Source organism: Nansenia antarctica (assembly GCF_963989245.1).
Source record: "Nansenia antarctica genome assembly, chromosome: 6".
Classification (NCBI taxonomy): Eukaryota; Metazoa; Chordata; class Actinopteri; order Argentiniformes; family Microstomatidae; genus Nansenia; species Nansenia antarctica.
The window spans coordinates 35,708,876-35,779,390 of NC_137676.1; the positions used below are offsets into that span (position 1 = coordinate 35,708,876).

The 70,515-nt window shown below is 44.1% G+C and overlaps 11 protein-coding genes across 11 annotated transcripts; 6 read left to right on the forward strand and 5 right to left on the reverse strand.

Annotated features, from left to right (window-relative positions):
* Positions 1-2,105: 2,105 nt before the first annotated feature.
* Positions 2,106-6,387, forward strand: tmem115 (transmembrane protein 115). The gene is made up of 2 exons (XM_080535402.1): positions 2,106-3,982; positions 4,320-6,387. Exons 1-2 carry the CDS (start codon positions 3,126-3,128, stop codon positions 4,561-4,563), a joined length of 1,101 nt encoding a protein of 366 aa, XP_080391528.1. The 5' UTR covers positions 2,106-3,125; the 3' UTR covers positions 4,564-6,387.
* Positions 6,388-12,479: 6,092 nt separating this feature from the next.
* On the reverse strand, positions 12,480-12,953 carry LOC308159924 (B-type lectin plumieribetin-like; the record flags this gene model as incomplete). The annotated part of the gene is made up of 2 exons (XM_080533752.1): positions 12,480-12,746; positions 12,864-12,953. The coding sequence occupies 2 exons, from the start codon at positions 12,951-12,953 to the stop codon at positions 12,480-12,482; spliced, it is 357 nt and encodes a 118-aa protein (XP_080389878.1).
* Positions 12,954-14,735: 1,782 nt separating this feature from the next.
* On the forward strand, positions 14,736-15,370 carry LOC308159349 (B-type lectin plumieribetin-like; the record flags this gene model as incomplete). The annotated part of the gene is made up of 2 exons (XM_080533118.1): positions 14,736-14,825; positions 15,104-15,370. The coding sequence occupies 2 exons, from the start codon at positions 14,736-14,738 to the stop codon at positions 15,368-15,370; spliced, it is 357 nt and encodes a 118-aa protein (XP_080389244.1).
* Positions 15,371-18,352: 2,982 nt separating this feature from the next.
* LOC308159783 (B-type lectin plumieribetin-like) lies at positions 18,353-18,831 on the reverse strand (the record flags this gene model as incomplete). Its single annotated transcript, XM_080533596.1, has 2 exons — positions 18,353-18,619; positions 18,742-18,831. 2 exons carry the CDS (start codon positions 18,829-18,831, stop codon positions 18,353-18,355), a joined length of 357 nt encoding a protein of 118 aa, XP_080389722.1.
* Positions 18,832-20,618: 1,787 nt separating this feature from the next.
* Positions 20,619-21,097, forward strand: LOC308159850 (B-type lectin plumieribetin-like; the record flags this gene model as incomplete). Its single annotated transcript, XM_080533667.1, has 2 exons — positions 20,619-20,708; positions 20,831-21,097. 2 exons carry the CDS (start codon positions 20,619-20,621, stop codon positions 21,095-21,097), a joined length of 357 nt encoding a protein of 118 aa, XP_080389793.1.
* A 2,875-nt stretch (positions 21,098-23,972) lies between these two features.
* LOC308159923 (B-type lectin plumieribetin-like) lies at positions 23,973-24,717 on the reverse strand (the record flags this gene model as incomplete). The annotated part of the gene is made up of 3 exons (XM_080533751.1): positions 23,973-24,011; positions 24,278-24,505; positions 24,628-24,717. 3 exons carry the CDS (start codon positions 24,715-24,717, stop codon positions 23,973-23,975), a joined length of 357 nt encoding a protein of 118 aa, XP_080389877.1.
* Positions 24,718-26,700: 1,983 nt separating this feature from the next.
* On the forward strand, positions 26,701-27,179 carry LOC308159570 (B-type lectin plumieribetin-like; the record flags this gene model as incomplete). The annotated part of the gene is made up of 2 exons (XM_080533387.1): positions 26,701-26,790; positions 26,913-27,179. 2 exons carry the CDS (start codon positions 26,701-26,703, stop codon positions 27,177-27,179), a joined length of 357 nt encoding a protein of 118 aa, XP_080389513.1.
* A 2,564-nt stretch (positions 27,180-29,743) lies between these two features.
* LOC308159849 (B-type lectin plumieribetin-like) lies at positions 29,744-30,488 on the reverse strand (the record flags this gene model as incomplete). The annotated part of the gene is made up of 3 exons (XM_080533666.1): positions 29,744-29,782; positions 30,049-30,276; positions 30,399-30,488. The coding sequence occupies 3 exons, from the start codon at positions 30,486-30,488 to the stop codon at positions 29,744-29,746; spliced, it is 357 nt and encodes a 118-aa protein (XP_080389792.1).
* A 1,983-nt stretch (positions 30,489-32,471) lies between these two features.
* LOC308159496 (B-type lectin plumieribetin-like) lies at positions 32,472-32,950 on the forward strand (the record flags this gene model as incomplete). The annotated part of the gene is made up of 2 exons (XM_080533294.1): positions 32,472-32,561; positions 32,684-32,950. 2 exons carry the CDS (start codon positions 32,472-32,474, stop codon positions 32,948-32,950), a joined length of 357 nt encoding a protein of 118 aa, XP_080389420.1.
* Positions 32,951-43,426: 10,476 nt separating this feature from the next.
* LOC308159347 (B-type lectin plumieribetin-like) lies at positions 43,427-43,905 on the reverse strand (the record flags this gene model as incomplete). The annotated part of the gene is made up of 2 exons (XM_080533116.1): positions 43,427-43,693; positions 43,816-43,905. The coding sequence occupies 2 exons, from the start codon at positions 43,903-43,905 to the stop codon at positions 43,427-43,429; spliced, it is 357 nt and encodes a 118-aa protein (XP_080389242.1).
* A 1,783-nt stretch (positions 43,906-45,688) lies between these two features.
* LOC308159942 (B-type lectin plumieribetin-like) lies at positions 45,689-46,140 on the forward strand (the record flags this gene model as incomplete). Its single annotated transcript, XM_080533771.1, has 2 exons — positions 45,689-45,778; positions 45,874-46,140. The coding sequence occupies 2 exons, from the start codon at positions 45,689-45,691 to the stop codon at positions 46,138-46,140; spliced, it is 357 nt and encodes a 118-aa protein (XP_080389897.1).
* Between the last annotated feature and the right edge of the window lie 24,375 nt (positions 46,141-70,515).

Sequence of the window (70,515 nt, forward strand, 5' to 3'; positions counted from 1 at the left end):
CAAGGGTCATGCCTTCGAGGTGATGATGAAAATGACACATTTCATGATGAACTGAAACTATATCCATTTAGACGTCAACAAACCATTCATTCATTACTTCTATAAGCCTTATAGATTGTTTCATCATTTGCTATGCAAGCCGATTCTGTTCAACTGTATCTGGAAATAAGTGCTTTTATCTTCTCACTGCGATGATATTTCTTTTCAATGTTAAAAATTGACCCAATATTTCCATAAAATTAATGTAAAATAGATGTATTGATGTCAGCTAATTCCATGAAGCTTTACGACTGTGGTTGTAATGTGTCATGTTCCACTGTGGGTGTTGTGGCCATGCTTTGCTCTGTGTCCTGTATTGTCACATTTCTGACGTCATGGGAATGGGACATGCAATCAGAGATCTGGGACTATGTTGCAATGCCCTGCTTTTCTGCCCCATATTAAGTCCTTACGTGTGTGTGTGTGTGTGTGTGTGTGTGTGTGTGTGTGTGTGTGTGTGTGTGTGTGTGTGTGTGTGTACAGATGGTGGATGGAGGCCTCCAGTCTTTGGGTTGCGTATACATTATCCTTAGAACAAACATAATCTTTTCCTAGTGTTTGGTTCAGGCCAACTGACTCTCTCACCTTCAAAAGCTTGTTGGGTTTAACACTGGTTTCTCTTTGCTCCTTTTCTTCAAAGTAGAGCATGGAAGTCTTCAAAATGTTAACATGACATTAAGTGATGAGGGGAAATTTGCTTTCAGATGAAACTACTTATCTGCACAGTACTTAACAGCATGGATCTCTTCCCTATGAGCACAACTCTACAGAGGCGTCCCCCAGTCCTTGCATGTCTCCTTTGGGTCTGAATAAACTAGCCTAATCTGTCTCATGTTTTATAAGTAGTGGTCAAACAAAACAAAACCGTGCTTATCTGACACATTCAGCATGAAAGTGTCTTTAGAAGGTATACGGTGTGTTTATTTGCATAAAGTTCTTTGGAGCGTGCAACTGTTCTCTTATCATTGCAACAATATAGCCGACCCAATCAAAGGTTTGTCACTTGGACTTCTCTTTGGTGGCTGCAACCCTTTTCGGTCACTGAATGAGCTTGTCCTATTCATGTTATCTTCTCAGTTTGATTACAGAAACATTATTGCGGTGTTGTCTGTTTGTGATGTTTCATGTGGCATTCTACTGTCAAATGGGTTTGTCTCTTTTTTGTCTTCTTTTTTTTTTTTACATTTGAGAAATGTGAATTCTTTGAGTGGTTCTATTTTCTATTATGCCAATTAATTCATGACTGAATAAAATGAATGTGTATGCAGTGATCTGTAGTCCATGAGTAATTTGTGTTTATTTAAATCAGTGCAGAGAGAAAACATGTGCTTTTAGTATTACAACTAGACAGGAAGCATGGATGACCTGAGGAGGAGGCAAACCAACCAAGGGGGTTAACAATAGTCCATTATTGTATATAGGAAAGGACACAGAGTGTGGGCTGGCATGAACTGACATACAAATGAAAGGGATTAACCCAGAAACACAAAATAACAAGCCGGTTGGCAGGTAGAGCATCCTTATTGAGAACAAAGAGACATGTTGGTTCACCAGAAGTTAGTACAGGCGGATCATTTCCTGATTGCTGGAGGATATTTGAACACAAGCACACCGTGGTTCATTTGAATAGTCTCAAATAACCTGTCATGATTTTACGTAACAACCGGTAAACAAAACTGAATCAACATCCAAATCAAATGGGGTCAAAGCATAAGAGAGCTCAGAGCTCATAGTGTACATAGGGACACAGACTCTGTTTCCCATCGTCCTCCAGTGATGAACGCCGCCGTGACTTGACGGTTACCGTGTGTCTGATGACGCTGGCAGGCAGCGGAAGGCAAGAGGGTGCGTTCGTAAACTCGCTGTGGAAATCTGATCAATCCTCGTGGAATACCTCTCGTCCAATCAAATTACTCGGTCGCTCTATGACGTTGTACCCAGTGTGCGCTCCGGCACTCTCAGAGCGAATTTTACGAACACACCCAAAGAGTTGTTGCTCAGTGTGTGTACACATTCCTGGGAGTGCCACCCAAGGTAACACATAATATGTTCGTCATTGGCGTCTGTCTAATAGTTGGAATATCGCTGGACTAACCGAAGTCAGTAAAAGAGTTCGAAGACTTTATTCATTTGGGGGGGGCAAATCAATGATTGTTTTTAGCCACAACAACTGTGTTGTTTGTTGTGAAGGCCTGTAGGCTACAGGACATCCCCGAGCTAGCCTGTGGACTCCGGGCCGTGAGGAGGAGAGCAGAGACGGTGGCACCGATTCTTCTCGACGATAGTTTGACTCTGATCCGTTCATCAAGCGAAGAATGACCATGGACTCTGGACTCTCGCTGTGGGTAGCTAACACTGTCACACCTGTCTAGCTGCGCAGAGATCTGGTCAGCAGTGGCAATCTGTGTTCCACACACCGCCTGGCTGTTCAGCACAGTCTGTTTGGTTCAGCTAACGAGGTAGCTAGTCTAAGTTGAGATTGTTGAGACTAGCGATAGTATTAGTTATGTATAATGGTCAACCTTCCAGTATGGCCTAGTTTGACAGATAGAGACTGACAGAGAGCTACGTGTATTAGCCTGCTAGCTAACGTACTTAGCCTGCTTCCTCAACCAGCGACACGACTATTCTTCAATATATATAGCCTATATATATATATTCTTAAATAATCAGTAGGATAGATGACTAGACACTCAACCTGGCCGAGACCCAGAGCACTTTGAACAAGTTTGCATTGCAGCAGTAGCAGTTCAATGACATTTCTGACATTTCTGTTCTGTTGAGTATTTTTTGGTCACTTCAAAGCTTCAACAAAGGTCATAGTAAACTTGACCCCAGTGGTTTTAGACAGTGTGTGAGACTTATGACCGTGTCATATCATCCAACAGGTCAGGAAGTCTCTTCATCACAATTGACAAAATAGACAGTTTTCCCGGATGAAGCATCACTGTCGAGCGTGGATGTTGTCTAGACCCGGAGAACTTGTTTGTTCTGCCTGGCACTGTTTATCATAGGTCAACACGTGAGCTGCTGCCTAAGGTCATACCAGCACTGATCCGCTCTTGCCCAAGACTTTTATCGGCACAATGAATCGCTATCTGCCTGTTGCACGGCAACACTTCCTGGGCGCTATAGCCAGCACAAGCGTGGTGGTGAAGTCCATTAGCGCTATAGTCCTCCTCCTCTACCTGCTCGCTTGGGCGGTTGACACTCCGTACGCTCTGGCCGTGACACCGGGCTACCTCTTCCCCCCTAACTTCTGGATCTGGTCCCTGGTGACCCACGGGGTGGTGGAGGAACATGTGTGGGGTGTGGTGGCCAACGTGGGGACCGTCATGGCCTGTGGCCGGCTGCTGGAGCCCCTGTGGGGAGCCCTGGAGCTGCTGATCTTCTTCGCCGTGGTCAACGTCTCCGCGGGCCTCCTGGCGGGCCTCGCCTACCTCCTCACGTATGTGGCCACCTTCGACCTGGACTACCTGTTCGACGTGCGCATCCACGGCGTGGCGGGCTTCCTGGGCGGCGTCCTGGTGGCCCTCAAGCAGACCATGGGGGACACGACGGTGCTGCGCGTCCCCCAGGTAAGACTGAAGGCGGCCCCGGCGCTGGTCCTGGTGGTCCTGGCCCTGCTGCGCCTCTCGGGCCTGTTGGAGAGCGCCGCCCCGCTTGCGGCCTACAGCTTTGGCGCCCTGGCAGGCTGGGTGTACCTGCGCTTCTACCAGAGGCACAGCCGCGGGCGCGGGGACATGTCGGACCACTTCGCCTTCGCCTCGTTTTTCCCTGAGGCAGTGCAGCCGGTGGTGGGGCTCCTGGCGGGCCTGGTCCACGCGGCGCTGGTGAAGATGAAGGTGTGCAGGAAGATGGTGAAGAGGTACGATGTGGGGGCTCCTTCCTCCATCACCATCAGCCTGCCGGGCACGGACCCTCAGGACGCAGAGAGGAGGAGGTGAGTACACACACACACACACACACACACACTCTCACTCACTCATATACACGCATGCACACACACACATATTCACTCACTCACGCATTTACACACACACACATTTACGTTACATTTTTGGCATTTCGCAAACACTTACATGTAAGCTCCCTCCGCACCTGGAGATGTCACTATTTGAAAGGGACTTTTAGGCAAACATTACATAATACAACCATATAATACAACCATATCAGTCCATCTCTAACAACAGAAATTCTGGTTTTGTTCTGCTCTCAAACTCCCCAAACACACACACACCCACGTTTTTAATCATTCTTGGCTCTTCGTCTCTCTCCAGACAAATAGCTCTGAAGGCTCTGAACGAGCGGCTGAAGAGAGTGGAGGACCAGTCGGCCTGGCCGAGCATGGACGACGAGGAAGACGAGGATGAGGACGAAGTGCGGACCGACACGCCGTTGCTATCGGGACGAGAGACGACGACGACGACGACATCGCCGGCCGGGGGGTCCGGTGGCTCCCAGACCAGCGCAGGACCAGAGTCCAGCATCATCAGCTTCGAGGACGCCCCCACCAACTCATAACACACACACACACTCGTAGTCACACGCACAGACTTATCGCTTATTCCTGACTAGTACATAAAACACACGCAACTCACATTAGCCGTATCAGTTTATATGACACTCATTTATGATGACGCTTAAGTCATGTGTCAAGCCTATCTGTTTTAAAAAGCAGACTCTCTGAAGTTGTACGCAGTCAAGCTATCACCACCACGGTGGACCCCATCGCACTCCCTGCCTATTGTCCATTGAGAAGTTAATGCAATGTACAAACAAAAAAACCAAACAAAAACATTGGACCTCTTCCCCACTGCTTCATGTCTCTCCCGAATAAACTATTGAATGGGTGTTGCAAAGTTTGTTTTGTAAATCTCCACCAGAGACACCTGCTGCTCCGTCTGACTTTGTGACTGAGACACTCAAACTCTCGAAGCTAAGCGGAGACTCCTGGCTAGCCAGCTCCCATCTGTTGCTGTGTATTGTTCTGGAATAATCTCACAGCAGACAAGAGGCACAGTTTCAGTGGTTTTCTAGGTCGCCCTTTTGTGCTGATGTTGTTTTTTTGTTTTTTGGGGGGAGGGGTGGGGGGGAGGGGGTCAAAGCCTAATCATTTTTTCCCTACCATCACTAGGACTGAAAAACAATAATGTTGGTTTATCCTCCTCGAGAAGCTTTCTCTCACTGTTAGATAGTTCTGTTTTGCAAAACTAATTCAATGTTTGTGGGACACACAAAACAAAATCTCTGTTGACGATGATGCATTCATGTTCCTGTTGTGTGGGAGCTACTTACTGTGGGGTGAAGTTGCCCCCCCAGGCAACGATCTAGGATCAGTTTACCCTCCCCGAGATCCTAAACTGTTAAACAATTACAGCAGAAGATCCAAAACTGACCCACGATCAGTGACTAATGGGCAGCTTCACCTTCCTTTGATGGGCGCTCTGAAGTGATGTTCATGTAATCGCTACTGAGTTAGATAGGGTTATAATGGGGGAACCATAGCCATAGTACAGAGAAGAGGGTGTGTGTATGTCTCTATGTGTGTGTGTATGTCTCTATGTGTGGGTGGGTGCGTCATCGTCTTTGTTCATACTGTTGATTTGAGTTCTTCTGTCTTGAGCCTTTTCTTCTCTTCTGACCAAAAGGATTTGTTGTGTGTGTGTGTGTTTGGATTTAGCCGAATGCGTGAGTCACAGAGAGAGTGTTCCACATCGTATGTACACATAATGTCCCCTATATACTTTCTGAACGGTTTCCGACTGATAAAGTGAAGCTTTTGAGAATGATAGTCGAGCAATACAGCCTCTTGATTCAGTCCCGCCTTTTCAGTCCCTTCTTCCCAAGGAACTCCTTTTGTCTTCTTTTTTGTTCGTTTTGTTCTAGGTTTGTCCCCTTCTGTGTCGGGTTAAGATGGTAAATGCATTCTCAATCTGTAGCCTAACGACAAACAAATACTGTATTTATAAAGTTTGATAATGCTAATGTACAGTTTGTGTGGATAAACTGGAAATGATATGGTGTGATACAAATACTGGGGTGTGTTCAATGAAGTGAAACGTTCAGGACGTTGCAGATAGAACTAATTTGTAGTGCTGACATGATTCCCTTGTCGACACAAAACTTGCGAGAGAGACACACTGATAGCTGTTGTGTACCTCACATTTCTATCTGAACGTACTGTAACGTTACAACCTCCTGAACAGGCCTCTAACTCACGTAGTTCTGCTCGACCTGTTGGTGAAGGTGATTCAAGGCTTTGGTTTTCACTGATTTTCCTCCACCAGTTTCCTTTGGTTTTCGCTAATGATGTGTTTCTCTTCGTACTGTGGCCGTTGCACAGACTCCTCTCTTTAGTTTCAGATATATTTCTTTATCTCTATATGAAATAAAAGACGATTGTATGAAATTGCACAGTGTATTCTCTTATTGCAGCACAGGGTCAACAAATACACTTGAATTCAGTGTCGGTGTGTCACCCAAATACGCCAGTAGATGGCGCAGGAGATGCGTCAGTAGATTCCTGCCTCCGCGTACAATTATTTTGCTTAGAATAGTAACATCTTTGCTAGGGGAGGCTTCCGTTAAGATTTTGGTCATCACTCATTTAAAATAATACCTGATTTTGTGTGATTAAGCTATGTTGGTCTTACTTTAAATAAATATTCTATGGAACCGGGCACATACAATTGCAATACAATGTATGTAGTGAAGGACAAGCACATGCACTGAAAATAAATATTGACCTATCCATTCTATTAATAATTATATTACAATAATAAATTGCTTATCAAAATCAGCTTATCAAAATGTACACAACGTGCCCGCGCAGGCGTGGCTCACGCTCGCTCTCGATACGCCTCCGTTTACCTACTAGCTCTTCGCGCGTTCACGCGAGGTAATTCATTGTATCGGATTGAAACTCAGCCCTGGAAAACGACTGACAGCTACCTAAACAGGTAAAACTACTTTCGAATGAATTGTATCTTGACGATAAACACTCTTGCCTGCATATATTGGAGAATATGCTGTTATACAGTTGCCTAACACAGTGTAGCACTCTCGCTTAGCCAAGTTAGCTTTTCTTCGCCGAGAGGAGAGGTTCCGCACTCAGCGCCAGTAGCTAGCTGAGCTGGTCTCCGGTGGACAAGTGGCTCGTTGTTTTATCCTGGATGGGGAAACGCACAATATGAACAGTTTATCTGATTATTAATGGTGTGATTATCTGGTTGCTGAAACGTTAAGCTCCAGTTATAGTTAAGTTATAGTTATAGTTATAGTGAATCAAACCGGCGTGTCGGTAGCAGCGTTAGCGTGTCGGTTGTTGTGTCGGTAGCAGCGTTAGCGTGTCGGTTGTCTGTCCTTCCTGCTGGGAGCCCAGGACTAGGATGCGGAGTTGTGTGCTTAGGCATTCAGATTGCAACAAATCATCCAGCCAACATCGACAATCAGTATTTAATGTATCAAGACCTTCACATATGTAAGACACAATGCCTTTCTTTGGTGTTGTTTGTAGATTCACTTCAAAAGTGGCATTGTTGTTAGCAAGTTGGGTTTTGTAACCTATTGGTGATTGACGGTCTTGTCCATAGTGTCCATAGTAGGCTATCATACTATGGACAAGACCGTCAATCACCAATAGGTTACAAAACCCAACTTGCTAACAACAATGCCACTTTATGTTCCTAAGGACTGTTTGTTTCTCTCCTAGTGAGCCTCTGAACCATTCAAACATGTGTTACTTTGCCCATTAAATGAATGAATGAATGAATGAATGAATGGTCTTTATTGTCATTGCTACAGTACAGGTACCAAACAACGAAATTTAGGAGGGGTGGCTCCCCTGGTGTTAGGAAAGAAAGAAAAAAAAACTTTTAAAAAAAGTGAAGGAGCTGGTTTACATAAATAAAGGCTATGTACACTATCCACTATACTATACTGTACAGATAGACGACTAGGGTTGTCATATTGCACAATAGTGTTATTGCACATTTATTTAAAGTGTCGCAGTTTGCAGGCTTGAAATGTACATATTTGTGCCTCAGCACTACACCTGATAAAGTGTGAGAGGTGTCCATATAATATCCATGTCCTCTTGGGGAGGCCTGACACTCTGCTACCATGTTAGGCCTAGGTTAAACCAACCGGTTCACAACGTCGACCTAGCAATGGGTCTCTTGTCTTGTGTGTGTTCTCCATTTGTCTCATACCGCTCTCCCCTCTCTGTCCCCCCAGCAGGTATGGCAGCGATCCGTAAGAAGCTGGTGAACGTGGGAGATGGCGCCTGCGGGAAGACCTGCCTCCTCATCGTCTTCAGCAAAGGCCAGTTCCCCGAGGTCTACGTCCCCACCGTGTTTGAGAACTATGTGGCCGACATCGAGGTGGACAGCAAACAGGTAATGGACACGCGTCCATGTAAAGATGGACACACACACACACACACACACTGCTTTACTTTGAAAGTGTGTGCTTGTCAGGTAAACTAGCCCTCGTCAGGCATAAACCTTTTGACTGAGGGGTTATTGAACGCAAACCTGCACACTAATTGCTACAAAGTTAAACATGACATCTTTAACACAAGGTTTCTTTTTATTTTCATTTTTCAGAGTTTCTAAATGATAAAAAAAGGAAAAGGCCCTGTGCAGAAGTTTGGGAACCCTTTTGGATTATTCTTTGTTACCTTTTGAGAAGATGATTACTAAGGCCCAGACCAAGTTGAACTATATAGTCTGAAGTAACTCCATGTCTTCTAAAGTATCCGACTGCGGTGGCTGTTGTGTCTGGTGTTAAAAACCATGGGTTCCTCTAAACAGTTGCCGAAGGATGTCAGAATCAAGATAGTTCACTTCCACCATCAAGGAGAAGGCTACAAACAACTCTCGCAACGTTTCAAACTACCCATTTCTACTGTCAGAAACATCATCAGAAAATGGAAAATAAACGGAACAATTGAAGTTAAGGCAAGATCTGGAAGACCAAGAAAAATTTCTGATAGAATGGCCAGAGTCCTGGTAAGAAATGCTCAGAAGAACCCACGTATCACTGCAAAAGAGCTGCAAAAAGGAGTAGCAGACACCGGTCTAGTTGTTCACAGGACAACCATACAGCGTGCCTTAAACAACAAAGATCTACATGGCAGAGTTGCCAGAAAGAAGCCTTCCCTACGACCTCAACACAAAATTAAGCCTGGTGAAGATGAAGGGGTGCAGGAAGACAGTCAAAAGGTACGACGTGGGGGCTCCTTCCTCCATCACACACACACACACACACACACACACACAGTGACACTCACTCACTCACTCATGTACGCGCATGCACACACACACACACACACTTATTCACTCACTCATGCATGTACACATTTACGTTACATTACATTACATTTTTGGCATTTAACAGACGCCTTTATCCAAAGCCACTTACAAGAAATACACTTGTCTAAGTAAGTGGATCATCTATCCATCAGTCATCATAAAAAAAGAAAGAAATCTGTGCTAGAACCACGGGGCGTTGGCAGTCCCAATGCTAGAAAAAGGAAGAATTACATCATCTTCATCTCATACATTTTTTTTACACACACACACACACACACAGACAGAGGCATCTGTCACCTATTGTTGAGGGTAGTCAACTTTCCATTATTTGGCTGACATGTTCAAGCTGTTGTACATCCTCCCTCCTCGGTCAGACAAACACCTATATCTCAGCTCCCTCCGCACCTGGAGATGTCACTCTTTGAAAGTGACTTTTAGGAAAACATTACATAATACAACCATATAATACAACCATATCAGTCCATCTCTAACAACAGAAAATCTGGTTTTGTTCTGCTCTCAAACTCCCCAGACACACACACACCCACCCACAAGTTTTTAATCATTCTTGGATCTTTTTCCAGACAAATAGAGCTGAAGGCTCTGAACAAGCAGCTGAAGAGAGTGACCAGTCAGAGGACCAGTCGGCCTGGCCGAGCATGGGCGACAAGGAAGACGAGGACAAGGACAAAGTGCAGGCTGACATGCCGTTGCTGTCAGGACAAGAGACGACGACAACACCGCCGGCCGGGGGGTCCGGCGGCTCCCAGACCAGCGCAGGACCAGAGTCCAGCATCATCAGCTTCGAGGACGCCCCCACCAACTCATAACACACGCACACACTCGTAGTCACACGCACAGACTTATCGCTTATTCCTGACTAGTACATAAAACACACGCAACTCACATTAGCCGTATCAGTTTATATGACACTCATTTATGATGGCGCTTAAGTCACCGGCACATCCTTATATAGAAGGCGATTCTTGGGCTCCTTTCAACAAATCTGAGGAACGACATCCTGCAAAAAAGTGCGGGCAACTATGGACTTTGCTCACAGGACCTATTCCTATTGACTGTCCCTCCAGTCCGTACTGAACTGTTTACTGTCCCTCCAGTCCGTACTGAACTGGGAAAAGAGCTTTCAGGTAGGCTGCTCCCTCCGCCTGGAATCATCTGCAAAACGACCTGAACCTTCGGGAGCTGGTTTCTCTGGCTGCTTTTAAAACGACCTGAACCTTCGGGAGCTGGTTTCTCTGGCTGCTTTTAAAACGCTCTTAAGTGACATGGATTCAAGCACAGCTGGCTGCAAATGTTTTGAATGATGATGGTTCTGTAATTTGTCCTTGTTTTTATTTTAAACTGCTTTATGTTTGTTTTATGTATGTAACCCTGTAGTTGTGCTGTTGCCTGTCTTGACCAGGATACAGTTGTAAAAGAGATTTTTAATCTCAATGAGTTTTTATTCCTGGTTAAATAAAAATATAAATAAACAATTTAAAAGCAGACTCTGAAGTTCTACGCAGTCAAGCTATCACCACGGTGGACCCCATCACTCTCTCTGTCTATTGTCCATTGAGAAGTTAATGCAATCTGTACAAACAAAAAAAACATTGGACCTCTTCCCCACTGCTTCATGTCTCTCCTGAAAAAACTTGAATGGGTGTTGCAAAGTTTGTTTTGTAAGTCTCCACCAGAGACACCTGCTGCTCGTCTGACTTTGTGACTGAGATGCTCAAACTCTCGTAGCTAAGCGGAGACTCCTGGGGGGTATTCCACGTACGTTTATTATTACATTCACGATTAAAAGAAAAGCCTGGTTCGAGCAACTCTCGATTGGGATTAAAGCCTCAAGTGATTCCTCGAATTAGAATCAGCCACGTGTCATCAATGTTCACGCATGTCTGGTTGGGAAATTCTCGATTTGGGCGAGCGCACAAGTGAGAAGCAGCCCAGAAGAGCCGATTGCCTGCTGCAAGAACAATGTCTTTACAAAGTTTAATCTAATCAAAAAATGTATGTTTAAAATGATGGTGTAGGGCCCAGGGGTGTCAAACTCAGTTTCATCCCAGGCCACATCAGCATTATGGTTGCCCTCTAAGGGCCGGTTGTAACTATAAGACTGAATGTATCTACGCTATAATATTATATAATTGCCTCTGCATTCAATTATTATTGGTTTTAGTAATAACTTAATTTACTAGACAGGGACAATTACTGTGGAAATTGTGATGTGTGCTTGCCCCTCACAGCCAGTAAGGGGCAGGTCAGTGGCCTCTGGGCCACCCCCTGCACCTGGGCCACCCCCCGGCGAAGACCACATTTCTCTAACTAGCGCTAGCTAACGAACTAACTGCCTAATCCCTCCTCACAAGCACTATTTAGTTCCTGCCAAGGTAACTAGCGACAGCAAACTAGCGCTAGCAATATTACCCCAATGTCTCTCTCCCTCCCTTTGTCTCTCTCTCTCTCTCTCTCTCTCTCTCTCTCTCTCTCTCTCTCTCTCTCTCTCTCTCTCTCTCTCTCTCTCATTCCCTCCTTCTGTCAGTGGAACAGCTGGAAAAAACCTGCCATGAAAAGCCTTTTGAAAGTGGCAGTCATGACAACTCACTTTAAAAGTATGGTCAAACTGAGTTCGCTAGGTGTCAAACAAACGGCCCAAAAGTAAAAACTATTAATCAAAAATGAATGTTGTTACAGACAATGCTTGAAGTGATTTTTTTTTTTTTAAGTCATGAGCCTGACATGATCTTGCCTGCAGTATGCAGAACATTAAAAAGTAACACTGCAGCTCAGTAAAAAAACATTATGTGACATGGTCCGGTGAACTGGGCCGCAACTCAGCAATTGTGAAGCCTCGCAAATTCTCCCTTTTCTCCAAGTTTGCTCTCTTTTCGTTCTCTCATCAAACTCATAGCCAGGAGAGAATCTTTCTCCCTCATTCATTTGAATACAGCCATCGCGTACTTCAGATAGATCAGAGACAAGACAACACTAGGAGATACAATTTGAAAAAACTATTTATTGAACATTGGTCAAAGGAGATAACAGATAACATTATATTGCACTAGATGGAATGTGCGGCCATCGTTCCTCTCCCTGGTCGAGCTGCGGTCAGAGTTCTTACTTGAATCCCTTGGACTGGGCAGAGGACCACACCTCCTCTCCTTCCCTCTCCACCACCATGGTGCCATCGTTACGCAGGTAGAAGCGGCACATCTTGAAGCTACCAGAGGCCTGGCTCTTGGTCTGCCAAATCATCTTGTTGTCCCTCTTGTACATGACGAAGTTGCCATCCTCCTGCATGCACAGGCGGTGGGCGTCGCGCTGGCCAGCGGTATCTGAGTTCCACACGGGCTTCCAGTTGTAGATGACAAAGTTGCCATCCTCCTAGAAAGACAGATTGGATGGAAACATAGGTTTAACTGTGTACTGCAATGCTCCAACCATATGTGTAAATGATATAATTATTAGTGTTATAGTATCGTTCACTCTCCAGACACTCGCCTGGAAACAGGCCTTCCACTCATGGTTGTTGGACATGAGGTAGTCTCCCTTACGGAGCTCGTCAAACTTGGACATGTAGTTCCTGCTCATGATTCTGCAATGACAAGTTAGGTGGATCACTAAATAAGCATGAAGGAACTTCTTCTACTGCCTCAATTTAAAGTTTGGAGAGTTACACACATGGAGAGAGAGTGTAGACTTTTTGTTACAAAATGTATGTAACTTAAAACAGAATATGAACAATGTGGAAGTAACTCTCCACATATAAAAGATGTGTTGGAGACAGTGAAGACAGAGCAGATTGCAAATGAAGCAGAGAACTATGATAACACAGAAACTATTGCCACACAGTTCTGATACTATTGCAGAAAGAAGAGAGAAATCATGTATCATGATTAATCTTCACAGACCAAGAGAACTGTAAAAGACAGAGCGACAGATCACAGTTCTGATACTCACAGGCCGGCTGTGGAGTGGATGTTGAGTCTGATGAGTTTGCAGCTCGAGGTGAAGTGTCGTCTCCTTCAGAACCAGCAGCTTTTATAGTCAGAAGCAAGAGAGGAGCCCTTTCATGGAGAACACCCTCTCTGTCAAGCCGTAATTCAATCTGTTTTATCGCAAGATATGTCTATTTCTGAGCCAACTTGTAAAATATGCCCAGGCTCCTTTCGTCTGCAAAACCAGCTTGTGAATGTGAAGAGGGGCCAGAGCTTGAATCCTTCACAGAACAAAAAACAATCAGAGAAAGGTGTAGCTAACCAGATACCGAATGTCTTGTTTTGCTTAACCATAACTGCTGCAGAACATAAAGGTTTTTAGGTTAGTTTTAAATATTTGTAGGGTTTGGGCCTGTTTAGGGTTAGTTGATTTCTTCAGGGAGTTTGTTCCAGGAGCATGCAACAGAGTGACTGAATGCTGCTTTCACTGCTGCATCATTTGTTGCTGTAACTTTTGCAAACATATTCTGTTGAGAATGCAGGCTGCCTTTTAATTCTTGGACTTTTTGTTGGTTTTCTTGGTGGCTAAGGTTAGCATACATGGCCATACTTGTTTGGTGTTGAAGTGCTGTCGTAAATTGTATTCCTTGGGCACTGCCTCATAGCAAAGACACACCAGTTTGACTCCAATAAGGAAAAACATGTATTCACTTTCCCATCTCTCTTTAAGCAAAACAAGACATTCGGTATGTGGTAAGCTGCACCTTTCTGTGATTGGTTTTTGTTCTGTGAAGGATTCAAGCTCTGGCCCCTCTTCACATTCACAAGCTAGTTTTGCAGAAGAAAGGAGCCTGGGCATATTTTACAAGTTGGCCCAAAAATAGACATAACTTGTGATAAAAAAAGAATTGGATTATGGCTTGACAGAGAGGGTGTTCTCCATGAAAGGGCTCCTCTCTTGGTTATGGCTATAAAAGCTGCTGGTTCTGAAGGAGACGACACTTCACCTCGAGCTGCAAACTCATCAGACTCAACATCCACTCCACAGCCGGCCTGTGAGTATCAGAACTATGATCTGTCGCTCTGTCTTTTACAGTTCTCTTCTCTTGGTCTGTGAAGCTGAATCATGATACATGATTTCTCTCCTCTTTCTACATTAGTATCAGAACTGTGTGGCAAGTTTCTGTGTTATATCTGTGTTATAGTCATAGTTCTCTGCTTCATTGATAATCTGCTCTGTCTTCACATACACATCTTTTATATGTGGAGAATTACTTCCACATTGTCCATATTCTGTTTTATGTTACATGCATTTTGTAACTAAAAATCGACAATCTCTCCCCATGTGTGTAACTCTCCAAACTTTAAATTGAGGCAGTAGAAGAAGTTCCTTCATGCTTATTTAGTGATCCACCTAACTTGTCATTGCAGAATCATGAGCAGGAACTACATGTCCAAGTTTGACGAACTCCGTAAGGGAGACTACCTCATGTCCAACAACCATGAGTGGAAGGCCTGTTTCCAGGTGAGTATCTGGAGCCTGAACGATACTATACTATACTATAATACTAATAATATTATAATTAATTTTAATTTTGCCATTTAGCAGATGCTTTTATCCAAAGCGACTTACAATTAAGAATTACAGGGACATTCCCCCTGGAGTAACTGAGGGCTAAGTGCCTTACCCAAGGGCACACTAGTAGTGGTGTGGCTTCAGGCGGGATATTATCATTTACACATATGGTTGGAGCATTGCAGTACACAGTTTAACCCATGTTTCCATCCTATCTGTCTTTCTAGGAGGATGGCAACTTTGTCATCTACAACTGGAAGCCCGTGTGGAACTCAGACACCGCTGGCCAGCGCGACGCCCACCGCCTGTGCATGCAGGAGGATGGCAACTTCGTCATGTACAAGAGGGACAACAAGATGATTTGGCAGACCAAGAGCCAGGCCTCTGGTGGCTTCAAGATGTGCCGCTTCTACCTGCGTAACGATGGCACCATGGTGGTGGAGAGGGAAGGAGAGGAGGTGTGGTCCTCTGCCCAGTCCAAGGGATTCAAGTAAGAACTCTGACCGCAGCTCGACCAGGGAGAGGAACGATGGCCGCACATTCCATCTAGTGCTGTATAATGTTATCTGTTATCTCCTTTGACCAATGTTCAATAAATAGTTTTTTCAAATTGTATCTCCTAGTGTTGTCTTTAATGTCTCTGATCTATCTGAAGTATGCGATGGCTGTATTCAAATGAATGAGAGGGAGAAAGATTCTCTCCTGGCTATGAGTTTGGTGAGAGAACGAAAAGGGAGCAAACTTGGAGAAAAGGGAGCATTTGCAAGGCTTCACAATTGCTGAGTTGCGGCCCAGTTCACCGGACCATGTCACATAATGTTTTTTACTGAGCTGCAGTGTTACTTTTTAATGTTCTGCATACTGCAGGCAAGATCATGTCAGGCTCATGACTTTAATACAATTAAAACATTATAATAATCACTTCAAGCATTGTCTGTAACATTATTGTTTTATTGTCATTCTTTTAATTACCGGTACATTCATTTTTGTTTAAGTAGAACACGTCCAGGACAATAAACAGCCAACATTCAAAATAATACAAACTTGTAAAGAGAGCAGTAGTCACTACAGAAAATAACACTACTGGATGGATGTGATGTTTTGTGTGTCTTCACTCACATTCATTTTCTTGATCAGCTTCCCCATAATTCCTTGGAGCCAATGGAACTCTCGTCATAATGACTAAGGCCAGGGGTGTCAAACTCAATTTCATCCCGGGCCACATCAACATTATGGTTGCCCTCAAAGGGCCGGTTGTAACTGTAAGACTAAATGTATCTACTCTATCATATTATATAATTGCCTCTGCATTCAATTATTATTGGTTTTAGTAATAACTTAATTCATAACTAGCTCTGAAAGCAGAAGCCTAGGAAAAATAATGGCAAGCAGACATTCAAGTGTACAACTATTGTACAATTTATTTTAAAAATGAGTTTGGTAACAAAAACACAGGCTTGTGCGTCGATATATATGTACGTAGACACAAAAATACTGTATGTGAGCACACACATTTCTCTGTTATTAGAACATTAACCCCATGAATGTATGAGATAAAGAAACCCTCATTATTAGTCTGTCGCTGAGGAAGTTGTGCAGGAGATAGATCAGACATGTGGGGATGTTAAGGTGGTGTAGCTTCTGGATCATCAGGTGTTAAGGTGATGTAGCTTCTGGATCATCAGGTGTTAAGGTGGTGTAGCTTCTGGATCATCAGGTGTTAAGGTGATGTAGCTTCTGGATCATCAGGTGTTAAGGTGGTGTAGCTTCTGGATCATCAGGTGTTAAGGTGATGTAGCTTCTGGATCATCAGGTGTTACGGTGATGTAGCTTCTGGATCATCAGGTGTTAAGGTGGTGTAGCTTCTGGATCATCAGGTGTTAAGGTGGTGTAGCTTCTGGATCATCAGGTGTTAAGGTGGTGTAGCTTCTGGATCATCAGGTGCCTTTGGATGGTGTTGAACGCAGAGCTAAAGTCCACACAAAGGATCCTGGCGAAGGTGCCTGGGGAATCCAGGTGCTGGAGGAGGAGGTGCAAAGTTTGTTTTGTAAATCTCCACCAGAGACACCTGCTGCTCGTCTGACTTTGTGACTGAGATGCTCAAACTCTCGTAGCTAAGCGGAGACTCCTGGGGGGTATTCCACGTACGTTGATTATTACATTCACGATTAAAAGAAAAGCCTGGTTCGAGCAACTCTCGATTGGGATTAAAGCCTCTAGTGATTCCTCGAATTAGAATCAGCCATGTGTCATCAATGTTCACGCATGTCTGGTTGGGAAATTCTCGATTTTCGCGAGCACACAAGTGAGAAGCAGCCCAGAAGAGCCGATTGCCTGCTGCAAGAACAATGTCTTTACAAAGTTTTATCTAATCAAAAAATGTATGTTTAAAATGATGGTGTAGGCCAGGGGTGTCAAACTCAGTTTCATCCCAGGCCACATCAGCATTATGGTTGCCCTCAAAGGGCCGGTTGTAACTGTAAGACTGAATGTATCTACGCTATCATATTATATAATTGCCTCTGCATTCAATTATTATTGGTTTTAGTAATAACTTAATTAACTAGACAGGGACAATTACTGTGGAAATTGTGATGTGTGCTTGCCCCTCACAGCCAGTAAGGGGCAGGTCAGTGGCCTCTGGGCCACCCCCTGCACCTGGGCCACCCCCCGGCGAAGACCACATTTCTCTAACTAGCGCTAGCTAACGAACTAACTGCCTAATCCCTCCTCACAAGCACTATTTAGTTCCTGCCAAGGTAACTAGTGACAGCAAACTAGCGCTAGCAATATTACCCCAATGTCTCTCTCCCTCCCTTTGTCTCTCTCTCTCTCTCTCTCTCTCTCTCTCTCTCTCTCTCTCTCTCTCTCTCTTTCCCTCCTTCTGTCAGTGGAACAGCTGGAAAAAACCTGCCATGCCTTTTGAAAGTGGCAGTTGGTGGTTGTCATGACAACTCACTTTAAAAGTATGGTCAAACTGAGTTCGCTAGGTGTCAAACAAACGGCCCAAAAGTAAAAACTATTAAAAAATTAAAAATTTATGTTGTTACAGACAATGCTTGAAGTGTTTTTTTTTTTTTTTTAAGTCATGAGCCTGACATGATCTTGCCTGCAGTATGCAGAACATTAAAAAGTAACACTGCAGCTCAGTAAAAAACATTATGTGACATGGTCCGGTGAACTGGGCAGCAACTCAGCAATTGTGAAGCCTTGCAAATGCTCCCTTTTCTCCAAGTTTGCTCTCTTTTCATTCTCTCATCAAACTCATAGCCAGGAGAGAATCTTTCTCCCTCATTCATTTGAATAGAGCCATCGCATACTTCAGATAGATCAGAGACAAGACAACACTAGGAGATACAATTTGAAAAAACTATTTATTGAACATTGGTCAAAGGAGATAACAGATAACATTATATTGCACTGGATGGAATGTGCGGCCATCGTTCCTCTCCCTGGTCGAGCTGCGGTCAGAGTTCTTACTTGAATCCCTTGGACTGGGCAGAGGACCACACCTCCTCTCCTTCCCTCTCCACCACCATGGTGCCATCGTTACGCAGGTAGAAGCGGCACATCTTGAAGCTACCAGAGGCCTGGCTCTTGGTCTGCCAAATCATCTTGTTGTCCCTCTTGTACATGACGAAGTTGCCATCCTCCTGCATGCACAGGCGGTGGGCGTCGCGCTGGCCAGCGGTGTCTGAGTTCCACACGGGCTTCCAGTTGTAGATGACAAAGTTGCCATCCTCCTAGAAAGACAGATAGGATGGAAACATAGGTTTAACTGTGTACTGCAATGCTCCAACCATATGTGTAAATGATATAATTATTAGTGTTATAGTATAGTATCGTTCACTCTCCAGACACTCACCTGGAAACAGGCCTTCCACTCATGGTTGTTGGACATGAGGTAGTCTCCCTTACGGAGCTCGTCAAACTTGGACATGTAGTTCCTGCTCATGATTCTGCAATGAATGAATTAGGTGGATCACTAAATAAGCATGAAGGAACTTCTTCTACTGCCTCAATTTAAAGTTTGGAGAGTTACACACATGGAGAGAGAGTGTAGACTTTTTGTTACAAAATGTATGTAACATAAAACAGAATATGAACAATGTGGAAGTAACTCTCCACATATAAAAGATGTGTTGGAGACAGTGAAGACAGAGCAGATTGCAAATGAAGCAGAGAACTATGATAACACAGAAACTATTGCCACACAGTTCTGATACTATTGCAGAAAGAAGAGAGAAATCATGTATCATGATTCAGCTTCACAGACCAAGAGAAGAGAACTGTAAAAGACAGAGCGACAGATCACAGTTCTGATACTCACAGGCCGGCTGTGGAGTGGATGTTGAGTCTGATGAGTTTGCAGCTCGAGGTGAAGTGTCGTCTCCTTCAGAACCAGCAGCTTTTATAGTCAGAAGCAAGAGAGGAGCCCTTTCATGGAGAACACCCTCTCTGTCAAGCCGTAATTCAATCTGTTTTATCGCAAGATATGTCTATTTCTGAGCCAACTTGTAAAATATGCCCAGACTCCTTTCGTCTGCAAAACCAGCTTGTGAATGTGAAGAGGGGCCAGAGCTTGAATCCTTCACAGAACAAAAAACAATCAGAGAAAGGTGTAGTTAACCAGATACCGAATGTCTTGTTTTGCTTAACCATAACTGCCGCAGAACATAAAGGTTTTTAGGTTAGTTTTAAATATTTGTAGGGTTTGGGCCTGTTTAGGGTTAGTTGATTTCTTCAGGGAGTTTGTTCCAGGAGCATGCAACAGAGTGACTGAATGCTGCTTTCACTGCTGCATCATTTGTTGCTGTAACTTTTGCAAACATATTCTGTTGAGAATGCAGGCTGCCTTTTAATTCTTGGACTTTTTGTTGCTTTTCTTGGTGGCTAAGGTTAGCATACATGGCCATACTTGTTTGGTGTTGAAGTGCCGTCGTAAATTGTATTCCTTGGGCACTGCCTCGTAGCAAAGACACACCAGTTTGACTCCAATAAGCACAAACATGTATTCACTTTCCCATCTCTCTTTAAGCAAAACAAGACATTCGGTATGTGGTAAGCTGCACCTTTCTGTGATTGGTTTTTGTTCTGTGAAGGATTCAAGCTCTGGCCCCTCTTCACATTCACAAGCTAGTTTTGCAGAAGAAAGGAGCCTGGGCATATTTTACAAATTGGCCCAAAAATAGACATAACTTTGGAAAAATTGGATTATGGCTTGACAGAGAGGGTGTTCTCCATGAAAGGGCTCCTCTCTTGGTTATGGCTATAAAAGCTGCTGGTTCTGAAGGAGACGACACTTCACCTCGAGCTGCAAACTCATCAGACTCAACATCCACTCCACAGCCGGCCTGTGAGTATCAGAACTATGATCTGTCGCTCTGTCTTTTACAGTTCTCTTCTCTTGGTCTGTGAAGCTGAATCATGATACATGATTTCTCTCCTCTTTCTGCATTAGTATCAGAACTGTGTGGCAAGTTTCTGTGTTATATCTGTGTTATAGTCATAGTTCTCTGCTTCATTGATAATCTGCTCTGTCTTCACTGTCTACAACACATCTTTTATATGTGGAGAATTACTTCCACATTGTCCATATTCTGTTTTATGTTACATGCATTTTGTAACTAAAAATCGACAATCTCTCCCCATGTGTGTAACTCTCCAAACTTTAAATTGAGGCAGTAGAAGAAGTTCCTTCATGCTTATTTAGTGATCCACCTAACTTGTCATTGCAGAATCATGAGCAGGAACTACATGTCCAAGTTTGACGAACTCCGTAAGGGAGACTACCTCATGTCCAACAACCATGAGTGGAAGGCCTGTTTCCAGGTGAGTGTCTGGAGCCTGAACGATACTATACTATAATACTAATAATATTATCATTTACACATATGGTTGGAGCATTGCAGTACACAGTTTAACCCATGTTTCCATCGTATCTGTCTTTCTAGGAGGATGGCAACTTTGTCATCTACAACTGGAAGCCCGTGTGGAACTCAGACACCGCTGGCCAGCGCGACGCCCACCGCCTGTGCATGCAGGAGGATGGCAACTTTGTCATGTACAAGAGGGACAACAAGATGATTTGGCAGACCAAGAGCCAGGCCTCTGGTGGCTTCAAGATGTGCCGCTTCTACCTGCGTAACGATGGCACCATGGTGGTGGAGAGGGAAGGAGAGGAGGTGTGGTCCTCTGCCCAGTCCAAGGGATTCAAGTAAGAACTCTGACCGCAGCTCGACCAGGGAGAGGAACGATGGCCGCACATTCCATCTAGTGCTGTATAATGTTATCTGTTATCTCCTTTGACCAATGTTCAATAAATAGTTTTTTCAAATTGTATCTCCTAGTGTTGTCTTTAATGTCTCTGATCTATCTGAAGTATGCGATGGCTATATTCAAATGAATGAGAGGGAGAAAGATTCTCTCCTGGCTATGAGTTTGATGAGAAAAAACGAAAATGGAGCAAACTTGGAGAAAAGGGAGCATTTGCGAGGCTTCACAATTGCTGAGTTGCGGCCCAGTTCACCGGACCATGTCACATAATGTTTTTTACTGAGCTGCAGTGTTACTTTTTAATGTTCTGCATACTGCAGGCAAGATCATGTCAGGCTCATGACTTTAATACAATTAAAACATTATAATAATCACTTCAAGCATTGTCTGTAACATTATTGTTTTATTGTCATTCTTTTAATTATATTCATTTTTGTTTAAGTAGAACACGTCCAGGACAATAAACAGCCAACATTCAAAATAATACAAACTTGTAAAGAGAGCAGTAGTCACTACAGAAAATAACACTACTGGATGGATGTGATGTTTTGTGTGTCTTCACTCACATTCCCATGATTGAAATCAGGTGTAGTGCTGAGGCACAAATGTGTACATTTCAAGCCTGCAAACTGCGACACTTTAAAAGAATGTGCAATAACACTATGTGCAATATGACAACCCTAGGGTACATAAGGTTCAGAGAATAGGAAATGTTAGAATAGGTATAGCATAGCATAGAGTACAGCACAGTGTTTTATTTGTATAGTATAGTATAGTGGATAGTGTACATAGCCTTTATTTATGTAAACCAGCTCCTTTCCCTTCTTATTTTTTAGTTTTTCTTTTTTCCTAGCACCAGGGGAGCCCCCCCTCCCAAATTTCGTTGTTTGGTACCTGTACTATATCAATGACAATAAAGACCATTCATTCATTCATTCATTTTCTTGATCAGCTTCTCCATAATTCCTTGGAGCCAATGGAACTCTCGTCATAATGACTAAGGCCAGGGGTGTCAAACTCAATTTCATCCCGGGCCACATCAACATTATGGTTGCCCTCAAAGGGCCGGTTGTAACTGTAAGACTAAATGTATCTACTCTATCATATTATATAATTGCCTCTGCATTCAATTATTATTGGTTTTAGTAATAACTTAATTCATAACTAGCTCTGAAAGCAGAAGCCTAGGAAAAATAATGGCAAGCAGACATTCAAGTGTACAACTATTGTACAATTTATTTAAAAAATGAGTTTGGTAACAAAAACACAGGCTTGTGCGTCGATATATATGCATGTACGTAGACACAAAAATACTGTATGTGAGCACACACATTTCTCTGTTATTAGAACATTAACCCCATGAATGTATGAGATAAAGAAACCCTCATTATTAGTCTGTCGCTGAGGAAGTTGTGCAGGAGATAGATCAGACATGTGGGGATGTTAAGGTGGTGTAGCTTCTGGATTATCAGGTGTTAAGGTGGTGTAGCTTCTGGATCATCAGGTGTTAAGGTGGTGTAGCTTCTGGATCATCAGGTGTTAAGGTGGTGTAGCTTCTGGATTATCAGGTGTTAAGGTGGTGTAGCTTCTGGATCATCAGGTGTTAAGGTGATGTAGCTTCTGGATCATCAGGTGTTAAGGTGGTGTAGCTTCTGGATCATCAGGTGTTAAGGTGGTGTAGCTTCTGGATCATCAGGTGCCTTTGGATGGTGTTGAACGCAGAGCTAAAGTCCACACAAAGGATCCTGGCGAAGGTGCCTGGGGAATCCAGGTGCTGGAGGAGGAGGTGCAGCAGGCAGGCCACAGCGTCCTCTGTGCTAGCTTTGTAGGCAAATTGAAGGGGGTCCAGTTGAGGAGTGACAACTGGAAGAAGGATGGCGAGCAACAGTTTTTCCAGCCACTTATGGAGGTGAGAGCAACGGGAAGGTAATGGTTGGGTTCTCTGGGCCGGGGTTTTTGGGGTACTGGGATGATGGAGGCAGTTTTCCAGAGGGTGGGTATTGTGGCCGTGTGGTAGGATTCACAGAAGAGTGAGTGGAGAATGGGTGCGAGTTCCAGGGCACAGGACTTCAGCACCTTAGCTGGGATGCCGTCAGGCCCTGGGGCTTTGATAACTTACACAGGCTAAGCTGACGCCGTACCTCCTCCTCTGAAAAGGGGTCCGGTTCGGCAGGGTCAGGTGGAGGGAGATTTCTCAGCAATTCCTCACTTACTGGTGTTGGATTTGGGTTCACATCCAGTTAGAATTATTACTTTTTGGAATGCCTGTTTGTTGTTCATGCTGCCAAATTCCTGCTCTATTTAGTTTCACCTCATTTTTTATTCTTCGATGAGCCAATTTGAGGCCAGTCCAGTCTTTGAGGCTGAAGGCTTTATGTTTTTCCTTCAGGCACTGTTTTATTTGGGGAGTGATCCAGGGTTTTGAGTTAGGATATTTTGTTATTAACTTAACTGGAATAATAGTGTCTATGCATAATTTGATGTAGTCTGTAATGACATGAACCTTGTCATTCAGGTCTCCGTAAAAAATCCTCCAGTCGGTGCATGCCAGGGAGCCTTGGAGTTGTGTAATGGCGTCCTCACCCCACTCTGGAGCGCTGTAGCATTGAGGCTGTCTGAGTGCGGTGTCATTCATTTGAATACAGCCATCGCATTCTTCAGATAGATCAGAGTCATTAAAGACAACACTAGTAGATACAATTGAAAAATAATTTATATTTATTGAACATTGGTCAAGGGAGATCACAGATGACATTATACAGCACTAGATGGAATGTGCGGCCATCGTTCCTCTCCCTGGTTGAGCTGCGGTCAGAGTTCTTACTTGAATCCCTTGGACTGGGCAGAGGACCACACCTCCTCTCCGTCCAGTGGCGTACCGCAAAATCCTGAGGCCCCCCCGCAAGGTGGCGGCGGGGGCCCTTTCGCAACGGAGGTTAAAAAAAACGTGTGTTTTTTAGAGTCCGTCGCATTATTGCACTCTACATTCTAAATGCTTGACTTAGCAAAAGGTACAAACAAGTGAGAGCAATGAGAGGGGGTGCTAGCAACCAATGTTAGGGGGCCCCCTAGTGGCTGGGGCCCCCCCGCGGTGCGTCGCTTGCGGGCCCGTCCGCTACGCCACTGTCTCCGTCCCTCTCCACCACCATGGTGCCATCGTTACGCAGGTAGAAGCGGCACATCTTGAAGCCACCAGAGGCCTGGCTCTTGGTCTGCCAAATCATCTTGTTGTCCCTCTTGTACATGACAAAGTTGCAGTCGTCCTGCATGCACAGGCGGTGGGCGTCGTGCTGGCCTGCGGTGTCTGAGTTCCACACGGGCTTCCAGTTGTAGATGACAAAGTTGCCATCCTCCTAGAAAGACAGATAGGATGGAAACATGGGTTTAACTGTGTACTGCAATGCTCCAACCATATGTGTAAATGATAATAATATTAGTATTATAGTATAGTATCGTTCAGGCTCCAGACACTCACCTGGAAACAGGCCTTCCACTCATGGTTGTTGGACATGAGGTAGTCTCCCTTACGGAGTTCAGCAAACTTGGACATGTAGTTCCTGCTCATGATTCTGCAATGACAAGTTAGGTAGATCACTAAATAAGCATGAAGGAACTTCTTCTACTGCCTCAATTTAAAGTTTGGAGAGTTACACACATGGAGAGTGATTGTTCATTTTTTGTTACAAAATGCAAGTAACATGAAACAGAATATGAACAATGTGGAAGTAACTCTCCACATATAAAAGATGTCTTGGAGACAGTGAAGACAGAGCAGATTTCCACTGAAGCAGAGAACTATGATAACACAGATATAACACAAAAACGTGCCACACAGTTCTGATACTATTGCAGAAAGAGGAGAGAAATCATGTATCGTGATTCAGCTTCACAGACCAAGAGAAGATAACTGTAAAAGACAGAGCGACAGATCACAGTTCTGATACTCACAGGCCGGCTGTGGAGTGGATGTTGAGTCTGATGAGTTTGCAGCTCGAGGTGAAGTGTCGCCTCCTTCAGAACCAGCAGCTTTTATAGTCAGAAGCAAGAGAGGAGCCCTTTCATGGAGAACACCCTCTCTGTCAAGCCATAATCCAATCTGTTTTATCGCAAGATATGTCTATTTCTGAACCAACTCGTAAAATATGCCCAGGCTCCTTTCTTCTGCAAAAGCAGCTTGTGAATGTGAAGAGGGGCCCGAGCTTGAATCCCCCACAGAATAAAAACCAGTCACAGAAAGGTGCAGCTAACCAGATACCGAATGTCTTGTTTTGCTTAACCATAACTGCTGCAGCACATAAAGGTTTTTAGGTTAGTTTTAAATATTTGTAGGGTTTGGGCCTGTTTGATTTCTTCAGGGAGTTTGTTCCAGGAGCATGCAACAGAGTGACTGAATGCTGCTTTCACTGCTGCATCATTTGTTGCTGTAACTTTTGCAAACATATTCTGTTGAGAATGCAGGCTGCCTTTTAATTCTTGGACTTTTTGTTGCTTTTCTTGGTGGCTAAGGTTAGCATACTTGGCCATACTTGTTTGGTTTCGAAGTGCCGCCGTAAATTGTATTCCTTGGGCACTGCCTCGTAGCAGTAGGGGGTAGTGATGGTCTAGTGGATAGTGAGTTGGACTTGTGATCGGAAGGTTGTGAGTTCAAATCCCGCCTGAAACCACACCACTACTAGTGTGTCCTTGAGTAAGGCACTTAGCCCTCAGTTACTCCAGGGGGAATGTCCCTGTAATTCGTAATTGTAAGTCACTTTGGATTAAAAGCGTCTGCTAAATGGCAAAATTAATTAATTAATAATTAATTAAAAATAATTAAGTAGCAAAGACACACCAGCTTGACTCCAATGAGCACAAAAATGTATTCACTTCCCATCTCTCTTTAAGCAAAACAAGACATTCGGTATGTGGTTAGCTGCACCTTTCTGTGATTGGTTTCTGTTCTGTGAAGGATTCAAGCTGTGACCCCTCTTCACATTCACAAGCTAGTTTTGGCAAAAAAATAGTCATATCTTGTGATGAAAGAGATTGGATTATGGCTTGACAGAGAGGGTGTTCTCCATGAAAGGGCTCCTCTCTTGCTTCTGACTATAAAAGCTGCTGGTTCTGAAGGAGATGACACTTCACCTCGAGCTGCAAACTCATCAGACTCAACATCCACTCCACAGCCGGCCTGTGAGTATCAGAACTGTGATCTGTCGCTCTGTCTTTTACAGTTCTCTTCTCTTGGTCTGTGAAGCTGAATCATGATACATGATTTCTCAGCTCTTTCTGCAATAGTATCAGAACTGTGTGGCAAGTTTCTGTGCTTTATCTGTGTTATCATCGTTCTCTGCTTCAGTGAAAATCTGCTCTGTCTTCACTGTCTGCAAGACATCTTTTATATGTGGACAGTTACTTCCACATATTCTGTTTTATGTTACATGCATTTTGTAACAACAAATCAACAATCTTTCTCCATTTGTGTAACTCTCCAAACTTTAAATTGAGGCAGTAGAAGAAGTTCCTTCATGCTTATTTAGTGATCCACCTAACTTGTCATTGCAGAATTATGAGCAGGAACTACATGTCCAAGTTTGACGAACTCCGTAAGGGAGACTACCTCATGTCCAACAACCATGAGTGGAAGGCCTGTTTCCAGGTGAGTGTCTGGAGCCTGAACGATACTATACTATAATACTAATAATATTACAATGTACACATATGGTTGGAGCATTGCAGTACACAGTTAAACCTATGTTTCCATCCTATCTGTCTTTCTAGGAGGATGGCAACTTTGTCATCTACAACTGGAAGCCTGTGTGGAATTCAGACACCGCTGGCCAGCGCGACGCCCACCGCCTGTGCATGCAGGAGGATGGCAACTTCGTCATGTACAAGAGGGACAACAAGATGATTTGGCAGACCAAGAGCCAGGCCTCTGGTGGCTTCAAGATGTGCCGCTTCTACCTGCGTAACGATGGCACCATGGTGGTGGAGAGGGAAGGAGAGGAGGTGTGGTCCTCTGCCCAGTCCAAGGGATTCAAGTAAGAACTCTGACCGCAGCTCGACCAGGGAGAGGAACGATGGCCGCACATTCCATCTAGTGCTGTATAATGTTATCTGTTATCTCCTTTGACCAATGTTCAATAAATAGTTTTTTCAAATTGTATCTCCTAGTGTTGTCTTTAATGTCTCTGATCTATCTGAAGTATGCGATGGCTGTATTCAAATGAATGAGAGGGATAAGATTCTCTCCTGGCTATGAGTTTGATGAGAGAACGAAAAGGGAGCAAACTTGGAGAAAAGGGAGCATTTGCGAGGCTTCACAATTGCTGAGTTGCGGCCCAGTTCACCGGACCATGTCACATAATGTTTTTTACTGAGCTGCAGTGTTACTTTTTAATGTTCTGCATACTGCAGGCAAGATCATGTCAGGCTCATGACTTTAATACAATTAAAACATTATAATAATCACTTCAAGCATTGTCTGTAACATTATTGTTTTATTGTCATTCTTTTAATTACATTCATTTTTGTTTAAGTAGAACACGTCCAGGACAATAAACAGCCAACATTCAAAAGAATACAAACTTGGAAAGAGAGCAGTAGTCACTACAGAAAATAACACTACTGGATGGATGTGATGTTTTGTGTGTCTTCACTCACATTCATTTTCTTGATCAGCTTCCCCATATTCCCTTGGAGCCAATGGAACTCTCGTCATAATGACTAAGGCCAGGGGTGTCAAACTCAATTTCATCCCGGGCCACATCAACATTATGGTTGCCCTCAAAGGGCCGGTTGTAACTGTAAGACTAAATGTATCTACTCTATCATATTATATAATTGCCTCTGCATTCAATTATTATTGGTTTTAGTAATAACTTAATTCATAACTAGCTCTGAAAGCAGAAGCCTAGGAAAAATAATGGCAAGCAGACATTCAAGTGTACAACTATTGTACAATTTATTTTAAAAATGAGTTTGGTAACAAAAACACAGGCTTGTGCGTCGATATATATGCATGTACGTAGACACAAAAATACTGTATGTGAGCACACACATTTCTCTGTTATTAGAACATTAACCCCATGAATGTATGAGATAAAGAAACCCTCATTATTAGTTTGTCGCTGAGGAAGTTGTGCAGGAGATAGACCAGACATGTGGGGATGTTAAGGTGGTGTAGCTTCTGGATCATCAGGTGTTACAGTGATGTAGCTTCTGGATCATCAGGTGTTAAGGTGGTGTAGCTTCTGGATCATCAGGTGTTAAGGTGATGTAGCTTCTGGATCATCAGGTGTTAAGGTGGTGTAGCTTCTGGATCATCAGGTGTTAAGGTGGTGTAGCTTCTGGATCATCAGGTGTTAAGGTGATGTAGCTTCTGGATCATCAGGTGTTAAGGTGATGTAGCTTCTGGATCATCAGGTGTTAAGGTGGTGTAGCTTCTGGATCATCAGGTGTTAAGGTGATGTAGCTTCTGGATCATCAGGTGCCTTTGGATGGTGTTGAACGCAGAGCTAAAGTCCACACAAAGGATCCTGGCGAAGGTGCCTGGGGAATCCAGGTGCTGGAGGAGGAGGTGCAGCAGGCCACAGCGTCCTCTGTGCTAGCTTTGTAGGCAAATTGAAGGGGGTCCAGTTGAGGAGTGACAACTGGAAGAAGGATGGCGAGCAACAGTTTTTCCAGCCACTTATGGAGGTGAGAGCAACGGGAAGGTAATGGTTGGGTTCTCTGGGCCGGGGTTTTTGGGGTACTGGGATGATTGAGGCAGTTTTCCAGAGGGTGGGTATTGTGGCCGTGTGGTAGGATTCACAGAAGAGTGAGTGGAGAATGGGTGCGAGTTCCAGGGCACAGGACTTCAGCACCTTAGCTGGGATGCCGTCAGGCCCTGGGGCTTTGATAACTTACACAGGCTAAGCTGACGCCGTACCTCCTCCTCTGAAAAGGGGTCCGGTTCTGCAGGGTCAGGTGGAGGGAGATTTCTCAGCAATTCCTCACTTACTGGTGTTGGATTTGGGTTCACATCCAGTTAGAATTATTACTTTTTGGAATGCCTGTTTGTTGTTCATGCTGCCAAATTCCTGCTCTATTTAGTTTCACCTCATTTTTTATTCTTCGATGAGCCAATTTGAGGCCAGTCCAGTCTTTGAGGCTGAAGGCTTTATGTTTTTCCTTCAGGCACTGTTTTATTTGGGGAGTGATCCAGGGTTTTGAGTTAGGATATTTTGTTATTAACTTAACTGGAATAATAGTGTCTATGCATAATTTGATGTAGTCTGTAATGACATGAACCTTGTCATTCAGGTCTCCGTAAAAAATCCTCCAGTCGGTGCATGCCAGGGAGCCTTGGAGTTGTGTAATGGCGTCCTCACCCCACTCTGGAGCGCTGTAGCATTGAGGCTGTCTGAGTGCGGTGTCATTCATTTGAATACAGCCATCGCATTCTTCAGATAGATCAGAGTCATTAAAGACAACACTAGTAGATACAATTGAAAAATAATTTATATTTATTGAACATTGGTCAAGGGAGATCACAGATGACATTATACAGCACTAGATGGAATGTGCGGCCATCGTTCCTCTCCCTGGTTGAGCTGCGGTCAGAGTTCTTACTTGAATCCCTTGGACTGGGCAGAGGACCACACCTCCTCTCCGTCCAGTGGCGTACCGCAAAATCCTGAGGCCCCCCCGCAAGGTGGCGGCGGGGGCCCTTTCGCAACGGAGGTTAAAAAAAACGTGTGTTTTTTAGAGTCCGTCGCATTATTGCACTCTACATTCTAAATGCTTGACTTAGCAAAAGGTACAAACAAGTGAGAGCAATGAGAGGGGGTGCTAGCAACCAATGTTAGGGGGCCCCCTAGTGGCTGGGGCCCGTCCGCGGTGCGTCGCTTGCGGGCCCGTCCGCTACGCCACTGTCTCCGTCCCTCTCCACCACCATGGTGCCATCGTTACGCAGGTAGAAGCGGCACATCTTGAAGCCACCAGAGGCCTGGCTCTTGGTCTGCCAAATCATCTTGTTGTCCCTCTTGTACATGACAAAGTTGCAGTCGTCCTGCATGCACAGGCGGTGGGCGTCGTGCTGGCCTGCGGTGTCTGAGTTCCACACGGGCTTCCAGTTGTAGATGACAAAGTTGCCATCCTCCTAGAAAGACAGATAGGATGGAAACATGGGTTTAACTGTGTACTGCAATGCTCCAACCATATGTGTAAATGATAATAATATTAGTATTATAGTATAGTATCGTTCAGGCTCCAGACACTCACCTGGAAACAGGCCTTCCACTCATGGTTGTTGGACATGAGGTAGTCTCCCTTACGGAGTTCAGCAAACTTGGACATGTAGTTCCTGCTCATGATTCTGCAATGACAAGTTAGGTAGATCACTAAATAAGCATGAAGGAACTTCTTCTACTGCCTCAATTTAAAGTTTGGAGAGTTACACACATGGAGAGTGATTGTTCATTTTTTGTTACAAAATGCAAGTAACATGAAACAGAATATGAACAATGTGGAAGTAACTCTCCACATATAAAAGATGTCTTGGAGACAGTGAAGACAGAGCAGATTTCCACTGAAGCAGAGAACTATGATAACACAGATATAACACAAAAACGTGCCACACAGTTCTGATACTATTGCAGAAAGAGGAGAGAAATCATGTATCGTGATTCAGCTTCACAGACCAAGAGAAGATAACTGTAAAAGACAGAGCGACAGATCACAGTTCTGATACTCACAGGCCGGCTGTGGAGTGGATGTTGAGTCTGATGAGTTTGCAGCTCGAGGTGAAGTGTCGCCTCCTTCAGAACCAGCAGCTTTTATAGTCAGAAGCAAGAGAGGAGCCCTTTCATGGAGAACACCCTCTCTGTCAAGCCATAATCCAATCTGTTTTATCGCAAGATATGTCTATTTCTGAACCAACTCGTAAAATATGCCCAGGCTCCTTTCTTCTGCAAAAGCAGCTTGTGAATGTGAAGAGGGGCCCGAGCTTGAATCCCCCACAGAATAAAAACCAGTCACAGAAAGGTGCAGCTAACCAGATACCGAATGTCTTGTTTTGCTTAACCATAACTGCTGCAGCACATAAAGGTTTTTAGGTTAGTTTTAAATATTTGTAGGGTTTGGGCCTGTTTGATTTCTTCAGGGAGTTTGTTCCAGGAGCATGCAACAGAGTGACTGAATGCTGCTTTCACTGCTGCATCATTTGTTGCTGTAACTTTTGCAAACATATTCTGTTGAGAATGCAGGCTGCCTTTTAATTCTTGGACTTTTTGTTGCTTTTCTTGGTGGCTAAGGTTAGCATACTTGGCCATACTTGTTTGGTTTCGAAGTGCCGCCGTAAATTGTATTCCTTGGGCACTGCCTCGTAGCAGTAGGGGGTAGTGATGGTCTAGTGGATAGTGAGTTGGACTTGTGATCGGAAGGTTGTGAGTTCAAATCCCGCCTGAAACCACACCACTACTAGTGTGTCCTTGAGTAAGGCACTTAGCCCTCAGTTACTCCAGGGGGAATGTCCCTGTAATTCGTAATTGTAAGTCGCTTTGGATTAAAAGCGTCTGCTAAATGGCAAAATTAATTAATTAATAATTAATTAAAAATAATTAAGTAGCAAAGACACACCAGCTTGACTCCAATGAGCACAAAAATGTATTCACTTCCCATCTCTCTTTAAGCAAAACAAGACATTCGGTATGTGGTTAGCTGCACCTTTCTGTGATTGGTTTCTGTTCTGTGAAGGATTCAAGCTGTGACCCCTCTTCACATTCACAAGCTAGTTTTGGCAAAAAAATAGTCATATCTTGTGATGAAAGAGATTGGATTATGGCTTGACAGAGAGGGTGTTCTCCATGAAAGGGCTCCTCTCTTGCTTCTGACTATAAAAGCTGCTGGTTCTGAAGGAGATGACACTTCACCTCGAGCTGCAAACTCATCAGACTCAACATCCACTCCACAGCCGGCCTGTGAGTATCAGAACTGTGATCTGTCGCTCTGTCTTTTACAGTTCTCTTCTCTTGGTCTGTGAAGCTGAATCATGATACATGATTTCTCAGCTCTTTCTGCAATAGTATCAGAACTGTGTGGCAAGTTTCTGTGCTTTATCTGTGTTATCATCGTTCTCTGCTTCAGTGAAAATCTGCTCTGTCTTCACTGTCTCCAAGACATCTTTTATATGTGGACAGTTACTTCCACATATTCTGTTTTATGTTACATGCATTTTGTAACAACAAATCAACAATCTTTCTCCATTTGTGTAACTCTCCAAACTTTAAATTGAGGCAGTAGAAGAAGTTCCTTCATGCTTATTTAGTGATCCACCTAACTTGTCATTGCAGAATTATGAGCAGGAACTACATGTCCAAGTTTGACGAACTCCGTAAGGGAGACTACCTCATGTCCAACAACCATGAGTGGAAGGCCTGTTTCCAGGTGAGTGTCTGGAGCCTGAACGATACTATACTATAATACTAATAATATTACAATGTACACATATGGTTGGAGCATTGCAGTACACAGTTAAACCTATGTTTCCATCCTATCTGTCTTTCTAGGAGGATGGCAACTTTGTCATCTACAACTGGAAGCCCGTGTGGAATTCAGACACCGCTGGCCAGCGCGACGCCCACCGCCTGTGCATGCAGGAGGATGGCAACTTCGTCATGTACAAGAGGGACAACAAGATGATTTGGCAGACCAAGAGCCAGGCCTCTGGTGGCTTCAAGATGTGCCGCTTCTACCTGCGTAACGATGGCACCATGGTGGTGGAGAGGGAAGGAGAGGAGGTGTGGTCCTCTGCCCAGTCCAAGGGATTCAAGTAAGAACTCTGACCGCAGCTCGACCAGGGAGAGGAACGATGGCCGCACATTCCATCTAGTGCTGTATAATGTTATCTGTTATCTCCTTTGACCAATGTTCAATAAATAGTTTTTTCAAATTGTATCTCCTAGTGTTGTCTTTAATGTCTCTGATCTATCTGAAGTATGCGATGGCTGTATTCAAATGAATGAGAGGGATAAGATTCTCTCCTGGCTATGAGTTTGATGAGAGAACGAAAAGGGAGCAAACTTGGAGAAAAGGGAGCATTTGCGAGGCTTCACAATTGCTGAGTTGCGGCCCAGTTCACCGGACCATGTCACATAATGTTTTTTACTGAGCTGCAGTGTTACTTTTTAATGTTCTGCATACTGCAGGCAAGATCATGTCAGGCTCATGACTTTAATACAATTAAAACATTATAATAATCACTTCAAGCATTGTCTGTAACATTATTGTTTTATTGTCATTCTTTTAATTACATTCATTTTTGTTTAAGTAGAACACGTCCAGGACAATAAACAGCCAACATTCAAAAGAATACAAACTTGGAAAGAGAGCAGTAGTCACTACAGAAAATAACACTACTGGATGGATGTGATGTTTTGTGTGTCTTCACTCACATTCATTTTCTTGATCAGCTTCCCCATATTCCCTTGGAGCCAATGGAACTCTCGTCATAATGACTAAGGCCAGGGGTGTCAAACTCAATTTCATCCCGGGCCACATCAACATTATGGTTGCCCTCAAAGGGCCGGTTGTAACTGTAAGACTAAATGTATCTACTCTATCATATTATATAATTGCCTCTGCATTCAATTATTATTGGTTTTAGTAATAACTTAATTCATAACTAGCTCTGAAAGCAGAAGCCTAGGAAAAATAATGGCAAGCAGACATTCAAGTGTACAACTATTGTACAATTTATTTTAAAAATGAGTTTGGTAACAAAAACACAGGCTTGTGCGTCGATATATATGCATGTACGTAGACACAAAAATACTGTATGTGAGCACACACATTTCTCTGTTATTAGAACATTAACCCCATGAATGTATGAGATAAAGAAACCCTCATTATTAGTTTGTCGCCACAGCGTCCTCTGTGCTAGCTTTGTAGGCAAATTGAAGGGGGTCCAGTTGAGGAGTGACAACTGGAAGAAGGATGGCGAGCAACAGTTTTTCCAGCCACTTATGGAGGTGAGAGCAACGGGAAGGTTATGGTTGGGTTCTCTGGGCCGGGGTTTTTGGGCTACTGGGATGATGGAGGCAGTTTTCCAGAGGGTGGGTATTCTGGCCGTGTGGTAGGATTCACAGAAGAGTGAGTGGAGAATGGGTGCGAGTTCCAGGCTTCAGACTTCAGCACCTTAGCTGGGATGCCGTCAGGCCCTGGGGCTTTGATAACTTACACAGGCTAAGCTGACGCCGTACCTCCTCCTCTGAAAAGGGGTCCGGTTCTGCAGGGTCAGGTGGAGGGAGATTTCTCAGCAATTCCTCACTTACTGGTGTTGGATTTGGGTTCACATCCAGTTAGAATTATTACTTTTTGGAATGCCTGTTTGTTGTTCATGCTGCCAAATTCCTGCTCTATTTAGTTTCACCTCATTTTTTATTCTTCGATGAGCCAATTTGAGGCCAGTCCAGTCTTTGAGGCTGAAGGCTTTATGTTTTTCCTTCAGGCACTGTTTTATTTGGGGAGTGATCCAGGGTTTTGAGTTAGGATATTTTGTTATTAACTTAACTGGAATAATAGTGTCTATGCATAATTTGATGTAGTCTGTAATGACATGAACCTTGTCATTCAGGTCTCCGTAAAAAATCCTCCAGTCGGTGCATGCCAGGGAGCCTTGGAGTTGTGTAATGGCGTCCTCACCCCACTCTGGAGCGCTGTAGCATTGAGGCTGTCTGAGTGCGGTGTCATTCATTTGAATACAGCCATCGCATTCTTCAGATAGATCATCTTATCGGTCGTATTTTTCAGGTTTTCTGCCCGAAATGACATGCCCACAGTGAATATAGAATATCTCCACAATCATAAGGGCCTTCATAATGATCTTGGTATTAAATGAAAGCTAACACCTGTGGGGTGACTTTAGAAGTGTCAGAATCAAAATATATGTTACTGTGTCAGAGTAAATAGAGCTAGAACATTGTGAAAGATCTCAAATTCACTCTGCCTTAAGATAAAACTGCTTTTAGAGTCAATATCAGCTTGGAAACCTGACTGAATAAGCCCAAATCATCTAGGAATCAGTACTCCAGGGTCTGATGAGTACTTGTGCCATATTAGATGCTAGTAATGTGAACCAGTGCAACTTTGTACCTGTTTTAGTACAGGTATGTTTAGGCGGAAAACCAAATTGTGCCATTTGGAGACATTTTGTCACCATTGATTGATTGATTGAAAACTTTATTAGAAGATTTGCAGAAGTAGGTACATGAAAGTACATATTACATACAAGGTCAACTAACAGGATAAAAACCCAAGAAAGCCACTGGCTTATTTCAATTGGGGTCCTTGATACTCAATTCATCGTTACATGTAAGACAGACAAAAAACTAGTACTATCTACAAGATAATACAGACAAATAACTAGTACTATCTACAAGATAAACATACATCCAACATGGGAAGAACAATACAACAAAACATAAGGTATGTACAGCGGGTAGGACAGGTGGGGACATACACCACAGGTGGGGGCGGGGGACAAAACACAAAGTATGTACAGTGGGTAGTTCGGGCAGGGGGACAGACATATAATATGTACAATGGGTAGTTCGGGCGGGGGGACAAAACAACAAGTATGTACAGTGTGTGGTCATGGTGGGGGGGGGGGGGGTACAAAAACACCAGTAGATTTAGGCGGGGGGGAGGGGGGGGGGGCGACATAATAACATTGCGTTTGCTCAGAGTGTAGACCAGGTAGGGGGGTGGGACAAAACAACTAGTATGTGCAGAGGGTATTTCAGGTGGGGGGGGGGGGGGGTGTGACATAACAACAAAACAACAAGAATATATAGAGGGTAGTCCAGGTGGGGGTGTAGTCTTTTAATTTGATTTTTGATTTAGAGGGTCCAGTTACGGATTGCAGCCTCCTGTAAATGTTTTTTGAGAGTGTTTTGGGCAGTGTTTTGCACTCCTTTAAGATTATAGGAAGGGCGTTCCACATTTTTACTGCATAGTTTGCAAACGAGTTTAACCCCTTGTTTGTGGTGCAACGCGGTTGAACGTGGTTAGTGGAGCTTCCTCTGGTATTGTATGTGTGGACGTTGTTCACTTTTTGGAAGTATGTTGACAGGTACTTGGGTGTCTTTGTGGTGTAGCGTATCTTGAAGACCAGGCCCAGTGCAAGCTGCTGCACTCTGTCAACTACTCGTAGCCAATCAATGCTCAAAAAATGAGCAGCGGTTAGATGTGTCCTAGGGTTGAGGCCTAGCAGAAGCCTAACCAGTTTATTTTGGGCTGTCTGGAGTCTTGTTTTTAGGGCCTTTGTGGTTCTATAGTACCATGATGTTACGGCATAGTCGAAGTGACATTGAATGAGAGCTCCTGATAGGGTCCTCAGTGTGTTTTTACTGACAAGTGAGGATATCCTGTACAAGAATCTAGTTCTATGGTTAACTTTTTTGATTACTTTTGCTGCCATTTTATCTCCGGAAAGATTTGCCTCTAAGATGGAGCCCAGGTATGTAATATCCTCTTTTCTTGTGATAGTAATGTTACCCACTTTTATATTGTAATTTACAGCCTTTCTGAGTTTAGATGGGGATCCGTATAGGATGGTTTCAGTTTTACCTAGGTGTATTGATAGTTTATTGTCAGCTAGCCAGATGCAGATTCTACTCAGTTCAGTGCTTAGCGCTTTTTCCACCTGCAATATGTCCCTGTCAGAGACCAGCAGAGCCGAGTCATCCGCGAACAGGAACAAATTGCAATCACATGCTGATGACATGTCATTCACATATATTAGGAACAGTAAAGGTCCCAATATGCTTCCTTGTGGAACGCCGCAGGTCACTGGGAGGGGGGGGGACAGTGTTCCGTTCACACTAACCACCTGTTCCCTCCCCTCTAAGTAGGATTGCATCCAGCTCACCGATGTTCTATCGAACCCAATTGCTTTCAGTTTATCTAACAATATGTGGTGATTTACTGTGTCGAAGGCCTTCTGGAGGTCCAGCATGACCATGCCGCAGTACTTGCCCGAGTCCACCTCAAGGTTGATGTGGTCGTTCAAATAGAGAAGGCATGTGTCAGTGGAATGGGATGTTCTGAATCCTGATTGAAATTCATACATCAGATTTTTTTCGGTAAGGTACCTATCAACCTGTTCATAAACTATTTTTTCCATAAGTTTCGAGATGGAATTAAGAATAGAAACAGGTCGGTAGTTGCCTGGGTCTAATTTGCTTCCTTTTTCATACAGTGGGGTTACCCTTGCTATTTTAAAGTCAAGGGGGACGTGTCCCTGTTTGATGGAGAGGTTTATTATGTGGGTGATGATTGGGGTAATGGGGGCAGCTGAGTCTTTTAGAAATCTGGCTGGAATATTGTCATGGCCCGTGGCCTTTTCTGAGTGTAGAGCGCCCAGTTTTTTAAACACCTCATCGTTTGACACCATGGAGAGTTTAAAATCATCTTTGCGTACACCCAGTTTATTGTAGAATGCACGGATGTGCTCTACACCATAACGCCCTGAGTGGGGTGGTAGATTGTTAACTAATTTAGTGGCTATGGTTGTAAAGAAAGTGTTTAAGCACTTAGCCACATCCAGCTTGTCTGTAAAGAGAGAATCTCCAGATTTTATGCTGATGTTTGTAGACCTGGTTTTGAGTTTTTGACTGCAACCTAGTTGGCTATTAAGTAGCTTCCAAAGGTCACGTGGTTTGTTTAAGTTTTCTTCGATTTTGTTATCGAGGTATGTTTTCTTAGCAGATTTGGTCATGGTAATTACCTGATTGCATAGTTTGTTGCATTGTTTTTTAATTTTCTCAAAGTGGGTTTTGAGATCTTCGTTTAAGTGTTTCACTAATTTTGATTTGCATTTTTGAACTTCAGAGCATTTTAGGTCTCTGACTTTCATAGCATTTAGAATGTCCGAATTCATCCATGGTTCCGATCGGGCTTTAACCCTGGTGGTTCTCATGGGGGCTATACTGTCAATAATATTTAGGAATTTGGTTTTGAAACCTAGCCATGCCTCCTCAACCTGTGTGCTTTTTAGTTCATCTAACCAGTCTTGATTCTCCAGTTTATGGTTTAAGGCCTCACTAGAATAGGATTTAAGGGATCTAGTGGTTACAGTTTTATGACCGCCAGCCTTGGGTTTATGCTTTTTACGAGTGCAAAAGATCATGTAATGATCACTTAGCCCACATACAATAACCCCACTCTTGGAGATTTTGGACTCATCCGATGTTAGAATGAGATCTATGGTGGTTTGAGTAGAAATACACACCCTAGTGGGTTTGGTAATTTGTTGGCGGAGACCGTGTAATTCAGAAAACCTAGTGAAGGATTTGAAGACGGATGCTTCATTTCTGAGCATGTCCGTGTTCCAATCCCCAATAAGAATATTTTCCACACAGTCAACGTCATCCAAGCACCCCTCAAGAATATCATAGAAATCATTCTGATCGGGAGGTCTGTAGATAGTACCAACCAGCACCGGTTTTGCTTTGTTAAAGATAATTTCAACCCAAACAGATTCTAATTCGTCATGATTCAGGTCATACCGGGTGTTAAAGATAATATCGTTGTGAATGTACATGCAGACACCACCCCCATACCTGTTCCTGTCGTTTCTGATGACTGAGTAGTTTACTATTTCAATCTCTGGGTCTTTGATTGATTCATCAAACTTGGTCTCAGAGAAGCTCAAAATGTGAACCTTGCTGTCATGGAACATTTCTCTGATTTGGTCCAGTTTAGGCACAAGACTGTTCACATTAAGGTGAACAATATGCAGGCCCTTACTGCTGTGTCCAAAAAGAGTGTTTATGTCCTTGACTTGGAAATAGTCTCCATTCAGGTCATCGTCAAGTTGAGGATTGGGGGATGGGGGGGGGTTGCCCATTGTTCCACGGTTTCGGTAGAGAGTCTCCGGGTGGTGGGGGAGGGGGGGTCGTCGCCGGGTGGGGGAGGGAGGGGGGAGGGGGGGTCGTCGCCGGGTGGGGGAGGGAGGGGGGAGGGGGGGTCGTCGCCGGGTGGGGGAGGGGGACGTCGTTGATGGTGTTTCTACCGGCCGTGAGCTGCCTCCAGGACTCGGTGAAACGAGCCATGAAAACTGCATTGAAGGCCGGGAAGTAGCCGTAGTCTCCCCAGGTCTCGGTGGTTGGAGATGGGACATCAATGGGGGTTGTGTGAGGGGGCTGGGGGTCCTCGGTCTCGTCTGAGGCGGCAGTGGTGGTGGTGACTCCTCTGTGTTCACTGGATAGCTGGTGGAAGCTAGGTGGGGGGCTAATGTTGTTAGCATAGCTCCCCTCTGTTTTGTTAGCCTCGTTTGTATCCAGGAAGTCCGCTGCCGGTGCCGGTGTGACGACAATGGCGTCGCTAGCAACAGTTGCCTGGGAAAAGCACAGCTGTTCTCTGGCCAAACGTGTAGCTTGCCTGGTTGTAACTGGACCGGGAACCATCAGTGTATCAGACTTTCTCTTGTATCAAGACTGTAAAATTATTATATTTCATTGACAGATTACTATAGGTATAATTTGCACCCACATTTATCTGTTTAGACTCTGTTTCCACCAAGCAGGGCCCTGCTGCGCGCTTGTCTGTGCGCCCCTATGGCGCACCCGCCTCTTTTTCACACAAGGTCAAATTATGCAGTCAAATTACTCCCAAAACCATTGGTCAGAATGTCATGATTGACCCCTCATTTGAATCGTCAGAGCCAATAGAATCGAGCAGAGGCGGACAAAAATGACTTTCGAGGACCAATGATATGGAAATTCGGGGGTTGAAGCCAAGCAAGCTTGGTTTTGCTATGTGACGTGTCTGTCAACAAGGGCTTGTGACTCGCACTCTATTTACCGGCCGACGGAAAAAACGATGTAGACGTTTACAATGGAATCTAATGAATCGTTTGCGACATTGATGAACATTATTGATAAAGGTAAGCTCTTTATATCTGTTATATTAAACACGTGTCACGGTGGATAAGAAGACAACACTAGTAGATACAATTGAAAAATTATTTATATTTATTGAACGTCAAGGGAGATAACAGATGACATTATACAGCATCATCATTATACAGCGTCATCGTTCCTCTCCCTGGTCGAGCTGCGGTCAGAGTTCTTACTTGAATCCCTTGGACTGGGCAGAGGACCACACCTCCTCTCCGTCCCTCTCCACCACCATGGTGCCATCGTTACGCAGGTAGAAGCGGCACATCTTGAAGCCACCAGAGGCCTGGCTCTTGGTCTGCCAAATCATCTTGTTGTCCCTCTTGTACATGACAAACTGTATTTTCCCCTGCAATATTCTTCTGTTGGTATCGTAACTCTCGTTTTGAGCTTCAAGTGCTGGTAGGTGTATGTCAGTCACAGGTGTGTGACTGGCACCTGAATGGCACCTAATTGACAGGAATGATATTCTGGGGCCAGTGGCGATCCCATATCTCCAGAATCTGGGACCTAACTCCATCCTCCAGGATGACAACGCTCGCCCCCACAGAGCCAGGATCATCACAGAGCACCTCCAGAATTTGGGAGTGGAGGGGGTGGAATGGCCTGCCGTGAGTCCAGACTTCAACCCAATTGAACACTTGTGGGATCAGCTTGGGCGTGCTGTACGTGCCAGAGTGACCAACGCAACCATGTTGGCTGACTTGCGGCAAATCCTGGTTGAGGAATAGGGTTCCGTCCCACAGCAGTGTGTGACCAGGCTGGTGACCAGCATGAGGAGGAGGTGCCAAGCTGTTGTGACTGCGTATGGATCTTCCACACGCTACTGAGGTCCCTGACAGTGTAAAATTAATAATGTGTAAAAATGGCCAACATGTGTTGTTTTTTCCTTATTACTGTGGGAGAGTGCAATCATCCAATCCACCAAGCAACTCAAAACGAGAGTGAATACCAACAGAAGAATATAGGGGATTTTGGAAGATATTTTTGGGCCGCTACCCACACGTTTAGCTGTGTTGCTCATTCCACGAATGCATGATCCTTACAAGTTGTAGCTCGTTGTAAAGGTGACTAATCAGGCTTTCCAACGATATAAAATACAATACCAATTGGTATTATTAAAGGGGAGGAATAATCAACCAAAATAACGTTTCCAAACTTTTTCTGAGGGGTTTATATCGACGCACAAGCACGTGTTTTTGTTACCAAACTCATTTTTTAAATAAATTGTACAATAGTTGTACACTTGAATGACTGCTTGCCATTATTTTTCCTAGACTTCTGCTTTCTGAGCTAGTTATTAATTAAGTTATTACTAAAACCAATAATAATTGAATGCAGAGGCAATTCTATAATATGATAGAGTAGATACATGTAGTCTTACAGTTACAACCGGCCCTTTGAGGGCAACCATAATGCTGATGTGGCCCGGGATGAAATTGAGTTTGACACCCCTGGCCTTAGTCATTATGACGAGAGTTCCATTGGCTCCAAGGAATTATGGGGAAGCTGATCAAGAAAATGAATGTGAGTGAAGACACACAAAACATCACATCCATCCAGTAGTGTTATTTTCTGTAGTGACTACTGCTCTCTTTACAAGTTTGTATTCTTTTGAACGTTGGCTGTTTATTGTCCTGGACCTGTTCTACTTCAACCAAAATTAATGTAATTAAAAGAATGACAATAAAACAATAATGTTGCAGACAATGCTTGAAGTGATTATTATAATGTTTTAATTGTATTAAAGTCATGGGCCTGACATGATCTTGCCTGCAGTATGCAGAACATTAAAAAGTAACACTGCAGCACAATAAAACATTATGTGATGTGGTCTGGTGAACTGGGCCGCAATTCTGCAATTGTGAAGCCTCGCAAACAGAGCTGCTAAGTCTCACGCTTTGGCCGTGAGGCACACGCATATCAACCAGTTCACACTCTCACACGCCACAGCTCAAATTTCTCACGCCGAGAAATAACAATTGTTTTGCAGGACTTTTATTTTTGAAATTCCTTGAAAGAAAGCTACCGGACATGAGTTTCGTGGCATCTTTCAGCACGCACGTTAACTTGAGTCTGCAATCGAAGCGGGAGGCGGGCACTGATGGAAGAATCTGTGTTCCCGCAAGCTGCATGTAAGAACGTAGCAAGTATGTGCATACAACATCGTATCTGGTAGCCTACTGGTACTTTCAAACCGTTGTTTCATCCGGTAACAAAGTCATCTCTTTTTCGGGGTGATGGAGGAGAGATTGGCAGTGAAATTCCAGATAAAATCCATGATGGGACTTTGCTCATCATCCTCCGTCCTCACACACTCATGTCTTTCCCCCTCCATTAATCTTCTCTTATTCAACACGAGTGTGAAAACGGATTGTATCCTTTATCTCAGAGACACTATGGCATACCGTTTTTTAATAGGCCTACTGACTTAATTTGGGTGAGATGATAGGCCTACGTTGCAACTTTAGAGTTTTGGTAACTGTTTTTTGTTTCTCTACTGTAACAGAGCACTGTACTGTACATTAATAATAATAATAATTAATAATAATAATAATTAATGGTAATAATAATAATAATATTGTTATTAATTAAAATGTACAATACAAATACAACAATTGGGGGTACCTCAAAATGTGAGCGTGCTGCGCGCACACAAGATCAACCGCCAAGGCCTCATTCTGACCCAGGAAAAACCCTGGTATGTACTGTATAACATGATAGCCATCTATGAGCAATGCACTATAAGATGATGACCAAGGGTCTTTCTGCTGCTGACCAAGGGGCTGAGTCCTGTTGATGGGGCCCAATTTTCTTTTAGACTCTGTAGGCTACTGTATTTGTTTATTAATATTTCATAAATATGATATATTGTCTGAATTTGTCCTGTTTTATCAAATGTTCCAATTATTTTCATTTCTTGTGCTGGTTTATTATGAACAACATGTAAAATTGCATGAAACTAGCACAAATAATTGGGTGGGAGAGAGGGGCAACCGCTGCCAAAACGTGCACAGTTTTGGGTCGCTCCATCGCCAAAAAATCTCACTCCGAACTTTAGGTGAAACTTGGCAGCCCTGCTCGCAAATATTCCCATTTCTCCAAGTTTGCTTCCTTTTCGTTCTCTCATCAAACTCATAGCCAGGAGAGAATCTTTCTCCCTCTCATTCATTTGAATACAGCCATCGCATACTTCAGATAGATCAGTCATTAAAGACAACACTAGTAGATACAATTTCAAAAAACGATTTATTGAACATTGGTCAAGGGAGATCAAAGATGACATTATACAGCACTAGATGGAATTTGCGGTCATCGTTCCTCTCCCTGGTCGAGCTGCGGTCAGAGTTCTTACTTGAATCCCTTGGACTGGGCAGAGGACCACACCTCCTCTCCGTCCCTCTCCACCACCATGGTGCCATCGTTACGCAGGTAGAAGCGGCACATCTTGAAGCCACCAGAGGCCTGGCTCTTGGTCTGCCAAATCATCTTGTTGTCCCTCTTGTACATGACAAAGTTGCAGTCGTCCTGCATGCACAGGCGGTGGGCGTCGTGCTGGCCAGCGGTGTCTGAGTTCCACACAGGCTTCCAGTTGTAGATGACAAAGTTGCCATCCTCCTAGAAAGACAGATAGGATGGAAACATGGGTTTAACTGTGTACTGCAATGCTCCAACCATATGTGTAAATGATAATATTATTAGTATTATAGTATAGTATGGTTCACGCTCCAGACACTCACCTGGAAACAGGCCTTCCACTCATGGTTGTTGGACATGAGGTAGTCTCCCTTACGGAGTTCGTCAAACTTAGACATGTAGTTCCTGCTCATGATTCTGCAATGACAAGTTAGGTGGATCACTAAATAAGAATGAAGGAACTTCTTCTACTGCCTCATTTTAAAGTTTGGAGAGTTACACACATGGAGAGAGATTGTTGATTTTTTGTTACAAAATGCATGTAACATTAAACAGAATATGAACAATGTGGAAGTAACTCTCCACATATAAAAGATGTATTGGAGACAGTGAAGACAGAACAGATTTTCACTGAAGCAGAGAACTATGATATAACTAACACAGATATAACACAGAAACTTGCCACACAGTTCTGATACTATTGCAAAAAGAGGAGAGAAATCATGTATCATGATTCAGCTTCACAGAACAAGAGAAGAGAACTGTAAAAGACAAAGCTACAGATCACAGTTCGGATACTCACAGGCCGGCTGTGGAGTGGATGTTGAGTCTGATGAGTTTGCAGCTCGAGGTGAAGTGTCGTCTCCTTCAGAACCAGCAGCTTTTATATCCAGAACCAAGAGAGGAGCCCTTTCATGGAGAACACCCTCTCTGTCAAGCCATAATCCAATCTGTTTTATCGCAAGTTATGTCTATTTCTGAGCCAACTTGTAAAATATGCCCAGGCTCCTTTCGTCTGCAAAACCAGCTTGTGAATGTGAAGAGGGGCCAGAGCTTGAATCCTTCACAGAACAAAAAACAATCAGAGAAAGGTGTAGCTAACCACATACCGAATGTCTTGTTTTGCTTAACCATAACTGCTGCAGAACATAAAGGTTTTTAGGTTAGTTTTAAATATTTGTAGGGTTTGGGCCTGTTTGATTTCTTCAGGGAGTTTGTTCCAGTAGCATGCAACAGAGTGACTGAATGCTGCTTTCACTGCTGCATCATTTGTTGCTGTAACTTTTGCAAACATATTCTGTTGACAATGCAGGCTGCCTTTTAATTCTTGGACTTTTTGTTGCTTTTCTTGGTGGCTAAGGTTAGCATACTTGGCCATACTTGTTTGGTGTCGAAGTGCCGCCGTAAATTGTATTCCTTGGGCACTGCCTCGTAGCAAAGACAAACCAGCTTGCCTCCAATAAGCACAAACATGTATTCACTTTCCCATCTCTCTTCGGTATGTGGTTAGCTGCACAGTTCTGTGATTGGTTTTTGTTCTGTGAAGGATTCAAGCTCTGGCCCCTCTTTACATTCACAAGCTGGTTTTGTACACATTTATGTGCAGAAGAAAGGACCCTGGGCATATCTTACTAATTTTACAAATTGGCTCAGACATAAAACATATCTTGCGATAAAACAGATTGAATTACGGCTTGACAGAGAGGGTGTTCTCCATGAAAGGGCTCCTCTCTTGGTTCTGGCTATAAAAGCTGCTGCTTCTGAAGGAGATGACACTTCACCTCGAGCTGCAAACTCATCAGACTCAACATCCACTCCACAGCCGGCCTGTGAGTATCAGAACTGTGATCTGTCGCTCTGTCTTTTAGAGTTCTCTTCTCTTGGTCTGTGAAGCCGAATCATGATGCATGATTTCTCTCCTCTTTCTGCAATAGTATCAGAACTGTGTTATATCTGTGTTATCATAGTTCTCTGCTTCAGTGAAAATCTGCTCTGTCTTCACTGTCTCCAACACATCTTTTATATGTGGAGAGTTACTTCCACATTGTTCGATTCTGTTTTATGTTACATGCATTTTGTAACAAAAAATCAACAATCTCTCTCCATGTGTGTAACTCTCCAAACTTTAAATTGAGGCAGTAGAAGAAGTTCCTTCATGCTTATTTAGTGATCCACCTAACTTGTCATTGCAGAATCATGAGCAGGAACTACATGTCCAAGTTTGACGAACTCCGTAAGGGAGACTACCTCATGTCCAACAACCATGAGTGGAAGGCCTGTTTCCAGGTGAGTGTCTGGAGCCTGAACGATACTATACTATAATACTAATAGCATTGCAGTACACAGTTTAATCTATGTTTCCATCCTATCTGTCTTTCTAGGAGGATGGCAACTTTGTCATCTACAACTGGAAGCCCGTGTGGAACTCAGACACCGCAGGCCAGCGCGACGCCCACCGCCTGTGCATGCAGGACGACTGCAACTTCGTCATGTACAAGAGGGACAACAAGATGATTTGGCAGACCAAGAGCCAGGCCTCTGGTGGCTTCAAGATGTGCCGCTTCTACCTGCGTAACGATGGCACCATGGTGGTGGAGAGGGACGGAGAGGAGGTGTGGTCCTCTGCCCAGTCCAAGGGATTCAAGTAAGAACTCTGACAGCAGCTCGACCAGGGAGAGGAATGATGACCGCACATTCCACCTAGTGCTATATGTTATCTGTTATCTCCCTTGATCAATGTTCAATAAATATACATTATTTTTCAATTGTATCTACTAGTGTTGTCTTTAATGACTCTGATCTATCTGAAGAATGTGATGGCTGTATTCAAATGAATGAGAGGGAGAAAGCTCCTCTCCTGGCTGAGAGAACGAAAAGCGAGCATACTTGGGAGAAAAGGGAGCATTTGCGAGGCTTCACAATTGCACAGTTGCGGCCCAGTTCACCAGACCATGTCACATAATGTTTTTTATTGTGCTGCAGTGTTACTTTTTTTTTTATGTTCTGCATACTGCAGGCAAGATCATGTCAGGCCCATGACTTTAATACAATTATAATAATCACTTCAAGCATTGTCTGTAACCAGTGGCGGACTGGCCATCGGGCAAGCCTGGCAAATGCCAGGAGGGACGCGAGACTCTGGGCCGCTCAGAATGTATTATATAAAAAATAAATGAATAACATATTTGTAATTTTGTCTCTGGTGATTTTCATTGAAAATAACTTATTTCAGCAGACTGCGGCCCAAAACATTTTATATCGGCCCGGGCTGTCCGTGCAGTTCTGCGCGTATGCCCAGGGCCTAACAAATTTTCTCATGATCAACTCGTTGCTACGCAAAGCTAGATAACTCGAGTAGAAGAAGAAGAATAGAATATAAGAACGAAATCTGTTTGCGAAGCAACACTCCTCAACTAGCACTAGGACTAACATTGAACTTGTGGTAGAGGGAGACGACGAGGGAGAGAATGATTGACAGGGTTGTAGAGAAAAACAAACTACTTAGTAGTCTGCTAACTACATGAAGGTAAGACACATTTATTACACTGTGGCTGTGCAGTGCTCTTTTTCTGCTTTGGTGAAGCTAAATGTAATGTGCACTGTGGCTGGTGTATTGTTTAGGCTCATACATGTGTTGGTTCATGTAACTGTAGCTTTTTTTTGCTAACGTTATTGTATTCCGTGTCAGAGCAGCTTCATTTAGCTACACCGAGTCTATATTAACGTAAGCTAATAGGCTTAACTGGACCTCAAGGTCCTTTTGGCTTAGATAGATGCCACAGTTCAGGTTAAGTCAGTCACTGTGGATTGTTGTCGGCACTCTGAATTCATCAGCGATTGTAGTGTGTGTCAGTTGCGTGTGTTATGTGTTCCAAATGTCTACATTGGATTCTAGTCAGTCGGGTTATCTCAAGCTTTTTATGTTAACAATCCGTGTTGCGTGTTGCGTTTGGAAATAGGGCTGTTGTGTCGCAAATGCCAGGGCTGTTTTTTGATCCCAGTCCGCCCCTGTCTGTAACATTATTGTTTTATAGTCCTTCTTTTAATGACATTCATTTTTGTTTAAGTAGAACACGTCCAGTACAATAAACAGCCAACATTCAAAAGAATACAAACTTGAAAAGAGAGGAGTAGTCACTAGTAGTCACAGAAAATAACACTACATCAGCATTATGGTTGCCCTCAAAGGGCCGGTTGTCACTGTACGACTAAATGTATCTACTCTATCATATTATATAATTGCCTTTGCATTCAATTATTATTGGTTTTAGTAATAACGTAATTAATAACTAGCTCTGAAAGCAGAAGTATAGGAAAAATAATGGCAAGCAGACATTCAAGTGTACTTTATTTTGTTATTATAAGTTTGGTAACAAAACACATGCTTGTGCGTCGATCTATATGCATGTACGTAGACACAAAAATACTGTATGTGAGCACACCCTTCCCATCGACCTTCAGTCACCCCCTCTCTGGAATCGGGAAAAGCCCAGGGGTCAGCCTAGATGGGGACTAGCCGACCCATAGAGCGCCCCCCTTGACTAATAGTCCCAGAGTTGTGGGACAGGTGGGACCAGGCCTCAGTCTCCATGTTCCCTGCTTCTTCAATGACTATGCGTGCACAGCCCTGGTAGATATGGGGTCCACCGTCAGCTTGGTGAGACCAGGGGTCCTGGGGCAAGAGATCCAGTGGGTGCCCACGTAGGTGAGGATGGAGACGGTCACCGGCCAGTGTGCCAGCATGAAGGGGAAGAGCAAATTGACACTGAGGATGGAGGAAACTGTAATCGAACAAGACGTTTGGCTAGCAGATATCCAGGAGGACTGTATCCTGGGACTGGATGCTCTGAGAGACGTTGGTGCTGTGATATGGACACGTGAACCACAACTGGAGGTGGGAGACTGGGTACTAAGGGCCCTGGCCGGCCCTCACAAACCGGGGGGCAACGATAGCGGTCCACGAACAAGGTGCCTGGCGCCAAGCCTATGGACAGGGGTGTCAGCCGAAACTGCATCCGCACTGGAGGAGCTATCCCAGCGGTCCATGGAGGGGTTGAAGCGAGGGGGGGGGGAGCAGCTGCAGAACCTCCTGCTGGAATACAAGCACTTCTTCGCTTCCAGTGACCTGGGGCCTCATTTATTAAAAAAGTACTTGAACATCATCTTTGACTTTCACGTAAGCACATTTTTCTAAACGGACGTAAGCATTATTTATAAAACGGGCTGCGCTTGTTTAAAGTTGCGTACGTGCTTCCTTCTATAAATACCAACGCAGGTAAAATGAACGCAGGTGATTGAGGTTTGTATTAACACCCTGTGATAGCGCCTCAATTATAGCGGCTGAATTAAGACAAGTGCTATAATATAGGGTAGGCGTTCGTCTGGAAGCGGGAGAGGGCAGAGAAGGGTGGCTTCTCGCTAAGTTGCATTTGTAACGTTTGATCATGACAACTAACCAGGCAAATGCTTAAATACTCAGTACTCAAGTTGTAAAAGAAAATCAGGGGAGGTGGTGGATTTTATCATATGAGGACAATTTTAGCATCCCCTCAGCGTCAGCGACTTCAGTGTCAGTAACTTGGTAAAAATGTCATTGCATGTGTGTGTGCCCCCCTCGCACCTTGAAATAGCAATAATACCACGTTCATTGATAAAATGACATAAAGTATGGAAAGAGGGGATGGCCGTTTTAGAAGGGGGACGATTTTGACTGTTTTTATTTCCCCCCTCAACTCTGTTTCACTGTTTTTTATTTCCCCCCTCAACTCGAGTGCTGCTTACTGTAATAATATAATGCTCTAATTCTTATCAGGTGGTCTTATTCTTATATGGCTGCGAACTCCCTTTGCGAACTCCCAGACAACGGAGAAAATCCAGTATAATTTAGGCTGCATTGTATTTTTCTCACTGAGAGAATCTCGGTCAATAATTTGTAACAATTGTACACATTTTATTTAGTATTCTCAGTATGGGAAAACAGGAATTCACTTTTAATGTGTTACATTTCCAGTTCAAACCCTTATCGACTTTGACACAAACCCTAATCAATCCCGCCAGTTGAAAGAGTTTCTGTTGCAATTTGTCTGAGGTCATATTGTATAATGCCTGTACTATTTGACAAACAAAGGCCTACTAATTCCATCCCATTGAGTATGTTTGCATATGAACACACTTATTCCTATAAATTAGCCTGCATTACAGTTGGAGACCAGAACTACCAGTGGCGTAGCGCAAAATCCCGGGGCCCCCCCGCAAGGTGGCGGCGGGGGCCCTTTCGCAACGGAGTAAAAAAAAAAAAAAAAAAAGGCGTTTTTTAGAGGCCGATGCGTTATTGACGTTGCGAAATTTCGCAATATGCACTCTACATTCTAAATGCTTGACTTAGCAAAAGGTACAAACAAGTGAGAGCAATAGCCTATAACTAAAACCAAATGGTAGACTACACTACATCAGTAGAATGTATTATAAGTAGAATAGTACAAGCTTTATTTATTTTAACAAAGTGTGGTGTGCACAGCAGTGTGATATCTGTAAACATATCTGTAGACTCTCCGCTAAGGGTTGCCAGATGGGATTGAGAATTTCCAACCTAATCAATCTAAAAACTTCTAAATCCACCAAAAACCAGCCAATCTGGCAACCCTGTCTCCGCTGCATCAGAGTCTACTTGTTGCGTAAAATTGGCCAGGGTTAGTCAAATCCTTTGTTGGACATCTCGTTTCTTAAGTCCTGGTATATTGTGGCATTTCTTTACTGTTTGCCATCTGGTCTAGGAATACCCAGGGAGACGCAGACAGCAGAAGTAGAATAGAATAGTAGAATAGAAAAAGAAACAGCTATATATAGCCTAACCATGCTGAATTATGTACCTGTATGATGCACTGACAGCCTGTGACTGTGAACCTGGCCGGACCCTGCCTTTCTGCCTGAGTTTGAGTATGATGCTGCCCAAATAAATGTTATTGTTTAGTGCTGTACGCTTTCGTGGTATTATATTGTGTGAATTATCATCTGTATGTTGTTTTTCTTTCACTCGACTAACCGCCGAGATAATACTTGAGACATGTACTTCCGTAAACATACATTTTTTATTGGATTTTTTTACAATATCGGACCGACAGTCCCACATATAGCGGCTATAATGTCCGAATAGAGAATCTATCACCACCTAAAGAATGCTTATTGAAGAAGACTCCTCAATGTCGGTTTATAATATTTATTCAGACAAAGATGTCAACACCCTGTGGGTGGGAATACAGCGTATGAGTAAATACAATTACCAAAACAAGACATACATAACAAGATATAAACAAACATGAACGATTACTGTTAACCACAATCTGATAATAAGATACATATAACTAATAACAGACTTACGTATAACAGGCAAACACGTCCTAAAGAGAGAGGAGAAACAGCGTGTATCCTCGGACCACCTGGCATCCACAATGGCCGCCACAACTTCTCCTAACTCTAACCTCTTAACAGAGAGTACTAAACACATAAACCAATACTATCGCCCCCTAGCGGTCGGGAGTACACTCCACCCTGCATCCCCCCCAGACCGGGGAGCCACGAATCCACGTGGGTCCACAGGCTCAAATCCATTGGCCAGACTCAGCTTCATATCGCTTAGGTGGCCTCCTAGCACGGGCCGGCCGGGCGGGCCGCAGTGGCGACGGCGCAGGAAGAGGTGTAGCGGGAGCCACACCAGCGGGAACTAGGGGCGCGGGGAGAGACGATGCCCCGCCTGAAGGCCCTAGCAGAGAGGGGCCCAGAACAGCAACACGGGGCCCATCCGTCCCCAGCCGGGCGTCACCCTGGGGCACCACTGGACCAGAGGGGGTAGCTAGGGGCAGAGAGTCCAGGGAGGGAGGAGGCAGGGGAGGCGGCGACGGCAGCCGCTGGGTACATGGGGCGACTGGCGTGTAGCCACGGAGGAACCGCCGGTTGCGCAACGTCAGGCGTCCTGAGCCATCAACTCTCACCCGATACTGATCGTGGCCAAGCGACTCCACCACCACCCCAGACCTGTCCCACTTATTGGGGCTCGGGCCCTGCTGATTCTGGATGAACACCCTCTCACCGAGTGCCAGAGGGCGAAGTGGTCTTGAATGAACCCCCAGAGACTCGGTGGTACGGGACATCCGCGTACGAAGGGCATCCTCCTTCACAGCCCATGCCTGACGCCAGAGAGGACGGATATGCGGGTTCGAAAACTTCTCCAGCCTGTTAACGAAGGAGAGCGAGCCTCGAAGGGGGTGACCGAAAATGATCTGTGCTGGTGAGAGGTTGCAGTCTGGGTCGGGTGTGTTACGCAACTGTATCATCGCGCGCAAGAAGCGATCCTGGTCGAGACTGCCCGCCGGGCCACTGTTGGACATCAGAAGCCGCTTCGCAGTCTTAACAGCGACCTCCGCTCTCCCGTTAGACTGTGGGAAACTGACGGAGGACACACGATGCCTGATCTGCCATAGGCGGAAGAAGTCCTGAGTGTGGCTTGCCATAAATTCCGGGCCGCCATCGCTTGAAAGCTCCTCAGGCACCCCAAAGGTCCGGAAGAATGAGCGGAGGTGGCGAACAAGGCCAGCTGCGCCTCCAGCATCAGTCCCGGCCGCAGCGCCCAGGACCTCCACCCAGCCTGAGAGCCGATCCCCGACGACCAGGTAGTGGCGGCCCCCGTAATCAAAGAAGTCAGCAAACACTGCCTCGAACGGGGTGGACGGTGGCGGAGATGACAGAGGGGGCGTAGCTGCCTGTGATGGAGCATTGCGGTTGCAGTCCGCGCACCCGGTCCTGACAGTGCGGATATCCCCAGACATCCCAGGCCAGTAGACTATGGCCCGGGCGTGCTGCTCCATCGCCGAAACCCCCTGGTGGGCAGCATGAAGGTGTCGAAGGACTCTCCCGCGGAGGGATAGGGGAATCACGACGCGATCCTGATACAGCAAGACCCCGTCCTGCGCATAGATGGAGTCACAGACCGGCGACAAACTCACCACGGCAGGGTCATGCGCGTCCACTCCGTCCCCGTGCTCAATCATGTCCAGCAGGCGGCCGAGGCATGCGTCAGCCGCTGTCTCTTGCGCGAGGAGGGGCCAGGAGACGGCGCCGAGCTCCTGAGCATCGACGCAGATGGAAGCCATGAGTGCCAACTCGACAGTGTCAGGCACGCCTGGCGGTTCCAGGGAGAGGCCGCTAGCCGAGCCCGAGGGGGAAGGGTGCCTTGAGGCAGCGTCAGCGGCATGGTTGCTCACGCCAGGGAGGTAAACAATCTCGAAACGCCATGGGAGGGTACGCTGTTTGAGCCTGAACAAGCGTGAGTTTGTGATCTCGTCGAGTGTGCGGTCCCCGAAGATCTTCACCAGGGGCTTGTGGTCGGTGACCACGACGAGATCGTCGCATCCCTGCGTGAAGTATCGTGCCTGCTCCAGACCCCAGGCCACGGCCAGGGCCTCCCCTTCGATAGCCGCATAACGCTGCTCCGCGGAGGACAGGAAGCGAGACCCAGCGAGTGTGATTCTCCAACCTCCCGGGCAGCAGTCCGGCACGCCCGAGGCACAGCTGCAATGCTGTTGGAGAAGGAAGTAGCCAATGCCTCGCCTGGACCAGTCGGGGCGGAGGCAGGTGCGCTTCTGCATGTCATAGATCTCTACACCTTCGCGAATGGCCCCAATTATGGCATGCTTAGACGCCTGGAAGGCCTCCTCCAGCTCGGTTGACCATGCGAACTTGCAGCGTGGGCTGAGGAAGGGCTTGAAAGGAGCCATAGTATCGCGCAACTGGGCGTAGTTAGTCACTTGATTTACAAGGCCGAACCAGCTTCTGATATCTGTCGTGGAGACCGGGCTGGGGAAGTCCCGGATGGCGTCCAGGTATTTGGGAAGTGGCTCGATGGTAGCGTCCGACACCCTGAAGCCAGCGAAGTCCACGCTCCTCTGCGCAAACTGAAACTTGCCCGGGTTCAACACGACGCCTGACCGCCCGACACGTGTCAGGAAATCGATGGTCCTCCACCAGTGCTGCTCCAAGTCGGTGTCGTAGTGGACCGTGTCATCCACACACCGTTCCTTGCGTTCAAAGTCTGAGAGGATAGCGTCAAAACGGCGGTTGTAGCCATCACCCGACGAGAGGAAACCCTGTGGTGCCCTGGTGTAACGCCACCGGCCAAAGGGAGTGATGAACGTTGTCAGATGACGGTCAGACTCGCGCAGTGGCACACTGTGATAACCATTCCAAGCGTCCGTGACTGTCTTCCAGGTGCCCTTCGGGACACGACGTGCGAGGTGGAATGGGGACTCAGTGGCGAACGTCTCACGCTGGCAGAACTTATTGAGAGGGGAAAGGTCCACGGTCCTGCGGGGGGACCCGTCGTGCTTCCGGGTAACCACCATCCGGTGGCACCATGTAACCGGTTCGCCGTACGGCACACGCTCGATGACACCAAGGGCCTCGTCCCGGAGAAGGTCGTCGTGGACCTTCTGCTGCCGGTGGAGAGGCACACCGGCTGCGGTGTGGCACGCTTTCGGTGCGGCAGCAGGGTCCACATGCATCTCGACGGGCGGCCCCTCCATGCACGGCAATGCCCGATGGGGGCACGTGTTAAATGTAGATGAGGCATACCTCTCAATCAACCACCCCTTCATCCGGCTATTGTTCTCAGGCTCGCAAGAGAATGGCAGCGCCGCGGGGCGTGACGGAGGGACTGCACGCTGTGGACACGAGCACCCGGCGTCATGGGGGTCGCTCGGGCCGTCGCAGCCGCCGTTGGCGGACCTCAATGCATTCACAGACAAGGGCCGACCCGGCGAAGAAGGGGGGGCAGGATCGTGCGTGTCCCTGGGTCGCCCCTCACCACCTGTTGGGAAGTCCTTAGGCAGGAGGCTGAGGTTGAGCAGCGACTCATAGGAGAGGTACATTCCCCGGACTGAGCTGCTCACATACACCATTGAGCGGCAGGACGACACCTCGCCGCCGTTGGAGACCGCCGAGAGTGTAGCAAAGAATGCGCCATCAATGGCTATGGGGGAGCGATTTGCAGCCGAGAGGCTGAGGCTAACAGGGCGCAGGTCGTCACTCGAGAATCCGCAGGACAGGTACTCCTCTAACGACCAAATGTCCGACTGCGCACCTGTGTCTGCGATGGCGGACACCTCCACCATGTTCCCCGAGGGCCGACAGCCGGCGCCGCCCCCCTGACCCACCGGATTGTCAATCGAGACGGAGATCAGTGCCCGGGGGTGTTTCCTCAGCCTGGCCCGCCTCCATTCGCCCTTGGAAAAGATATGGTGCTCGAGTCTGAGAGGTGCCGTTGTGCGGCGCCGACGATGGTTCCCGTAGTGTCGATCTGGGCGCGCCTCAGACTGAATGACCGAGAGCTGGGAGATTGGCTGACCGTTAGACGGCGTCCGCAGCCACACCTCGGATCCCATGGTAGCCTGCTGACCGTCAAATGGTGGCAGCCGCCGCTTGCGTCGACGGGCCTTGAAGCAGTCGACACAGAGCTGGTGAGGCCTGATGTTCCATCCGCGAGACCCCTCTGTAAAGACATGGAACGTGTTCTGACACCCTGGGCACACGGCTCGTTTTGCCACATCAGCTGGACTCGGGGCCAAGGAGGGGCTCCGCTGTGGGCTTGGCTGTGGGTCCTTCCTCAAGCGCTGGAATGAGGAGACAGCCGACAGGGCGGATGATGGAAGGGCGTTACGAGCCATCTCCTTGCCCTCGACGAGCGCGACCACATCATTAACGGGCTTCAGAAGAATGTCAGGCGTCCCTAACGCCTCACGGCGTATGTCCGGGTCGTAGATCCCATTAACAAGGACATCGCGGATGATGTGATCAGTGTAGCTCACACTCTTGCCACACTCGCAGACAGCCACGTAAGAGCACGTCTCCGCCTTCCCACGCACTCTGGCAGTAAAGGCGCGGAATGTCTCATCGCGTTCCTGGCGCAGCTGAAGCAGCTCTGTGCGCAGGACGCATGTGGCGACCGGGACAACGGCCAGCAAGCGCATAGCAGCAAGTAGTTCCTCTAGAGCCCCAGAGGCGACGTCCGGGTCCGCTTTCAACAGGCTGTCTCCAAGTTCGATCCCCGCGCACTGAAACAGCTGGAACGGGGCCTGGGCCGCTCCAATGCCCGACCCCGCCCGGAAGACCTCCCACCGCCGGACGAACACGTTCCACTCCTCCGTTGAGATGCCGGTGTCAACCCTAGGCCGCTCCATCCTCGGGCCTCGGGGAGCTGGGGTCTGAACCGCCGCACCTCGATGGAAATGTCCATGGTTTGTCAGCAAGACGATGGCGAGTGCTTCGGAAACGTCTCTGGTCTCGAAGTCGCAGCCGGGGAAGGGGCATTCCACCTTCATGGTGTTGACATGAAGAAGACTCCTCAATGTCGGTTTATAATATTTATTCAGACAAAGATGTCAACACCCTGTGGGTGGGAATACAGCGTATGAGTAAATACAATTACCAAAACAAGACATACATAACAAGATATAAACAAACATGAACGATTACTGTTAACCACAATCTGATAATAAGATACATATAACTAATAACAGACTTACGTATAACAGGCAAACACGTCCTAAAGAGAGAGGAGAAACAGCGTGTATCCTCGGACCACCTGGCATCCACAATGGCCGCCACAACTTCTCCTAACTCTAACCTCTTAACAGAGAGTACTAAACACATAAACCAATACTATCGCCCCCTAGCGGTCGGGAGTACACTCCACCCTGCACTTATTGTACTTTGTATTGTATTTTCGCTTGCTCATTTTCCTTGTGTCTCCTGCCTACGTGTGACGTCAAAGTCATGTTGCTATATACGGCTAACCATGTATATATTTTTTAATATAGGCCTATATATTAAAATTAAGGTTGACACAATGAAGGGCCACTTATTTTCTTTGTTTTATATATTTTTAAATTATATATAAAAAATATAAAAAAAAAGTGGATCCAATGTTAGGGGGCCCGCGGTGCGTCGCTTGCGGGCCCGTCCGCTACGCCACTGAGAACTACTCGTTCTTTAGCTGTGATGAGTCGTCCAGACAGGAGACGCTTTTGGTCCCCCGAGGAAATATTAGCAGTCATGCACGACGTACCAGCGGACCAGTCGGACGGTGGAGGATCAGGAGATGATGAGAGAAAAGACATGGTAAGACTTGGTAACAACACTGTAAACAAAAAATAGTTTAATGACGGAAAGGAGCAGTAGAGCAATAATAACATCTGTAAATTATAGTATGGAAAACTAATATAGATTACATTGTCAGTTGTGTGTGTGTGTGTGTGTGTGTGTGTGTGTGTGTGTGTGTGTGTGTGTGTGTGTGTGTGTGTGTGTGTGTGTGTGTGTGGACATGTCCCGTGCTAATATCAAATTGCATCATATATTGTTTTTCATATCATAACTGAACATTCATATATAGCCTATTGCATTATTTGAAAATTGACAGTGCTGTAAATAGTGTCATTCAATGCACAAGCACGTCATTTCACACGATTTTGATCGACTTTCTGCGGCAGCGAAATACATTATCAATATCTTATTATCAATTATCAATATACTCTCTCCCTTCTTCTCCTTATTTTCTTGTCTGTCTTCACTATATCTGTCCAATAAAATGAAAATTATGAGTGGGACTGCCCCACTCAGAAAGAAAACAACATTATTTACAAAAAAAAGTATAATATACTATATTATACATATCCGTTCGTTATATAATATTCATTGATGATTACAGGCATAATCAAATGTAGGATTTGCAATTACATACTGTACAGTTTATAATTTTCATAACTGTCTGTACATATACATGTCTTATGTATCACTATTGCTATATATAGCCTATATATAAACACATCACAAAAGATGGCAGCCGAATACCTAGGCAAATACACAGAAACACACAGAAATACTGCAAAATCGCTTTATACTAACTCAATTTTGAAAATGTAAAGATGCTGGGTGGTAGAACGCACATATCTAGGAAAAGTCATGAAAGGTGGGTCCTGAAATTTGATCGAGTGCAAAGGTATAATTTTTTTGGTACTCACTGAGATCAAATGACACCTCACGGCTGCTTAAGTGTTAAGCATGTACAAACTAAACTGTCAAAAAGCATTTTAGTAATAAATAAAGCAAAGCAGGTTCTGGATCAGAAATCACTGCACATTCTCTACTGTTCACTAGTTTTACCATATCTAAATTACTGTGTGGAGGTCTGGGACAATAACTACAAAAGTTTAATATATTCACTAACTATTCTCCAAAAAAGAGCAATACGGATAATTCACAATGTCGGATATCTGGAACACACTAACACTTGTGACCTGTGTTTCTGGGAGCGAGCGGATGCCTTGTGTGGGACTGCGTTCAAAGCGGGGTGGGTGCATTCGCGGCTGTTTAGACACACACACACACACACACACACACACACACACACACACACACACACACACACACACACACGCACACAAACACACATGCTGTCTCACGCATGCACAATCATAGCAAACAAGCACAACAATAGCAAACTACACACATTAATCACACACACATACACAATAATATTCTTGCTCCAATAAACATTGACTTAATTTGAAGGTTGTTCAACTGGGACAAGCAATGGTGCAGTAGTAACGGTAAGGACATGGTTAGACAAATGTATAACATGTGGTACTTTCTACTAGACAGTACTGGGCAGAGGGAAGTTGCCATGTCCTTTTATTTGTCTGCAACATATCCAATTAATTTATGAATTTCAGAAACATATTGTGTATCGAGCAATGGTAGGCCGATATGTGTCTATTGTATCTACATAGGCACATATCGGCTCCATGGAAACAGGTGATGAAATAGGGCATTATGACGGATATTGACAATGACGTTTATACATGTTTTATCGTCAAACATTTCACAGCATTTTGCAAGTGCGACACATCCACTTGGGTGCTGCATAGATGGTCAATTAAAGGAAAACAAGTGAGATTTGAAACGGTGATAGCCGGTCAAAACTTTTACGCACCACTAACAGGGTCTTCCGGTAATTTAATGAATTGCAAGTGCGGTATAATATGACTATGAAGTATACATGTTCTTGATACCGGAGGACGAAGATGAAGTCGGAGAAATCACAGCAGGACTCATCTTTTGGTATGAGCAGGTGCAACAGATCATTTGACCACTCAATTTAACATGCCTTGCCTACATACTTATCATGTAAACTGTTGCGCTAATGCTGATTGTTCGTATTCAGTAGGCCTAGTATAGCGGATGCATTGTATTTTTCTCACTGAGAGAATCTCGGTCAACAATTTGTAACAATTGTACACGTTTTATTTAGTATTCTCAGTATGGGAAAACAGGAATTCACTTTTAATGTGTTACATTTCCAGTTCAAACCCTTATCGACTTTGACACAAACCCTAATCAATCCCGCCTATAGATTTACTGCAATAGTAAACAAAAGTGTTAACAAGAAGAGGCCTAGAGTATATAAACCCTACATTGGTTCCCACTAACTGGTCACATTTAGAATTTACAGTACTTCAAATGATTATTTCACTTGGCTGTGACTTTAATTAGACCGGCATACCGTATTCAGTACCGACCTCTAATAGCTGTTTTATTGTAATTATTAGGCTATATTATTATTATTTTAATTAAATCGTGGGGTATGATTCCTTAATGACCTGCATCAGAATGGCTTATGCAGTGCATTTTTACCATATATTTCTAGGTGGAGGATCAGAGGTTAAGATGTGCTTGCTGAATGATGAGGAAAAGACAAATCGTCACAGGACTGACCTTCTCAACTGGTAGAGGTATTCAACACTGTATAGATGTGGCCAATCACCAGGGATCAGGTAGGAACATGGTGTTATTACAGCTGCTCTGCTGAGCTCAAACCTTTCAGAACATGTGTATAGATGGCAGAATAGTTTGTTTGATACAGAAGGTAAAGATAAGCCTATATACCCATGAATGTACTTAGCGCGGTCAATTGTTAAATAGGCTATTGCAATATTTATTAAAATTATTTTTTTAATAATGATAATCAACAAAATGGAAACATTTTCAGATTACAGACATCTGCCGATATTTACTTCTTTTTTTTATTTTTATGAAACTGATATTTCACTGTTCTGTGTCTGAGGTTGAAGAATTCTTGAATAGCCTAATTAACAACAAATGTAATCAAACCTGTTGAGATGAAATGTGAATTGTGGTCTTTACAACCAGAATGCAACTCTGACTAATTATGGGCTCTTCCCATGCTGAGCCTGAGACATGGAAAAGCAATGTGTGAATTAATATCACACGAGAGGGAGTGTGTTATACTGAAAATCAGCACGGCTGTGAATCGGTCGTAGGTACGAGGCCGCAGACTTGAGTCTACTAGTATGGAGTCTACTAGTATGGAGTCTACTAGTATGGAGTCTACTAGTATGGTGTCTTCTAGTATGGAGTCTTCTAGTATGGAGTCTTCTAGTATGGAGTCTTCTAGTATGGAGTCTACTAGTATGGAGTCTACTAGTATGGAGTCTTCTAGTATGGAGTCTTCTAGTATGGAGTCTTCTAGTATGGAGTCTTCTAGTATGGAGTCTACTAGTATGGAGTCTTCTAGTATGGAGTCTTCTAGTATGGAGTCTTCTAGTATGGAGTCTACTAGTATGGAGTCTACTAGTATGGAGTCTACTAGTATGGAGTCTTCTAGTATGGAGTCTACTAGTATGGAGTCTACTAGTCTAGAGTAGAGTCTAGACTAGAGTCTTCTAGTATGGAGTCTACTAGTATGGAGTCTTCAAGTATGGAGTCTTCTAGTATGGAGTCTTCTAGTATGGACTCTACTAGTATGGAGTCTTCTAGTATGGAGTCTTCTAGTATGGACTCTACTAGTATGGAGTCTACTAGTATGGAGTCTACTAGTATGGAGTCTACTAGTATGGAGTCTACTAGTATGGAGTCTTCTAGTATGGAGTCTTCTAGTATGGACTCTACTAGTATGGAGTCTACTAGTATGGAGTCTACTAGTATGGAGTCTTCTAGTATGGAGTCTTCTAGTATGGAGTCTACTAGTATGGAGTCTTCTAGTATGGAGTCTACTAGTATGGAGTCTTCTAGTATGGAGTCTACTAGTATGGAGTCTACTAGTATGGAGTCTACTAGTATGGAGTCTTCTAGTATGGAGTCTACTAGTATGGAGTCTTCTAGTATGGAGTCTTCTAGTATGGAGTCTTCTAGTATGGAGTCTACTAGTATGGAGTCTACTAGTATGGAGTCTACTAGTATGGAGTCTTCTAGTATGGAGTCTTCTAGTATGGAGTCTTCTAGTATGGAGTCTTCTAGTATGGAGTCTTCTAGTATGGAGTCTACTAGTATGGAGTCTACTAGTATGGAGTGTACTTGTATGGAGTCTACTAGTATGGAGTCTACTAGTATGGAGTCTTCTAGTATGGAGTCTACTAGTATGGAGTCTTCTAGTATGGAGTCTTCTAGTATGGAGTCTTCTAATATGGAGTCTACTAGTATGGAGTCTTCTAGTATGGAGTCTTCTAGTGTGGAGTCTTCTAGTATGGAGTCTTCTAGTATGGACTCTACTAGTATGGAGTCTTCTAGTATGGAGTCTTCTAGTATGGAGTCTTCTAATATGGAGTCTACTAGTATGGAGTCTTCTAGTATGGAGTCTTCTAGTGTGGAGTCTTCTAGTATGGAGTCTTCTAGTATGGAGTCTTCTAGTATGGACTCTACTAGTATGGAGTCTTCTAGTATGGAGTCTTCTAGTATGGAGTCTACTAGTATGGAGTCTACTAGTATGGAGTCTACTAGTATGGAGTCTACTAGTATGTAGTCTACTAGTATGGAGTCTACTAGTATGGAGTCTTCTAGTATGGAGTCTACTAGTATGGAGTCTACTAGTATGGAGTCTACTAGTATGGACTCTACTAGTATGGAGTCTACTAGTATGGAGTCTACTAGTATGGAGTCTTCTAGTATGGAGTCTTCTAGTATGGAGTCTACTAGTATGGAGTCTTCTAGTATGGAGTCTACTAGTATGGAGTCTACTAGTATGGAGTCTTCTAGTATGGAGTCTACTAGTATGGAGTCTACTAGTATGGAGTCTACTAGTATGTAGTCTACTAGTATGGAGTCTTCTAGTATGGAGTCTACTAGTATGGAGTCTTCTAGTATGGAGTCTTCTAGTATGGAGTCTTCTAGTATGGAGTCTACTAGTATGGAGTCTACTAGTATGGAGTCTTCTAGTATGGAGTCTTCTAGTATGGAGTCTACTAGTATGGAGTCTTCTAGTATGGAGTCTTCTAGTATGGACTCTACTAGTATGGAGTCTTCTAGTATGGAGTCTTCTAGTATGGACTCTACTAGTATGGAGTCTTCTAGTATGGAGTCTACTAGTATGGAGTCTACTAGTATGGAGTCTACTAGTATGGAGTCTACTAGTATGGAGTCTTCTAGTATGGAGTCTACTAGTATGGAGTCTACTAGTATGGAGTCTACTAGTATGGAGTCTACTAGTATGGAGTCTACTAGTATGGAGTCTTCTAGTATGGAGTCTTCTAGTATGGACTCTACTAGCATGGAGTCTACTAGTATGGAGTCTACTAGTATGGAGTCTTCTAGTATGGAGTCTTCTAGTATGGAGTCTACTTGTATGGAGTCTTCTAGTATGGAGTCTACTAGTATGGAGTCTTCTAGTATGGAGTCTACTAGTATGGAGTCTACTAGTATGGAGTCTACTAGTATGGAGTCTTCTAGTATGGAGTCTACTAGTATGGAGTCTACTAGTATGGAGTCTTCTAGTATGGAGTCTACTAGTATGGAGTCTACTAGTATGGAGTCTACTAGTATGGAGTCTTCTAGTATGGAGTCTACTAGTATGGAGTCTTCTAGTATGGAGTCTTCTAGTATGGAGTCTTCTAGTATGGAGTCTACTAGTATGGAGTCTACTAGTATGGAGTTATGGAGTCTTCTAGTATGGAGTCTTCTAGTATGGAGTCTTCTAGTATGGAGTCTTCTAGTATGGAGTCTACTAGTATGGAGTCTACTAGTATGGAGTCTACTAGTATGGAGTCTACTAGTATGGAGTCTTCTAGTATGGAGTCTACTAGTATGGAGTCTTCTAGTATGGAGTCTTCTAGTATGGAGTCTTCTAGTATGGAGTCTTCTAATATGGAGTCTACTAGTATGGAGTCTTCTAGTATGGAGTCTTCTAGTGTGGAGTCTTCTAGTATGGAGTCTTCTAGTATGGAGTCTTCTAGTATGGACTCTACTAGTATGGAGTCTTCTAGTATGGAGTCTTCTAGTATGGAGTCTTCTAATATGGAGTCTACTAGTATGGAGTCTTCTAGTATGGAGTCTTCTAGTGTGGAGTCTTCTAGTATGGAGTCTTCTAGTATGGAGTCTTCTAGTATGGACTCTACTAGTATGGAGTCTTCTAGTATGGAGTCTTCTAGTATGGAGTCTACTAGTATGAAGTCTACTAGTATGGAGTCTACTAGTATGGAGTCTACTAGTATGTAGTCTACTAGTATGGAGTCTACTAGTATGGAGTCTTCTAGTATGGAGTCTACTAGTATGGAGTCTACTAGTATGGAGTCTACTAGTATGGACTCTACTAGTATGGAGTCTACTAGTATGGAGTCTTCTAGTATGGAGTCTTCTAGTATGGAGTCTACTAGTATGGAGTCTTCTAGTATGGAGTCTACTAGTATGGAGTCTACTAGTATGGAGTCTTCTAGTATGGAGTCTACTAGTATGGAGTCTACTAGTATGGAGTCTACTAGTATGTAGTCTACTAGTATGGAGTCTTCTAGTATGGAGTCTACTAGTATGGAGTCTTCTAGTATGGAGTCTTCTAGTATGGAGTCTTCTAGTATTGAGTCTACTAGTATGGAGTCTACTAGTATGGAGTCTTCTAGTATGGAGTCTTCTAGTATGGAGTCTACTAGTATGGAGTCTTCTAGTATGGAGTCTTCTAGTATGGAGTCTACTAGTCTGGAGTCTTCGAGTATGGAGTCTACTAGTATGGAGTCTTCTAGTATGGAGTCTACTAGTATGGAGTCTTCTAGTATGGAGTCTTCTAGTATGGAGTCTACTAGTATGGAGTCTTCTAGTATGGAGTCTACTAGTATGGAGTCTACTAGTATGGAGTCTTCTAGTATGGAGTCTTCTAGTATGGAGTCTACTAGTATGGAGTCTACTAGTATGGAGTCTACTAGTATGGAGTCTTCTAGTATGGAGTCTTCTAGTATGGAGTCTACTAGTATGGAGTCTTCTAGTATGGAGTCTACTAGTATGGAGTCTACTAGTATGGAGTCTACTAGTATGGAGTCTACTAGTATGGAGTCTTCTAGTATGGAGTCTTCTAGTATGGAGTCTACTAGTATGGAGTCTTCTAGTATGGAGTCTACTAGTATGGAGTCTACTAGTATGGAGTCTACTAGTTTGGAGTCTACTAGTATGGAGTCTACTAGTATGGAGTCTACTAGTATGGAGTCTTCTAGTATGGAGTCTAATAGTATGGAGTCTAGTATGGAGTCTTCTAGTATGGAGTCTTCTAGTATGGAGTCTTCTAGTATGGAGTCTTCTAGTATGGAGTCTTCTAGTATGGAGTCTTCTAGTATGGAGTCTACTAGTATGGAGTCTACTAGTATGGAATCTTCTAGTATGGAGTCTTCTAGTATGGAGTTATGGAGTCTACTAGTATGGAGTCTACTAGTATGGAGTCTACTAGTATGGAGTCTTCTAGTATGGAGTCTACTAGTATGGAGTCTACTAGTATGGAGTCTACTAGTATGGAGTCTACTAGTATGGAGTCTACTAGTATGGAGTCTTCTAGTATGGAGTCTTCTAGTATGGACTCTACTAGCATGGAGTCTACTAGTATGGAGTCTACTAGTATGGAGTCTTCTAGTATGGAGTCTTCTAGTATGGAGTCTACTTGTATGGAGTCTTCTAGTATGGAGTCTACTAGTATGGAGTCTTCTAGTATGGAGTCTACTAGTATGGAGTCTACTAGTATGGAGTCTACTAGTATGGAGTCTTCTAGTATGGAGTCTACTAGTATGGAGTCTACTAGTATGGAGTCTTCTAGTATGGAGTCTACTAGTATGGAGTCTACTAGTATGGAGTCTACTAGTATGGAGTCTTCTAGTATGGAGTCTACTAGTATGGAGTCTTCTAGTATGGAGTCTTCTAGTATGGAGTCTTCTAGTATGGAGTCTACTAGTATGGAGTCTACTAGTATGGAGTCTACTAGTATGGAGTCTTCTAGTATGGAGTCTTCTAGTATGGAGTCTTCTAGTATGGAGTCTTCTAGTATGGAGTCTTCTAGTATGGAGTCTACTAGTATGGAGTCTACTAGTATGGAGTCTACTAGTATGGAGTCTACTAGTATGGAGTCTTCTAGTATGGAGTCTACTAGTATGGAGTCTTCTAGTATGGAGTCTTCTAGTATGGAGTCTTCTAGTATGGAGTCTTCTAATATGGAGTCTACTAGTATGGAGTCTTCTAGTATGGAGTCTTCTAGTGTGGAGTCTTCTAGTATGGAGTCTTCTAGTATGGAGTCTTCTAGTATGGACTCTACTAGTATGGAGTCTTCTAGTATGGAGTCTTCTAGTATGGAGTCTTCTAATATGGAGTCTACTAGTATGGAGTCTTCTAGTATGGAGTCTTCTAGTGTGGAGTCTTCTAGTATGGAGTCTTCTAGTATGGAGTCTTCTAGTATGGACTCTACTAGTATGGAGTCTTCTAGTATGGAGTCTTCTAGTATGGAGTCTACTAGTATGAAGTCTACTAGTATGGAGTCTACTAGTATGGAGTCTACTAGTATGTAGTCTACTAGTATGGAGTCTACTAGTATGGAGTCTTCTAGTATGGAGTCTACTAGTATGGAGTCTACTAGTATGGAGTCTACTAGTATGGACTCTACTAGTATGGAGTCTACTAGTATGGAGTCTTCTAGTATGGAGTCTTCTAGTATGGAGTCTACTAGTATGGAGTCTTCTAGTATGGAGTCTACTAGTATGGAGTCTACTAGTATGGAGTCTTCTAGTATGGAGTCTACTAGTATGGAGTCTACTAGTATGGAGTCTACTAGTATGTAGTCTACTAGTATGGAGTCTTCTAGTATGGAGTCTACTAGTATGGAGTCTTCTAGTATGGAGTCTTCTAGTATGGAGTCTTCTAGTATTGAGTCTACTAGTATGGAGTCTACTAGTATGGAGTCTTCTAGTATGGAGTCTTCTAGTATGGAGTCTACTAGTATGGAGTCTTCTAGTATGGAGTCTTCTAGTATGGAGTCTACTAGTATGGAGTCTTCGAGTATGGAGTCTACTAGTATGGAGTCTTCTAGTATGGAGTCTACTAGTATGGAGTCTTCTAGTATGGAGTCTTCTAGTATGGAGTCTACTAGTATGGAGTCTTCTAGTATGGAGTCTACTAGTATGGAGTCTACTAGTATGGAGTCTTCTAGTATGGAGTCTTCTAGTATGGAGTCTACTAGTATGGAGTCTACTAGTATGGAGTCTACTAGTATGGAGTCTTCTAGTATGGAGTCTTCTAGTATGGAGTCTACTAGTATGGAGTCTTCTAGTATGGAGTCTACTAGTATGGAGTCTACTAGTATGGAGTCTACTAGTATGGAGTCTACTAGTATGGAGTCTTCTAGTATGGAGTCTTCTAGTATGGAGTCTACTAGTATGGAGTCTTCTAGTATGGAGTCTACTAGTATGGAGTCTACTAGTATGGAGTCTACTAGTTTGGAGTCTACTAGTATGGAGTCTACTAGTATGGAGTCTACTAGTATGGAGTCTTCTAGTATGGAGTCTACTAGTATGGAGTCTAGTATGGAGTCTTCTAGTATGGAGTCTTCTAGTATGGAGTCTTCTAGTATGGAGTCTTCTAGTATGGAGTCTTCTAGTATGGAGTCTTCTAGTATGGAGTCTACTAGTATGGAGTCTACTAGTATGGAATCTTCTAGTATGGAGTCTTCTAGTATGGAGTCTTCTAGTATGGAGTCTTCTAGTATGGAGTCTTCTAGTATGGAGTCTACTAGTATGGAGTCTACTAGTATGGAGTTTACTAGTATGGAGTCTACTAGTATGGAGTCTTCTAGTATGGAGTCTACTAGTATGGAGTCTACTAGTATGGAGTCTACTAGTATGGAGTCTACTAGTATGGAGTCTTCTAGTATGGAGTCTTCTAGTATGGAGTCTTCTAGTATGGAGTCTACTAGTATGGAGTCTACTAGTATGGAGTCTACTAGTATGGAGTCTTCTAGTATGGAGTCTTCTAGTATGGAGTCTACTAGTATGGAGTCTTCTAGTATGGAGTCTACTAGTATGGAGTCTACTAGTATGGAGTCTACTAGTATGGAGTCTACTAGTATGGAGTCTACTAGTATGGAGTCTTCTAGTATGGAGTCTACTAGTATGGAGTCTTCTAGTATGGAGTCTACTAGTATGGAGTCTACTAGTATGGAGTCTACTAGTATGGAGTCTACTAGTATGGAGTCTTCTAGTATGGAGTCTACTAGTATGGAGTCTACTAGTATGGAGTCTACTAGTATGGAGTCTTCTAGTATGGAGTCTTCTAGTATGGAGTCTACTAGTATGGAGTCTTCTAGTATGGAGTCTTCTAGTATGGACTCCTCTAGTATGGAGTCTACTAGTATGGAGTCTTCTAGTATGGACTCTACTAGTATGGAATCTTCTAGTATGGAGTCTTCTAGTATGGAGTCTACTAGTATGGACTCTACTAGTATGGAGTCTACTAGTATGGAGTCTACTAGTATGGAGTCTACTAGTATGGAGTCTTCTAGTATGGACTCTACTAGTATGGAGTCTACTTGTATGGAGTCTTCTAGTATGGACTCTACTAGTATGGAGTCTACTAGTATGGAGTCTACTAGTATGGAATCTACTAGTATGGAGTCTTCTAGTATGGAGTCTACTAGTATGGAGTCTACTAGTATGGAGTCTACTAGTATGGAGTCTTCTAGTATGGACTCTACTAGTATGGAGTCTTCTAGTATGGAGTCTACTAGTATGGAGTCTACTAGTATGGAGTCTACTAGTATGGAGTCTTCTAGTATGGAGTCTTCTAGTATGAAGTCTACTAGTATGGAGTCAACTAGTATGGAGTCTACTAGTATGGAGTCTTCTCGTATGGACTCTACTAGTATGGAGTCTACTAGTATGGAGTCAACTAGTATGGAGTCTACTAGTATGGAGTCTTCTCGTATGGACTCTACTAGCATGGAGTCTACTAGTATGGAGTCTACTAGTATGGAGTCTTCTAGTATGGAGTCTACTAGTATGGAGTCTACTAGTATGGGGTCTACTAGTATGGAGTCTACTAGTATGGAGTCTACTAGTTTGGAGTCTTCTAGTATGGAGTCTTCTAGTATGGAGTCTACTAGTATGGAGTCAACTAGTATGGAGTCTACTAGTATGGAGTCTTCTAGTATGGACTCTACTAGTATGGAGTCTACTAGTATGGAGTCTACTAGTATGGAGTCTTCTAGTATGGAGTCTACTAGTATGGAGTCTTCTAGTATGGGGTCTACTAGTATGGAGTCTACTAGTATGGAGTCTACTAGTATGGAGTCTACTAGTATGGAGTCTACTAGTATGGAGTCTTCTAGTATGGAGTCTACTAGTATGGAGTCTACTAGTATGGAGTCTTCTAGTATGGACTCTACTAGTATGGAGTCTACTAGTATGGAGTCTTCTAGTATGGAGTCTTCTAGTATGGAGTCTACTAGTATGGAGTCTACTAGTATGGAGTCTACTCGTATGGTGTCTACTAGTATGGAGTCTTCTAGTATGGAGTCTACTAGTATGGAGTCTTCTAGTATGGACTCTACTAGTATGGAGTCTACTAGTATGAAGTCTTCTAGTATGGAGTCTTCTAGTATGGAGTCTTCTAGTATGGAGTCTACTAGTATGGAGTCTACTAGTATGGAGTCTACTAGTATGGAGTCTACTAGTATGGAATCTACTAGTATGGAGTCTTCCAGTATGGAGTCTACTAGTATGGAGTCTACTAGTATGGAGTCTTCTAGTATGGAGTCTTCTAGTATGGAGTCTACTAGTATGGAGTCTACTAGTATGGAGTCTACTAGTATGGAGTCTACTAGTATGGAGTCTTCTAGTATGGAGTCTACTAGTATGGAGTCTAGTATGGAGTCTTCTAGTATGGAGTCTTCTAGTATGGAGTCTTCTAGTATGGAGTCTTCTAGTATGGAGTCTTCTAGTATGGAGTCTACTAGTATGGAGTCTACTAGTATGGAATCTTCTAGTATGGAGTCTTCTAGTATGGAGTCTTCTAGTATGGAGTCTTCTAGTATGGAGTCTTCTAGTATGGAGTCTACTAGTATGGAGTCTACTAGTATGGAGTTTACTAGTATGGAGTCTACTAGTATGGAGTCTTCTAGTATGGAGTCTACTAGTATGGAGTCTACTAGTATGGAGTCTACTAGTATGGAGTCTACTAGTATGGAGTCTTCTAGTATGGAGTCTTCTAGTATGGAGTCTTCTAGTATGGAGTCTACTAGTATGGAGTCTACTAGTATGGAGTCTACTAGTATGGAGTCTACTAGTATGGAGTCTTCTAGTATGGAGTCTTCTAGTATGGAGTCTACTAGTATGGAGTCTACTAGTATGGAGTCTTCTAGTATCGAGTCTACTAGTATGGAGTCTACTAGTATGGAGTCTACTAGTATGGAGTCTACTAGTATGGAGTCTACTAGTATGGAGTCTTCTAGTATGGAGTCTACTAGTATGGAGTCTTCTAGTATGGAGTCTACTAGTATGGAGTCTTCTAGTATGGAGTCTACTAGTATGGAGTCTACTAGTATGGAGTCTTCTAGTATGGAGTCTACTAGTATGGAGTCTACTAGTATGGAGTCTACTAGTATGTAGTCTACTAGTATGGAGTCTTCTAGTATGGAGTCTACTAGTATGGAGTCTTCTAGTATGGAGTCTTCTAGTATGGAGTCTTCTAGTATTGAGTCTACTAGTATGGAGTCTACTAGTATGGAGTCTTCTAGTATGGAGTCTTCTAGTATGGAGTCTACTAGTATGGAGTCTTCTAGTATGGAGTCTTCTAGTATGGAGTCTACTAGTCTGGAGTCTTCGAGTATGGAGTCTACTAGTATGGAGTCTTCTAGTATGGAGTCTACTAGTATGGAGTCTTCTAGTATGGAGTCTTCTAGTATGGAGTCTACTAGTATGGAGTCTTCTAGTATGGAGTCTACTAGTATGGAGTCTACTAGTATGGAGTCTTCTAGTATGGAGTCTTCTAGTATGGAGTCTACTAGTATGGAGTCTACTAGTATGGAGTCTACTAGTATGGAGTCTTCTAGTATGGAGTCTTCTAGTATGGAGTCTACTAGTATGGAGTCTTCTAGTATGGAGTCTACTAGTATGGAGTCTACTAGTATGGAGTCTACTAGTATGGAGTCTACTAGTATGGAGTCTTCTAGTATGGAGTCTTCTAGTATGGAGTCTACTAGTATGGAGTCTTCTAGTATGGAGTCTACTAGTATGGAGTCTACTAGTATGGAGTCTACTAGTTTGGAGTCTACTAGTATGGAGTCTACTAGTATGGAGTCTACTAGTATGGAGTCTTCTAGTATGGAGTCTAATAGTATGGAGTCTAGTATGGAGTCTTCTAGTATGGAGTCTTCTAGTATGGAGTCTTCTAGTATGGAGTCTTCTAGTATGGAGTCTTCTAGTATGGAGTCTTCTAGTATGGAGTCTACTAGTATGGAGTCTACTAGTATGGAATCTTCTAGTATGGAGTCTTCTAGTATGGAGTTATGGAGTCTACTAGTATGGAGTCTACTAGTATGGAGTCTACTAGTATGGAGTCTTCTAGTATGGAGTCTACTAGTATGGAGTCTACTAGTATGGAGTCTACTAGTATGGAGTCTACTAGTATGGAGTCTACTAGTATGGAGTCTTCTAGTATGGAGTCTTCTAGTATGG

Coding starts and splice junctions, on each gene's coding strand:
- tmem115 (XM_080535402.1), top strand. CDS start 3,126: ATGAATCGCTATCTGCCTGTTGCACGGCAACACTTCCTGGGCGCTATA. Junction 3,983..4,319: donor CAGGACGCAGAGAGGAGGAG/GTGAGTACACAC, acceptor GTCTCTCTCCAG/ACAAATAGCTCTGAAGGCTC.